At 37.8% G+C, this 71,643-nt stretch overlaps 6 protein-coding genes, 1 non-coding gene and 4 pseudogenes across 7 annotated transcripts; 6 read left to right on the top strand and 5 right to left on the bottom strand.

The window, feature by feature from the left end:
• Window positions 1-1,333: 1,333 nt before the first annotated feature.
• On the bottom strand, window positions 1,334-5,752 carry LOC143574718 (protein STRICTOSIDINE SYNTHASE-LIKE 4 pseudogene; annotated as a pseudogene).
• Window positions 5,753-23,984: 18,232 nt separating this feature from the next.
• LOC143574733 (uncharacterized) lies at window positions 23,985-25,092 on the top strand. The gene has a single exon (XM_077059278.1). It carries the CDS (start codon window positions 24,127-24,129, stop codon window positions 25,072-25,074), a length of 948 nt encoding a protein of 315 aa, XP_076915393.1. The 5' UTR covers window positions 23,985-24,126; the 3' UTR covers window positions 25,075-25,092.
• A 4,647-nt stretch (window positions 25,093-29,739) lies between these two features.
• On the top strand, window positions 29,740-30,603 carry LOC143574717 (uncharacterized; annotated as a pseudogene).
• A 771-nt stretch (window positions 30,604-31,374) lies between these two features.
• On the top strand, window positions 31,375-35,088 carry LOC143574732 (cation/H(+) antiporter 2-like). Its single transcript, XM_077059277.1, has 4 exons — window positions 31,375-31,530; window positions 31,694-32,692; window positions 33,765-34,687; window positions 34,755-35,088. Exons 1-4 carry the CDS (start codon window positions 31,375-31,377, stop codon window positions 35,008-35,010), a joined length of 2,334 nt encoding a protein of 777 aa, XP_076915392.1. The 3' UTR covers window positions 35,011-35,088.
• A 995-nt stretch (window positions 35,089-36,083) lies between these two features.
• Window positions 36,084-38,758, top strand: LOC143574731 (GDSL esterase/lipase At5g37690-like). The gene is made up of 5 exons (XM_077059276.1): window positions 36,084-36,272; window positions 36,654-36,802; window positions 36,902-37,123; window positions 37,198-37,438; window positions 38,535-38,758. Exons 1-5 carry the CDS (start codon window positions 36,140-36,142, stop codon window positions 38,756-38,758), a joined length of 969 nt encoding a protein of 322 aa, XP_076915391.1. The 5' UTR covers window positions 36,084-36,139.
• Window positions 38,759-38,883: 125 nt separating this feature from the next.
• On the bottom strand, window positions 38,884-39,731 carry LOC143574729 (UPF0548 protein At2g17695). The gene is made up of 4 exons (XM_077059275.1): window positions 39,673-39,731; window positions 39,421-39,597; window positions 39,162-39,348; window positions 38,884-39,063 (listed from the first exon to the last, which is right to left on the bottom strand). The coding sequence occupies exons 1-4, from the start codon at window positions 39,729-39,731 to the stop codon at window positions 38,884-38,886; spliced, it is 603 nt and encodes a 200-aa protein (XP_076915390.1).
• A 2,716-nt stretch (window positions 39,732-42,447) lies between these two features.
• LOC143574734 (U4 spliceosomal RNA) lies at window positions 42,448-42,600 on the top strand. Its single transcript, XR_013142648.1, has one exon. It is a non-coding gene; the product is annotated as a U4 spliceosomal RNA (small nuclear RNA).
• Window positions 42,601-50,088: 7,488 nt separating this feature from the next.
• LOC143574728 (thiol-disulfide oxidoreductase LTO1-like) lies at window positions 50,089-52,345 on the bottom strand. Its single transcript, XM_077059274.1, has 5 exons — window positions 52,067-52,345; window positions 51,288-51,400; window positions 51,052-51,199; window positions 50,311-50,448; window positions 50,089-50,217 (listed from the first exon to the last, which is right to left on the bottom strand). Exons 1-5 carry the CDS (start codon window positions 52,298-52,300, stop codon window positions 50,095-50,097), a joined length of 756 nt encoding a protein of 251 aa, XP_076915389.1. The 5' UTR covers window positions 52,301-52,345; the 3' UTR covers window positions 50,089-50,094.
• A 1,998-nt stretch (window positions 52,346-54,343) lies between these two features.
• Window positions 54,344-54,994, top strand: LOC143574716 (putative pentatricopeptide repeat-containing protein At3g11460, mitochondrial pseudogene; annotated as a pseudogene).
• Window positions 54,995-55,253: 259 nt separating this feature from the next.
• Window positions 55,254-59,365, bottom strand: LOC143574713 (phospholipase D delta-like). Its single transcript, XM_077059266.1, has 11 exons — window positions 59,248-59,365; window positions 58,372-59,171; window positions 58,218-58,297; window positions 57,919-58,150; window positions 57,529-57,837; window positions 57,381-57,449; window positions 57,013-57,157; window positions 56,712-56,860; window positions 56,458-56,610; window positions 55,612-55,812; window positions 55,254-55,540 (listed from the first exon to the last, which is right to left on the bottom strand). The coding sequence occupies exons 1-11, from the start codon at window positions 59,363-59,365 to the stop codon at window positions 55,415-55,417; spliced, it is 2,382 nt and encodes a 793-aa protein (XP_076915381.1). The 3' UTR covers window positions 55,254-55,414.
• A 2,057-nt stretch (window positions 59,366-61,422) lies between these two features.
• LOC143574714 (cold-responsive protein kinase 1-like) lies at window positions 61,423-69,784 on the bottom strand (annotated as a pseudogene).
• Window positions 69,785-71,643: the final 1,859 nt, after the last annotated feature.

Genomic DNA, 71,643 nt, shown 5'->3' with positions numbered 1-71,643 from the left:
AAATGCAAAAAATGCAACAACAAATGCAAGAAATGCAGCAGCAACAAGCAGCCCAGCAGCAACAAGTGTCACCATTCTCAAACTGAGCATTACTGGAAATAATGCAACAACAAAACCAACAACATCAGTTTCTAATTGAAGAGGTAGGTCCCAGCAGAGCCTAGTTGGACCCGCAAGACTCACCTTGAAGAGGGACGTCTGCGCAGAAACCAACTGGATCCGCAGGACCAACCATGCTCAGAGACGTGACGTCCTTACGCGCAGTACGCAAGCTGGTCCCGCAGGAAATGCCTCCCGATGGTGAAGGACTCCGCCTGTCCCCGCAGCCTCGGATACAAGCCATCAGGGAAGGCCACCCGCGCAGCAGGGCTACACGCACAAGGCACTTAGCTCTCAATCACTCAGTGTCACCTGAAGGAATGGGCGAAGCCGGGAACAATCCCGCACAAGGGCGGGAGGGGGAATACTCCCGCCCAAATAAGCCAGTCCGTACGATACAGGAAGATCTTCTGTACTGTACCTGACGAGGTATGGGAAAAAGATCTGACTAAAGATACGACAGCTTATTGACAACAGTATGGCGAGCAGCATGCTCCTGCACTGTATGTCACTATTAGCCGCTGCCTACTCACCAACTACTGCCATACCACGTGCGTAGCCGTCAGTTGGTGGAACAGGAATAGTATACAGCAGGCCTGATCGCTGTCAGCCGCTACCTACCCACCAACTACCAGCAAGGCACGTGCGTAGGCTACTGTTGGTGGAACAGGAACACTGTTGCAGCCGGCCATACCTCTTTGGAAACCTACCTTCGGCTATAAATACCACAAATGGTATGACCATCTCATCTTATCATATCTTACTACATTATCATCATATTATACCTGATATCTGCTCTAGCAATCTCTTAATATACTTTTATATTTAAAGAGCAATCTAGTCTGATTCTCACGCCGGAGGGTGGTCACAAGGAGGAACCCCCCCTTCTCAGTGACGAGCTCACGGTGTTTGTTTTGCAGGTTATCAGAAGAACCATCTTCCAAGGGTCTAACCCCTCGTGGGAAACATCTCTCCAACCCCCAGGTTACCAGTAATCTGTCCGGGGTCCGGTTAGTGTTTCTTCACTAATGCAACAAATGACCCAGCAATTCCAACAGGAAATAAATGCACTGAGAAGAAAATTGCCTCAACTTGAAGAAGATGATAACTAGGAACCGAATGCTTTGCCTTTATTTAGAAGTTTGAATATCTTGTGTTTTGAACTTTAACTATCTTGTATTTTCGTTGAATATTATGTGTCGTTTTAATTTTTTTTATATTGTTTGAATTCAGGTTAAAAATGCAAATTATATATATATATAATTATAAATAGCCAACTGACCGTGGGAATAGCAATCCAATAGTGGCCCTCACCATCGTAACGAATATTATCGGGCATGCCAGGCAATCCATCAATAAATACATCTATGGAACCGGCTTTTTCCCCTTGTATGTAGTACCTCTTGCATCTCAACCTACAATTTCAATGACCAAATTAAACATCAAATCCTAAATCCCACGAGACATAATAATAATAATAATAATAATAATAATAATAATAATAATAATAATAATCCTCGAAAGGATTTGATACGTAAAATTTTTTTGGTCATATTCAAATAGAATAATATATATACAAATATATATATATACAAATATATATATAAGAAAAGAAAGTAATAATAATAAATAAAATAAAACAAGACGAGACTTGCGATACTTGTCTTCTCGACGGTAGATTTGAGGTATAAAGGTTATGGTGAGGGTGGTGCCATGATTTCTCAACTGAAAGTAATAATAATAATAATAATAATAATAATAATAATAATAATAATAATAAGAAGAAGAAGAAGAAATGAGTAAAGAAAAAAATAGACGGGTATTGTCAGAATGAGTTATTTTTCAAGTAATGCATGTTAAAACGGATCGGTCCCATCAACATTTTGTGTCAACCTTTCAAAAATAGTACATTATCAAAATACATAATATCTGAGTTGTTTAAACAAACCAATTTATAATATATATTGAAAACATTTAAAAGACACCTTAAGCGATTTTCAGCTCATTTGATGTTCTTTCTTTGTTAGAGATCTTTTAAAATTTGACCATTTAAAATAAAATCTAACCAAAACCCGCAATCATGTAACACCATATGTAGTGGGCGTTAGCCTAATGCGATGCCACCAAATCAAGCGCTGCATACCATTACAAAGAGGAGAATGTGTGTGTGGTAGGCGGGGTTGGGGTTGAGCGCTACTTCAACGGTAGGCGTTAGAAGGGGAGAAGATGCTAATGGGTGGAAGCTATAACTTTTCTCAACCAATCATACCCCCTATTCATATACATATATTTTAATAAAAAATAGATCAAATAACTTGATTAAACTGTTACACACATTTGGTTGTTTACTTGGTGAATGCTCATTCGTCTACGTGACGGTGTTTTTTGTTATTAAAGCTCCTCTACAACACATGGTCCATTGGATTGAAATTACCACATCTGAAATAAGTTAGTAAACTTATATCACAGTTTCACAGAAGATAACAAAGTCTTGATTTGGGGACATTTCAACACCATTAGCATAGTAAAGATCTCGAGCAATAAGTTTGGTCTCCTTCGTTGAGGGATCATAACTCATGAATCTACCATAAGGACGACCTTCTAATATGTCTAATATGAAATTGTGCAAGTCATATTTCCAAGAGGCGTCCGTGAAGTACAATACACCGCTTTTTGCAACTGCTACACCGTCTGTTGTTCTAAATTTTACGCCTTCTGCCTCATCTGTCAATACTTCAATCTCAACCTCTTTGGTTATTTTAAGAATTCCCTATGAACAAAAAAAATCAACAGGAATAAAAGTTACATAATATATGATACAAAGGGCTTGTAAGAAATCAAGGACCAAGTATGTATACAACAAATAATTAATATCTTATAATCAATTATTTCGAAATAAAGAAATATCCTCCATTTTTATATGTTGAAATTGAGGCTTTTTATTCAGATAAATCATATCTTGCTATTTTTCCGATGCTTTTTTTTGTGCTCCTTAATGACTAAAAAGTTGGATTTCTTATAATGATAACTAGCCAATTTATGTCTTTTTTTTTTGCCATCCTTTTTTCACAAGGTCCTTTAGAAAATTCCCTCAATTATTCTATCATTTACTACTCATAGACAGCTACATTTTTCATATATCTTAGCTAAGAAGAGCGCCCATGTTGTGGCAATTCCATCCCGAAAGTAATGGGTTTCTCCTATAGCACGTTCTTGTACATAGCTTAAGGCTCCCGGTTAGGTAGCAGGAGCAACTTTTAATTTATTATGAGCCCAAATTAACAATGAATTCAATAAGTTCTTGCCAATAACAACGTCCACTAAATTAAAAAATTAAACTAAAAGCCCATACAAAATAAGTACCTAGGAAAAAAACATATGCGAATTTAAAAAAAACTATTCAGTTAATTCGTATAGATATATTTTCATTATTCGCTTGGATTAATAGCATCTCATGTGCTTTCATTAATGTAATTTATTTCGCTTTGATCGTCTTTTTCAATTTATGCGTTTACTTTTAATAAAATAGTAGGAAAATATCAAGCATAAACTTTATAAGTTGTTAAAGTAATTATTAAGTTAAATAGATCAATTTTCGTTATATAGCACCTATTTAACACCCGATCAATCCTGTTAATAAAAAAAGTACATAACATGATTATTTTAATTTATTTTTTTAAATATTTGAAATCAGTATGCTAGGCTATATCATTTCTTCTTATTGGTAGATAAAGCTTAAAATTATATTATAGACATAAGATATAAAGTAGTTATACAGAGATGTATTCATTTTTGATACTTGTGTTAAATGCATCATCTCTAACCTGTTTAACACGATAAAACGTTGTACTTATGTTTTTATATTGCAATAGATAAATTAAACCAAGAAACATGTTAAATTAGTTAAAAGTTGTATGAAGTACCTTCTTCAACCCAAACAGTTTTATTTTTAATGTAGTATGAGTTATTTTGACTTGTAAGCAAGTCGCTTTGTCCCTTTTTCGACTAGTCCTTTTCTTTGATTTATATTTTATTTTATAGCATATTTTTAATATGTTATAGATTAAATGTTAAATTTAAAACATGTCTTAAATTTGGTTATATCATAAAATATAATTTCATTTTACTTGTATACTGCTCATTACTATCATAGTACAACAATTTATTTTTGTTATCAATTCAAAGCCGACTTTATTTAAAGGTATTGATATTTCAGTACGTGTTTAATGAATCATGAATGTTGTCAAGGATAATATTCTTGCACATTTTTCTTAACAATATTCGTGTACATTTTTTTTAACGGTAAATTTTACTCATATTATACTTTACATCAATGAGTTTATTTTTTTTTTTTTTGCCCATGTTTGAATTTGGAACATCCCTTCTATAAAGCTTCATGGACATTTAACATCCTAATTTTTGACATTTTCTACAATCTGTGCTTAACCACGGCTTAATAATTAAACCAACATGCATTCAATACAGTAGGGGTGCAAATTTTTACACCACATGCATTAAAACATATACTTAATATGAAATTCACGGTTTAGGACTTTAGTATAAAAGGGGTTGGGTCAGTTTCGGGTTAAGACAGCCAAACACGTTTAGCTAAATGAATCGTGTTTATGTCAAGCTAATGGGTTCACAGGCCTATTTGTTTTTTTGTTTTATTTTTAAAATGTGTTTTATGCTATAAAGTAAGTTGGTTATACATGTTTGCATTTTTCTTTTGCTGTAAAGTTGAAATTTTAAAGCATTAATATGTGAAATAATAAGGACCTACCACCCTGTAAACATGACCCATGTATGTAGCACATAAAAATCGATTAATTTACTTAACTTCTCTCATGTGTTTGTCCCTACACAAACTTTCAATAACAACGTGCAGGTTTATTTTCCATTGACAACAATAAATATGGACAGAATTAGTTATATACTATGTTATTAAATAAATATATGTCTGGTTTATTGTAAAATGCTTAATTAACCATGAAAATAAATCTAGAATTTTATGTATAAACTCATTCTTCATATTTATTAATTACAAGTAATTGAAATTATATCATAAACAAAAATCAAATATATTTTATTATCAAATGGTTTGATGTACTAGCTAGGCCGGTTATTTCTAAAATATAAATAAAAGGTGTGGAATGGATACGTGACAATTAAAACAAAAAAGATATGTTAATCAATCTCTTTTGACCATCTATATTATATTAAATTAAAGGAAATTAAAAAAATAACAGTGTATATGCTGCCGACTAACCTTGTAAGCATCCGCGACGTAAAGCTCGCCGGAGTAACCAAGAGCGAGGCCAAGAGGGCGACCACCAGTGTTAACCCAGTCCTACACCACCAAGCCGTTGACTCGTTTAATCCACCCATCAAGACAGCTGGTGTAAATAACGCCTGACTTGTGGTCATGCACGATGTCTTCGGGCCCCAACAACTGACCGTCTCCGATGTTTTCAGAACCATGGAGCAGACGTGGGTTGGTACGAGGTAGTACAAACATGGGTTTCTTGGTTAACTCATCGAAGTGGACAACAAGTAGAGATAGAGATAGAACGACGGAGGAGAGGAGTAGACCCCAACGCCTGGTGGTCGTTTGGTTAATTACCATTGGTGCTGCTGACTTATGGGAGGCCATAATATAGAGATAAGTCTCAAGCTGTGTAATACTAATAGAAATAGTAGGTGTGGTATGGTGTCATTTACCTCTTGTCTTGTCTTGTCTTGTGTACAAGAGACCTAGCTAGCTACATTTATTTATTTGAGTAACGTAAGAGATCAAGAGTTTATTCACTATTTTAACTTTAATTTTATCTCTAGTAAACTACCGTAGCTAATAAACTATACCGTAGCTAATAAACTAATAACTAGTATTTTACTCAGCTCGTTGCGCCGGGCATGTTGGTAAAACTTGGGTGTTGGTAAAACCCAAGCATTGGGGTCTCTGCTTTGAGACGGTAAGTCGACACAAATTCGATTAGTTTTGGTTATCTGCGTTATGGCATTATAACTAAAACGAAAACAATTTAAAAACTAAGGTGGACCAATGGGGTGTCGTCGGTCACTAAAGCTCGGGCTTTGGTAAAAACCCGAGTGTTGTCGATCTCGGGCGATGAGTGTACACAAATTCGGTCGCTCTCAGTCATGTTCGTTACGATACTGGAACTAAAAAAACAAAAATAAAATTGGTATCCTGTCAATTTTCGTTACTGTGCCGATGCTAAAACAAAATGCGGTGATTGCACGCAAACTCGGTCGGTTTTACTTAACGACACAACTATCCGGTCCACGTTAAAGTTAATGTTGAAAGACAAACCATTCTATCATATACAAAAACATAAATAACACAATTAAAAAAATAAAAGAATGGCTTGTTACAACTAGGATTCAAACTTGGGTTGTAAACTAACACAAGGAGTTTCACTTACCAACACGACCACCCAACCAACACTAACACATGTGCTATTTTTCAAAACCATTAATACATATACAAAAAGAAAACAAAAAAAACTACTTTTATGACACCAAAGTTCTCATTTATACTAATTAGATAATATGCTCGCCAACATTAAATATATGAGAAAAAAAGTTTTGAAGATATATATATTATGTGGGTTTTCTTTTTCATCCAAATTATCTATAGAGAAGTAAAGTAGAAGATTGGTGTCGCAAGGCCCTGATTGGGCCAAGTGGCACCACCTTAACGATCCAAACTTTTTTTTTTATTTTTTTTTGTTTTATAGGTTAAATGTTATTTCTTTTTGTTTTTTTCTAGATTCGTAACGAACGTTTTGTTTTTTGTATTACCGAATTTGTGTCGAATCACCGTCACAACGTCTGGGACTGACAATACTCGGGTTTTACCGACTCACCTTTTTGTTTAGACTCGTAGCAAACGTTTTATTTTTTGTATTACTGAATTTGTGTTGACTCACCACCATAACGCCCAAGACTGATGATAACCGTCGTTTGAGTCATGCAAAAACCTAATTAACCTAAGCAGCTAGGGTAAGTCAGGTATCGTATCCACCAGGAGTATGTGGTTAGTGTGAAGTGAAATCAATTTCTAAACTTATGAAGTAATTCAATTAAAGTGCTGATCATACTAGCAATTGGTTTATATGTTGTAACAAGCAAGCAAGTAATCACGTGTTCAATCAATTAACAAAGACAAATCACACCCGGGAATCCAAGTAATTAACCTAACAACAAACTCATGCAATTTAACAGATTAACAATCACTGATTAACACCGATTGACTAACTAGAAAAACCTTAGGCATCAACGCTTACTAACACACGGCACTGGTTATCAAACAGTCCCTGCCAGTGTGACTCAACTAAGGGAAAGCGTATGCTTCATCACATTCAACTAGTCAAAACAATCCTATAAGCAATTATCATAGCAACTGGCACAATAATCGTTCTGATAGAAATAAACCTAAACCGACTGAGTGCACAATAATACTAGACATCAATACTCATAGATTAATCAAAGATCATTACAATCAATTCATTCTAAATACATGAGAAAAACTGAAAGATACAATACTCTACATCCCGGGTATGACTCGAAGAAACTAGTCGCGCATCGGCATCTCTCGGGCCTCGGTTATGATCTGGTAGGCCATGTAGGACACTTAGAGATGATTGGGGATGATCGGGACTTGTTCTTCTGCTCTGGAAATCGCCTGGAAGGTGAATAATGGCGTCTACGGTCGTCGAAACGAATATAACATGCAAACCCTAACTTTCCCGTCTGTGCGGACCATCGCGCTACGCGATGGACCAAAAGTCAAAGCATCATTAAATCAAGAGCATCGCGTAGCGCGATGCCCTGCCTCCCACACCGATCGCGCTACGCGATGGGTCACTTCAGTCAGCAAGTCCACATGAGTGCCTCGGTAAGCGTGCTGGACATCCCGGGTCTTCATTCCATGCTCGTACAGGTCCAAATTAAGCGCGTTAAGTACCTGTGACCTGAAACACAATAAACATGTATGAAGTACCATAGTTCCTAAACTAAACGAGTAAAACGGGTAAGTTAACACACATAAATATGTACAAATAAACCGAACATCACATCCCCACACTTATCTTTTGCTCGCCCTCAAGCAAAACTCTAAAGTAAATATTAACCGCCATCATAGGTCAACCAATTATCACCATTAATAATGTCATTCCCAGTTTCCCAGACTAACACTTTCTGGATTGACAACCCACAAATAAAGTTAATGCTACCATAAAACTATTGAATCGCCCAGACAAGTGTACGTTGTTTCCGGTTAAAGCATACATGTTCACACCCCTCACACTAGAGGTGGACAACAAAACCGGTTCCTGGAACCGGTAGAGGTGGAACCGAACCGGAACCGAACCGGTTCCTACCCGTTTTTCGTAGGAACCGGTTCGGTTCCGTTTCAACCCGACGATCCGGGACCGGTTTGACATTTTTGGAGGTGGACCGGGTAGGAACCGGAACCGAACCGGAACCGGTTCTGGAACCGGTTCTACCGGAACCGGTTCGGAACCGGTTCTAGCCGTTGGAGTAGTTCTAGCCGTTGGGAAACGGTTTTATGGCCGTTTTTTGACTGTTGGGGTCAAAAATGGCCGTTTTTTGGCTCCCCAAACACCCCACTACTAGTATAAATAGGTATTTGGTGTAATGGGTTCATCACAACACTCAAAACGCAAACCCGAACGCAAAAAAATACAAAAAAACGCTATTACAACGTTCTGAGTTCTCTAATCTCTTGTTTTCTCTTCTTCTATATTCATATTTGTTGTTATGGCTGCCTCACAATCATCGGTTGGTCAAGGTTCCACCGCCGGACCAAGTTTCGTTCGTATTGTACCTCATAATCGTAATCAAGAGATTTGGTGCAATTGGGATTTGGTTGAATTGAGTGACCATTCATTGAAGGCTCGGTGCAAGTTTTGTGGGATTTATTTAAACCCACTTTCGAATTCAAATTTGAAGAAACACATCGAAAGACCGTATTGCAGGGCGTTGAAACAGAACGTCGAGTCGCAACAAACGCAAATGGATAGTGAAGGCGGAATATTTACATACCAAATTGATCGAGTTCAAGATCGTATGGCGAAGTTTGTGATTCAAGAAGCTTTGCCGTTTAGCCACTTCGACAACCCTCGCTTAACCGCCATGATTCGAGATACGCTTCAACCACAATACACTCACGTAAGTCGTCATACTCTTAAACGTTATTGTTTAAAATTGTGGAAGAAGGCCAAAGAGGTACTAATTGCATATTTTGAAAATATAAATACGGGAATAAACTTAACTAGTGATGTTTGGTCGGCTCCACATGGTCTACCCGAATCTTATCTTTGTGTCATCGCTCATTGGGTAGACCCGTCATCGTGGGAAATGATGAAACGCACCATTGCTTTCGAACTCTTTGAGTATCCACATACGGGAGATAATTTGTTTGAAATTTTAGATTATGTTATAAAAACTTATAAACTAGAAAATAAAATATTTTCAATTGCATTTGATAACGCGTCGAATAATACATCGGCGGTTGATAAATTAAAATTAAAATATACGCCGATTTGCAATGGTGTATTTTTTCACTCAAGGTGTGTTGCACATATCATTAATTTAATCGTGCAAGACGGACTTGCTTCGGATGAGGTTACATCGGTTATAAACGATTTTAGAGTAATGCTACATGAAGTTTTTAAGAAAAGTAAAAAAAGACAAATGGATTATAGAAAATTTTGTAAAGATACGGTAAGAAAAGCTTTGGGAGCTAATTGGGATGTACCTCATCGATGGAATTCCACTTGCATAATGTTTCAAAGTGCTTTGAAACAAAGAGAAACTTTACAAATGTTTCATTCTAGTCTTGCCGAGAATGATTTGGCAATCCCCTTTTCAAATGAGAAATGGGAAATTATCAATGACTTATCGACTTTTCTCGAAGTTTTTAAAACATCAACTACGAAACTATCGGGAACGTATTATCCGACAAGTCCCTTGGTTCTTTCGGAGTTATTTTTAATCGTTAACAATCTTAAAGAATTTGAAAATAAAAGTCCAATGTTTTCAAACATCATATTACCAATGAAGTTTAAATTAAAAAAATACTTTCTTGAATTGCCACCGATTTTTACTTGCGCCGCCGCTTTAAACCCAATGTTAAATGTTACGGGGGTTGAATGTGTGATAGACGAAATTTTTTCAGCCTTAGATATGCATGAAGTTGACCCAAACTTTTCAACAGAGGCACAAAGTGATTTTAACTTGAATTTTAAATTTATGTATGACTTTTATATAAATAAATATGGGTCAAACATACACATGCCTACGCCGGGGGGGTCTTCATCAAGTTCAAGTGCTACTAGAGTACGAGACCCCATGATTAGCCTTATGAACACCGTTCGCAACGTAACGGCTAAAAAACAAAGGGGTAACACCCCTTCAAGCGAACTAGGAAGGTATAGTGCATATGATTTCTCTACCGGTTTATCCGAAGAGGAATATGGCACTTTTGATGTTTTGGCTTGGTGGAAGGTAAAGGAAACCGAGTTTCTGATTCTTGCCACCATGGCCCGTGATTTACTAACCGCCCAAGCTTCTACGGTAGCTTCGGAATCTGCTTTTTCTCTTAGTGGCAGGGTAATATCGGTGAGAAGAACAAGACTGAATTCGGAGTCGGTGGAGATGTGCATTTGCTTGAAGGATCACTTGGACTCAATCGATCGTGTTCAACACGTAACCACTCTGGAAGACGAAACACCACTTGATGTTCGAGTGCACGACGAACAAGAAGGCGTTTCTACAAGTAATTCTGATGAATAAGTCGCCACTCAATAATTACGACGAACAAGAAGGCTTTTCTAGAAATAATATCACAACTTTATATTTATAAGTTTAATGTTTTGTTAGTTTGTTTTTGAATATTTTAAAACATGTAACCTTTTTTTTTGAACTTCTTAAAGTAAATAAAATGAATTTTATGTTAATTGTTTTTTTTTATTTAACATGTTATACAAATACGAATCGTATAACACCGCTCTTGATTATAATTCAGCATTTGACTTGCGTAAGCCAAAAGACTATAATACATAGCAAACTCAACAAATGTAACACGATACAGATTTAAGTTCACCATTACACGATACACGATACAGACTAATCAATTCAAACACGCTGACACTCATAGCATTAAGTTCAATATGTTGTTTACCATTGCTCTGTGGGTGAACAACAAAAGTAGCATGAGCCTCTTCAGAAATCAGAAGAACACAAATCATCACCTACACAAGCAGCGGAAACGAAAAACGAAAAAAAAAATAATATTTTACACTGTAACCGGTTGGAACCGGTTACAGTGTAAGAACCGGTTTAGGAACCGGTCAGAACCGGTTCCACCGGTTCCGGGTCCGAGGGTTGGGGAACAGGTTCGGTTCCCTAACCGGTTCGACCATGGAACCGGTTTAAACAGTGATGTTGACTAATGGAACCGGTTCTGAACCGGTTCCGGTTCCTTTGACCAACCCGATTTGATCACCTATACCTCACACTATCAACACTCCTCTCGGTTTAATATCTGGACTGACAAAAGATGTGCCAGTATATGTCTCTGCCCTTAATATACCTAATATGAGTTACAACTTAATATGCTTGCAGGTCAGTCTTATCTCCACCCATTAACCACCGGTTGCATAAAGACTCAGACTAGGGTTTTGCTGAGGCTTAGGTTTGGGTGCGGATTAGACTTATTTAGTGACTCAGATGGATGAAACCCAGTTAAACAAACCAATATACAGACTCACGAATACAAACGAACTAATTACATAATCAACTGCTATTTACAACTGAAATACTAACTGAAACTTATTTTTGTCTTTTTCCTGATTTTTCAAATTTTTTTTTTTTTTTTGCATCAATACTAACTGACATGACTGATAATTACAACTCAGAACTTAACAATTTTACAACTCGTCTGACAAAGTACAACTCGATATATATACAACTCGATAACGAACTGGATTTCATCACACGGGTAAAAATAACATAAAGGCCAAGGCTGAAATGGTGTGTAATGTTCAGTTTAACAAACGAAAAGGAATAAGGTCCAAACGAGCTCCTAGGGGAGAATGTCGGGTAAGGAATTTATTTAGTGAGGAAAATATGTACGGAATGGGTTTTCTAAAGTCCTAATCTCCATACAGGTGGTGGTATAAAGATCTCGAAAAGAATGTGACAAGCAAGTTCTAATTCTGTAAAACATACTGGTTTCCCTCAATAAATGACAAGACATGTTTTATAACTATTATATAATATGTGTATTAAGTATAGGGGCTAATCTCACAATATGTCTGGAAATATGGGCTGCCGATATGAAACATGTATACCCGTCCCCTTGACTCATTATCCCGGCCTAAGCGATTCCATTTTCAAACTTCTCATTTTTAAAAACATTTGTCGGGAAAACTATCGAGAAGCTGAAAAACCAACCATGACCAAAACCCTCTAACTTGGCATTAATAGCAATAAGTGACAGTTAATAACTTAAGTTTCTGAATACTGTTCGAGATACTATCGGGCTAAAAATTTTCAATTGTCCCCCATCCCCATACTTGAGGTTGACATTGTCCTCAATGTTAAAATAATCATAAAACAATTAATAATCATTTGGGGGAAGGGGTTGAACTGACAGTTGTACTACTTAAAAACCTAGGGAATAAATGTGATGAACTACAGCAAATATACAATTACAATTCTAAAAACTAAAATAAAAATAACAAAATAGTTTATGAAACCGAAATCACTTGATAATAAAGACAATGCAATGCGAAACTCGGCCCACAACTCTCAACACACTCGTGACACATGTCTCCATCACTAACCAATTCTATTTAAATATATGAGGGAAAAAGTTTTGAAGATATATAAATTATGTAGGTTTTCTTTTTCATCCAAATTATCTATAGAGAAGTAAAGTAGAAGGTTGGTGTCGCAAGGTCCTGATTGGGCCAAGTGGCACCACCTTAACGATCCAAACTTTTTATTTTATTTTTTTTTGTTTTATAGGTTAAATGTTATTTCTTTTTGTTTTTTTTTTCTAGATTCGTAACGAGTGTTTTGTTTTTTGTATTACCGAATTTGTGTCGTATCACCGTCACAGCGTCTGGGACTGACAATACTCGGGTTTTACCGACTCACCTTTTTGTCTAGACTCGTAGCAAACGTTTTATTTTTTGTATTACTGAATTTGTGTTGACTCACCACCATAACGCCCAAGACTGATGATAACCGTCGTTTGAGTCATGCAAAAACCTAATTAACCTAAGCAGCTAGGGTAAGTCAGGTATCGTATCCACCAGGAGTATGTGGTTAGTGTGAAGTGAAATCAATTTCTAAACTTATGAAGTAATTCAATTAAAGTGCTGATCACACTAGCAATTGGTTTATATGTTGTAACAAGCAAGCAAGTAATCACGTGTTCAATCAATTAACAAAGACAAATCACACCCGGGAATCCAAGTAATTAACCTAACAACAAACTCATGCAATTTAACAGATTAACAATCACTGATTAACACCGATTGACTAACTAGACAAACCTTAGGCATCAACGCTTACTAACACACGGCACTGGTTATCAAACAGTCCCTGCCAGTGTGACTCAACTAAGGGAAAGCGTATGCTTCATCACATTCAACTAGTCAAAACAATCCTATAAGCAATTATCATAGCAACTGGCACAATAATCGCTCTGATAGAAATAAACCTAAACCGACTGAGTGCACAATAATACTAGACATCAATACTCATAGATTAATCAAAGATCATTACAATCAATTCATTCTAAATACATGAGAAAAACTGAAATATACAATACTCTACATCCCGGGTATGACTCGAAGAAACTAGCCGCGCATCGGCATCTCTCGGGCCACGGTTATGATCTGGTAGGCCATGTAGGACACTTAGAGATGATTGGGGATGATCGGGACTTGTTCTTCTGCTCTGGAAATCGCCTGGAAGGTGAATAATGGCGTCTACGGTCGTCGAAACGAATATAACATGCAAACCCTAACTTTCCCGTCTGTGCGGACCATCGCGCTACGCGATGGACCAAAAGTCAAAGCATCATTAAATCAAGAGCATCGCGTAGCGCGATGCCCTGCCTCCCACACCGATCGCGCTACGCGATGGGTCACTTCAGTCAGCAAGTCCACATGAGTGCCTCGGTAAGCGTGCTGGACATCCCGGGTCTTCATTCCATGCTCGTACAGGTCCAAATTAAGCGCGTTAAGTACCTGTGACCTGAAACACAATAAACATGTATGAAGTACCATAGTTCCTAAACTAAACGAGTAAAACGGGTAAGTTAACACACATAAATATGTACAAATAAACCGAACATCACATCCCCACACTTATCTTTTGCTTGCCCTCAAGCAAAACTCTAAAGTAAATATTAACCGCCATCATTGGTCAACCAATTATCACCATTAATAAGGTCATACCCAGTTTCCCAGACTGACACTTTCTGGATTGACAACCCACAAATAAAGTTAATGCTACCATAAAACTATTGAATCGCCCAGACAAGTGTACGTTGTTTCCGGTTAAAGCATACATGTTCACACCCCTCACACTATCAACACTCCTCTCGGTTTAATATCTGGACTGACAAAAGATGTGCCAGTATATGTCTCTGCCCTTAATATACCTAATATGAGTTACAACTTAATATGCTTGCAGGTCAGTCTTATCTCCACCCATTAACCACCGGTTGCATAAAGACTCAGACTAGGGTTTTGCTGAGGCTTAGGTTTGGGTGAGGATTAGGCTTATTTAGTGACTCAGATGGATGAAACCCAGTTAAACAAACCAATATACAGACTCACGAATACAAACGAACTAATTACATAATCAACTGCTATTTACAACTGAAATACTAACTGAAACTTATTTTTGTCTTTTTCCTGATTTTTCAAATTTTTTTTTTTTTGCATCAATACTAACTGACATGACTGATAATTACAACTCAGAACTTAACAATTTTACAACTCGTCTGACTAAGTACAACTCGATATATATACAACTCGATAACGAACTGGATTTCATCACACGGGTAAAAATAACATAAAGGCCAAGGCTGAAATGGTGTGTAATGTTCAGTTTAACAAACGAAAAGGAATAAGGTCCAAACGGGCTCCTAGGGGAGAATGTCGGGTAAGGAATTTATTTAGTGAGGAAAATATGTACGGAATGGGTTTTCTAAAGTCCTAATCTCCATACAGGTGGTGGTATAAAGATCTCGAAAAGAATGTGACAAGCAAGTTCTAATTCTGTAAAACATACTGGTTTCCCTCAATAAATGACAAGACATGTTTTATAACTATTATATAATATGTGTATTAAGTATAGGGGCTAATCTCACAATATGTCTGGAAATATGGGCTGCCGATATGAAACATGTATACCCGTCCCCTTGACTCATTATCCCGGCCTAAGCGATTCCATTTTCAAACTTCTCATTTTTAAAAACATTTGTCGGGAAAACTATCGAGAAGCTGAAAAACCAACCATGACCAAAACCCTCTAACTTGGCATTAATAGCAATAAGTGACAGTTAATAACTTAAGTTTCTGAATACTGTTCGAGATACTATCGGGCTAAAAATTTTCAATTGTCCCCCATCCCCATACTTGAGGTTGACATTGTCCTCAATGTTAAAATAATCATAAAACAATTAATAATCATTTGGGGGAAGGGGTTGAACTGACAGTTGTACTACTTAAAAACCTAGGGAATAAATGTGATGAACTACAGCAAATATACAATTACAATTCTAAAAACTAAAATAAAAATAACAAAATAGTTTATGAAACCGAAATCACTTGATAATAAAGACAATGCAATGCGAAACTCGGCCCACAACTCTCAACACACTCGTGACACATGTCTCCATCACTAACCAATTCTATTTAACCAAATCTGCACAACTCTCGAGACATGTATAAGCAACCACTCACAAGTATAAGACTTAGGTCTTACGAGAGTTAAAATTATTATTATATTATAAAATCATTACTGAGCCAAGTTAGTCACTTTCATAAAAAATTTTGTTAATTATTTAAAAATAATAAAAGACCTAACTCACTTTCGTAGGAATCACGATTGCATTTAGCGTATGCAACAAGCCCTTTAAACCCCCCGGTAGCCCGGGTGGACGAGTGAGGTCTCGTGAGGGTTTATAGTGAACACACCCACAAAGTTCCAAAGCAACACAGACAAACATACAAAGATATACAAATATACAAATCACATACAGCAGACAAACATCACAAGATATATACAAATGTTACCCAACCGGTTACCCGTACATGTTTCCCAAATATAATTTAATAAAATATACAGACCATATAGATGGAAACAAAAAACATGGAAAACAAACAAAAACGGCAACTGGCGTCTGCTGCCAACTAATCTCCTCCCGCGGGGTTAGGCTGATCAGCTGCCTGACCCGACTTCGACACCTCCGCCTGATCTCCAGCCTGCTGATGTGTCTGTAAAGATGCTGGGATCGGTACCTACAGATGAGTGAATAGTATGCGGAAATACTCGTCCTGGCGGGCCATGTGGGCCCGCATCTCCATCTGCTGCTGATGTATACTCTCTAGTGTGACTGGCGGCTGTGGTGGCTGGCGTAGAGGGTGCTTCTGCTAAGGTCTCATGATATGGGGGACATGGATGGGCTGTCGGTGAGTCGGAATACCCATCTGAATCACGACAGCCGCGTCTGTCCCCGGAGGTGGTGGTGCATGAGGACCTTGTCGGACCGGTACGAGCGTAGGTGGATCATGAAGCTCACACGCCCGGAGGGCGTCCTCCAAATCATATGGGGCCGTAGCAGGCCCTCGGGTAAAATAATCAATCGAATAACGGTCAAATACCCCGAGGCGCTCTGCTAGGCGAGTAATATATGGCCCCATAGCCAGCTGGGCTGACCGGCCCTACCAACTACGGCTCCGGGAGAACGACGCGAGAAGCAGCGTTGCTATATTGGCCTCCCGGCCCGTGATCATCAATAGCAGTGCAAAAAGATCAATGTTGCTGCACTTATCGTGGCCCGAATGACGACCCACGATAGAGCAAGCAACTATGCAGTGAAGGTAACGGTGGACGGGGTCCCGAATGGATGACTCGACCACGGTGCTCGAGTGGGCCCCGTCCGTTATCGTGGCCCAAAACTGGCCCAACTGGGCCTCGGTCAGTCAAAACACCGGTCAGTCTGCAACCGAAGAGTATAACCCCGGACGCTCATAAGAAACGCCAGGGTCAGCACCTCCTCTACGGTGTAGTAGCCAATGGCGAGGGCAAACTGAGGAACCGACATCTCAAATGTCTGCCATCCCAAGGCAAATGATACCGCATGTGACTCGGAGAAATCGGCGGGTACGTGTCTTAAAGTAGAAAAGAACTCACGTGTGAGCTCGACGTACTGTGCTGAGTCACAAGTGAGGACCTGGACCCACCGATCACTCAACATGGCCCGGACGGCCTCCTCACGGCCCACTGCAGCGAGCAGGGGCCAGTCGATCGTCCGGTGTCGGAAGAGCTGCATCGCCGCGAAGCGACAATACGCGGTCTGCTCCTCCGACAACGGAGCGAATCGCAGAATGATGTGAGGGAAAAGGCGGCCGTCCCCCACGATCGCCTCCTGATCCGTATCAGGAGTGATCGGGATCTCGTCCCCATCGTACCTGATGACCCGTGGTGGGCGCACCACGGGCTGCGGGGGCTCTGGTGTACCTCTCGGCCTGGCTACGGGACCACGTCGTCTCGCGCCTGCTGATCTCTAGCGCTTGCGCCCGGCGGTGCCTGAAGAGGGTCCTAGAACATCTGACATACTGCATGACAGAGATAAAAATCAATATAAGATACGAAAAACGAAAAAAAATCGGGGTGCCCTATATACAGATAAGCTAAACCAGGCGTCTCCGCCCGAATGGAGATTGAGTACAGGCGGATAACCTAAAGACGATTAACACTCAAAAATCCCGAAACACGCAACACACGACTCGACTCGAACAAAACTGACTCAAATGACATGAAAACAGACACACTGACTAATGTCTCAAAAAACGTGCAACACGACAAACATAATCGGGATTCACAGAATTGGTTGAATCGGGTCTCGAGATCCATTTATGGTATTATAATATTATATTAATAATAAAATATATGTAAATTATTACAATATTAAGTTTAATGATATTATTATTAGTAATAAAATTTTATAAAATTATTAATATTATTATAGTAAATTAACATATTATTAGTAGTATTAATTAAATTTTATTAATTAAAAGTTTTATAATTGGTTATTAGAAAAATTATTATATTAAAAATTTTTATACTTATTAAAATTTTAGTATTATTATTATTAATTAAAACAAAGTATGTGATATTATATATATTAAAATATTAGATTTGAGTTTTTATAGTCTTTATATTAAAGTAATATTATAATATTAATGTATATTAAAATAATATTAAAATTTTTAAATTTTTATTATTCTTTATTTATTTTACTTTTATTATTATTATTATTATCAATTTTTGAATTAAGGAATTCGACTCGGTACCCGAACATTTAAACATAACCCGAGCCAAACTCCAATCCCGCCAACACTCAAAATTACCAAAAACTCGGCAACACAAATCCAAAAACATCACAACCAATTTCTCGAGCAAAACCCCTTAACAAATCAAACTCAACCATACTCGCTAACAATTTAAACATAAATACGGTTCAAGAGAACCACAAATTATCAATAAACCACACTCGACGGAAATAACTAACACATTGCTAACGATTTAATCAAATACACAAGTTGAGTACACGATAGCCAAAGTAACAAACCGACACAACTAGAATTCCGACAACACAAAATAATAACAAAGTAATTAGCAAACCTCGATGTCGGAAAACAGTGAGATGAATGTCGGACGATAGACGGTGACGGAGATGTTAAGTGGTAGCAGTGATGGACGGTGAGAGTGGTGGTGGTGGCGCACAGTGGCGGTAGGTGATTGGTGGTGATGATGAATGGTGGTAGTGGAAGCTATTATGGTGATTGTGGTGGTGGTTGTCCGGAGAAAGAGACGAGGAGAGAGAGAGAGAGAGAGGAGGTGGCGATGAAGCGGTGATGGTGGTATGGTGGCCGGCGGTGGTTGGAGTGAGAGAGAGGGAAGGCGGAGGAAGTGAAGGGACGGTGGTGGAGGTGGTTTATATATATATAAATACATTATATTATTATTATTTTCGGATTATCCATGGCCCATCGCGTAGCGCGATGAGTCATGGTGATAAGGATCACCCTACGCGACCCAAAATAATCAAATTAGGGTTTAGGGTCCATCGCGTAGCGCGATGGTCTCTAATCTGGCGTCATCGCGCTACGCGATGACGTCAGATGTCTAGGATGCCAAGGTAACCATCGCGTAGTGCGATGGTTAACCTTCAAGGGCCATCGCGCTACGCGATGGTCCCCTGGGAACAGAAAGTTTTATCAAATTTTGCGTCTGGCATTTTACGACCCAGTCACTTTTCGACATCCCGATATCACCCTGAACACGCTTCCGAAGTCGAAATTTGCAATACTTACCTGGAAAGCCATGAAATTAACCAATTACTTACCGAACCTCCAAGACGCACACTGCATCAAAAGCCTCCCCACACTTGAGATATGCTGCACAGAACTCGAGACCAAAGTCTAATAACGACACAACGAAAAGAAAATAAAATGGAACACACTTACAAACCCCGGGTTGCCTCCCGGTCAGCGCGGAATTGTGTATCTACAGCTCAACAATGCCTCGAATGCCTCAAGTATTTTCATAAGCCGATGAGGTCACCATGGAACTCATCAATTCCTTTTCTCTCCTTCCCATCCTTGCTGTCGGTTTCTCACCATCTTTCATCTTAATGACTCTCTCATTCCATCCTTTTCTCTTCATGCTACTTTTCAGCTCGTTCTTGTCAGTTACAAAACATCCCTCTCTTGTATGATTTGTGCATGATGGTACACACTTGTCAACAAGAGGGTTAGTAACATTTTCAAACAATAATAACCGCTTAACACGGTTCCCGCACTTAATGCCCAAAAATCCCTCAGCACAATCAATTACCGCATGTGCTGTTGCAAGGAATGGCCTACCTAGTATGACTTCAGATTGTTTAATATTACCCTTAGCATAATCAAGTACAAGGAAGTCAACTGGGTAACTAAATTCATCCACTTGAACCATTACATTAGTGACCATGCCCCGGGCTTGTGTATGAGTTTGATTCGCCAACACCACGGTGGTGTTTACACTTTCTAACGTGCCAAACTCATACTGATCATATAAACTGCCGGGCATGACACTAACACAAGTTCCAAGATCTAGAAGTGCCCGATCAGTTTTAAAATCACCAATTTGAATTGATAAAAATGGCACTCCCGGGTCCTGGAGTTTACTTGAAGTGGTATTATCCTCCACCTCCTCATCTCCCGTATTAGTCAATTTGACATTTAAACATTTTTCACAAGTGCAGTTTTCACAAAAAATTAATTCATCTGTTTTTAATTTCACTTCATTTTGGAAAACCATTTCATTTTGACCAACACCTTCATTCTCATTACTAACATCATTCACCACTGCTTCAACAAACTGCGGTGGCGACTTAACTTCAACACAAGTAATTTCAAAATGAGGTAAAAGACTTACCGCGTTGATGTGCACATTATTTCCTTTCTTAGAGCTTGAGCTAGCATGTTGCGGGTTTACTGTGGTATCTCTTGGTAGTTGACCCGCGTTCTTCTGAAATCTTGCCACGTCTGCTGCGAGCTGACCAATCTGTTTTGACATCGCTTCTGCTGACTTGTCTCTCAACTCGAACTGTCTCTGCGTTTCCTTCTGATTATCAGTCACGAGCTTCAACAACGCATCGAGTTTTGAATGAATTGACTCATCTGAATTTCCTGAACTACCGTTCTGTTGGTCCTGATTCTGATTACCCGACCAACTGTTACCCCGGTAACCATCTCTGTTATACCCCCGACTGTTGTACTGACTGTTCGAACCACCCTGACGGTAGCTGTTCTGTTGTCGGTTATGACCGGACCCCTGAAAGTTCGGGTTCGACTGATTCGACGTGTTCCCGTATTTGAAATTCGGGTGATTCCTTAGGCCCGAGTGATAAGTATTCGAATTAAACTCTTGGCCCTTGGACTCCCCGTACGCGTAACTGACTTCCTCCTCATCGGTATACTCGTCATCATCAACCCCGGGGCAATCTTCAACCTTATGCCCCAACTCGCCACAATCTGAACAAACCGGGAATTTAACCCCGACTTTACCAACCTCTTTCTTCTTCTCTTTCCGATAACTCGCGAGTTCGCGTTCCAATTCTGCAATTCTGACTGACTCGCTCGAAGCTGATTTAACTGTTCGGGTAACCCTGACTTTTCGTCTTCGTTCAGCTGCTGCTTCTGACTTGGAATCCTCACACATAAACTCAAGGAAATCCCAATCTTCCTCTTCTGTTTGGTTCAACAACATCCCATTACATGACGATTTCAAATACTTTCAGTCCTCGTAAGTCAACCCGTCAACGAAACATTTCACTAACTCCCACAACTCAATCTGGTGGTGCGGGCATTTCCTGATCATCTCCTTATGACGAACAAATGCCTCATGAAATAACTCACCCGGTGACTGTGCAAAATGTCGAATCTCCATCCGGGCTCCGTTATTCTTCGACTGCGAATAATACTTGTTAAGGAAAACCTGCTGCATCTCGGCCCAACTCTCAATACTGTGCATCGGTAGCGAGTTGAACCAGTGTTTTGCTTTGTCTTTTAATGAAAACTGGAACAACCGCAACCGAACCTCATCCTGATCATAAGTACCATCACCAATAGACCCGCAAATAGCTGAAAAATCTGACAAGTGTGAATACGGGTCTTCTGATCCCAGTCCGTGAAAATGGGGAACTATGTTAATGTAGGACGGACGGGATTTAAATGTCGGTTGTCCCTGAACACGCACCTGTGGGATAATCGGTGATGCACCATCTGAAATAGCCGGTCTGAATCGACTGTTAACACCTTGAACCGGAGGCCTGTAATTCCTTTGTCTAGCCCTCGGTTCCTCAAAACCTCCCCGATTAACCTGAATCGGCTGTCTTTGTTCCTCCCGATACCTGCCTATACCACCTCGATCAAGATTTATGTTCCTCCACCTGTTACCTCTCACCCTAACCGGTTCATCAACCTCTTCAACACGCAAACCCGCATTTTCATTTCTCGGGCCAAATTCCTCCTCATCTCCCTCTTCTTCATCTTCAGTGTGAATACTAACATGGTCAAACTCTTGAATAATCGGCTGTTGGTGACGAGGGGTATTGTTCGGGGCTGATGGCCCGGGTCTGTCATGGTCTTGGTTTCTGGAGTGTCGGGCTGAATTTTGGGGTTGTTGATTGGTGTGTATTGGTGGTGGTAGGTCATTATTTGGTGGGTTTGGTTCGGGTTGGAAAACATTAATTTCGGGTGGTGGGTCTTGGTTTTGATTTTGGTTTTGGTTCTGACCTTCCATATCTGGCTGTCTGACCTGAGCTCAGTTCTGCCGAGCTAACCGTTCGATTTCTTGCTCGTAAATCAGCGGAGAATTTCTTCCTTAATAGCGGGTGCGCATAAACCTGTTACCTGCACAAATAACACACCCCGAGTAAAATGGAAAAATAAAACTAACGTAAAATTAAAAACAAAAACTAAATTAAACTAAGAAATCAATTAACACAAAACACTAAGCGCACTAACTCTCCGGCAACGGCGCCATTTTGATGACCGTCGTTTGAGTCATGCAAAAACCTAATTAACCTAAGCAGCTAGGGTAAGTCAGGTATCGTATCCACCAGGAGTATGTGGTCAGTGTGAAGTGAAATCAATTTCTAAACTTATGAAGTAATTCAATTAAAGTGCTGATCACACTAGCAATTGGTTTATATGTTGTAACAAGCAAGCAAGTAATCACGTGTTCAATCAATTAACAAAGACAAATCACACCCGGGAATCCAGGTAATTAACCTAACAGCAAACTCATGCAACTTAACAAATTAACAATCACTGATTAACACCGATTGACTAACTAGACAAACCTTAGGCATCAACGCTTACTAACACACGACACTGGTTATCAAACAGTCCCTGTCAGTGTGACTCAACTAAGGGAAAGCGTATGCTTCATCACATTCAACTAGTCAAAACAATCCTATAAGCAATTATCATAGCAACTGGCACAATAATCGTTCTGATAGAAATAAACCTAAACCGACTGAGTGCACAATAATACTAGACATCAATACTCATAGATTAGAAGATGTGTCGTTTGAAAAAAATGTGTAATGTTATAGAAAAAATAAGTGTTCTTTTATAAGAAAAGTTTGAAATATGAAGGGTGACATTGCCATTCATGAATCTCATAATAGCATGGGTTTCGTGGATACACCCATGGACATCGGGTGCAACCTTGTATTTCTATTCCGTGTTGTATTTTAAGTTTGTTGTTATTGGGTGGTTCTTGTAAAGCAAAACCCCCAAATCATATCGACTGAAAATGGGAAAGCGACGACCCCCATCATCAGTTCGATCTGTCTTACAATCGGAATCCCATGCCCGGAAACCACCACCACCGCCAATTACCTTCCCTTCCTCCGACCTATCCGCCGCCAAAACCCTATTCGCCTCTTTAACCACCAAACACCACTTCAACTTCAGCACCCGCTTCTGCAACTCCGTCCTCAACTCCTTCGCCTCTGTCTCTTCAAGCCTTCAAGACTCGATCAGTTTCCTCAACCACGTCACCAAAACCCACCCTTCTTTCACCCCTGACCGATCATCCTACCACATACTCTTATCCCACTCCTGCACTAAACCCACTTCGGATCTTTCCAACATTACCCAAACCCTATCCTTAATGGAGTCTAAAGGCTTCCAACCCGATAGCGTCACCACCGACATTGCCATTCGGACTCTCTGCTCCACCGGCCACCAAGATCACGCCGTTCATCTCATCAAGAACCTCTCGCAGGTCCACTTCACCAAACCCGATACCTATACTTTTAATTTCTTGGTTAAAACACTGCTAAAGACTCGAACTTTAACCGGTGCTAGCACGTTTATTAGTGAAATGAAAAACGGGTTTGGTGTGAAGCCTGATTTGGTGACTTATACTATATTGATTGATAATGTTTGTAATGGCAAGAATCTACGTGAGGCGATGCGCCTGCTGGATGTGTTGAAAGAAGAAGGGTTTAAACCTGATTGCTATCTTTATAATACCATTATGAAAGGTTATTGTATGCTGAGTTATGGGGGTGAGGTCTTAAAGGTTTACAAGACAATGATTGAGGAAGAAATCAAACCGGATTTGGTTACTTACAACACTTTGATTTACGGGCTGTCCAAGTCGGGTAAGGCTAAAGAAGCTATGAAGTTTCTTAAGGAGATGGCGAAAACGGGCCATTTTCCCGATGTGGTCACTTACACTTCGTTGATGAACGGGTTGTGTAGAGACGGAAATGCCCTTGGGGCGTTGGAGTTATTAGGGGAAATGGAGAATAAAGGGTGTAACCCGAACGAGTGCACGTATAACACTTTGCTTCACGGGCTGTGTAAGGCGAGACAGTTGGATAAAGCGGTCGAGTTTTATGGTGTGATGAAGGAAGACAATATGAAACTTGAGTCGGGGGCGTATGGGACGTTAGTGAGGGCGCTTTGTAGGAATGGGAAAGTTGCAGAGGCGTATGAGGTGTTTGATTATGCTGTGGAGAGTAAAAGTTTGACAGATGTTGCTGCTTATACGACGTTAGAGAGTACACTTAAGTGGTTGAAGAAAGCTAAAGAGCAAGGTCTTGCTGTTTGATATTTAGGTCAGTGTCTCTCTCTAGCTAATCAAGATTATTTTTGTTGCTTTTTATGTTATTTTTGATCTGTTACTTATAATTACTTAATTTATATAAAAAGAAAGCAATTTTGGTCATCTATAACTTCTATTTGGATTGTTGTTTACTTTGTTACATTGTAAAGTTGCTTAACTGATTCTGGTCAAATAGTAATAGTCACGGACGTGTATTAAACTGTGTGACTTCAAACGGTTCAGCCGTTCAAATTGCAAGGGAGGTAGATTGAATACTTCGATGCGGGTTAGGTTGTGCTGACCCAGACACTTTTGTGCATTTTTATTTAAAATAAGTTATAAATATTAATGCAGTTAAATATGATCATTGATCACTAAAACTACGATATATCCATAATAATATGAAGTTGTTTAGAATACCCTTTGACCGCTTACAAATTGTTCAAAATTTGACCTTTTTTTCCGTGACTGTTTTTAGCTTTATCTGCTCTTTAATTTGTTAATAATGCTAAAGTTTTGTTACCGTTATTTGTAGTTTATTGCATTCATGTTGGTGCCTTTCGTTTTGTGCTACACTGTATGCTATGTGTTGGGAGCAGCCTTTCTATGTTCGGGGACAGAGGAAAAGTTCGCTTCAATTCTACACTTGGCTTTAACTTATAGTACAAATGGGATTTTGCTGGGTACATTTGCTTGTTTAGTTACTACTTTTACTTGCAGAGTTTGAGATGAAACCCAACTCAAATCGACCCAGTGATTTATTTGATATTTTTTCATTATAAGAAGACGATGAAGAACACAACTACATAAGACACGGAAATTTAATAAAGAAAATTAAGCGTAACACAAATTACACAAGCACAATAAAACACATCTAACCGATGACTTTTTACCCACAACCGCCTTTTAATATCTTTATTACTGATACATGAACACTTTGTTCTTTGTGGTGAGCCAAAATCCATCCTTAGAATTGTTACTCGCCACTATAACTATGAAAACAAAGACCATTGAAGCAAGCATGAGGATAAGACCTCTTCTGGATGGCGGACCCTGAACAATAATACCTTCTTCTTCTCCTCCTCCTCCTCCTCCTCTTCCACCGAACCGGAAACCGAACTTTCGTTTAAAGACTTTGTTGTTGACTTTTTGTATGTAAAACTTTGGTATTATTATTTATAAATTATTTTACAAGTTCTATGATGTTTGGACATGTGGTAACCATTCTTGGCCTTATTCCAAGATAAAAACCGAACCAAACCGAACTAAACCAAGTTTACTCGCTTAAGACACACAAGTGTGTTTTTAACCATTAAAGCTTATATATTTCTTTAAAAATACTTTATAAACTGATTTTAATTATTTTCACAAAGTACTCGGAATGTTGAATCCAACTTGATCTTATAACAAAGTTTGGACCGATTAAACCGAACACTCGCTTAACGGACGTTGTTAGTTCTAAAACAATAGAACTACATACTTGGTTAAGTCTCTTTAAGATTTATTGAGTTATCTCGTACATTTATTATTTTGGGAAAGTTGACTTTGGGTTTGGTCAAGTCACCAAGACTCGAACCGACCACCCGAACACTCGTTAAAACCCGTTTTAGTATCTATATTATAAAGGGACTTACTTTCTTACATTTTTACCCACCTTATTACTTAACATAGGTTGAGTAAAATTAAGGGCTAGATACTTTAACCCGGTTTCGAGCAAACTTACATTTTTAAAGGACTATTATTATAATTTCTTAAATATTTACATTTTAAACCTTAAACTTTAAATGTTTACATTTCTTATCATTTATTTTTGTTTAAAGACTTCCAAGACAACTTTTCTAATACAAGACTTCTTCTACTTTAGGCTTCGTTCGTTAAACTCATCGTTCCGGTTAATCTCCAAATCATCAAATCTTTCAAGTTTATTACTTGAATGTGAGTACTTTCATCCCCTGTTTTCACTCTTTTATATTTTGGGGGTGACATTGCAAACTTATTCAAATCCAAATGATTTATACTTGAGTCTTAAACCACAAATTTTATTGTATATTTTACTTAAATAAATGCTCGATTTTGTGATTATATGCTTATATGCTTGAGTGCTAATGTGTTTACCGCTTTTGGATGGTTGATTCATAAATCCGAGTATATCTGGCATCCCCTTATAGAAAGGTGTCGTTAATGTATTCTTATTAACGATTTCATACAAAATCCGAGTATATTTGGCATCCCCTTATAGAAAGGTGTCGTTAATGTATTCTTATTAACGATTTCATTTATCTAAATTATTGCTATTATTTATTGTTTTGTATACAAGTTGTGGAGTTTCATATTATATATCTATTGTTCAAAAACTATGAAATTGCTCACCAACCTTTGTGTTGACAAAATCTATTTATGCAATGTTACAGGTTTGACTTTAGGTTAACTCGAGGACTTGAAGAAAAAACGTTATCGAGGCTATTAGGATATTAGCAAAACGAACATTATATTATTTACTATGATTTGAATTCGGTTATTGTATAAACAAGTTATGTGACTCTTTGTTTTTTTTTGAATTTAAATGAGTTGATTAAATATTGTCACTTAATAGTGTCGTGTGCGATGAACAATCGGTTGCGCCCCGACGTTTCCGTCATGGTCAGGGTGTGACAGATTGGTATCAAAGCCCATCGACTATAAGATAGGTGGTTAGACGTAACGACCTAGTATAGTTTAGGCTTTAGGGTCCTTATACGTGATGCTTATACGTGTTTACCCTACTTGATTGTTTATTGCACTTATTTATTTATAAACTTGATTAAAATTCATTTTTAAATCATAAATGTACACATACACACACTTTCATAGTATTCTAAGGTATCCTTACCTTAAAACGCAAAACATTAGTTTTTTTTTTATTATGTTTTATGGATCACAAGCTTAACTTGGATTCCGTTGTTTAAAATCTCCTTAAAGATCGGCTCTATAATATTCGTTGCGATGACCGTAGGGACTGAACACTTGGAAACGGCCTTTTGACAAAAAGATTCCAAGAATCGAAGGTGATATACTTACCTGGGAAGGTCGAGTTTAAGTGTTCTTTTCTAGGCCAAACGACTTACGTTATATGAGACGACAACTTTAAGTAGTCGAATGCAAGCGTTCCGGTTGCCTCCATATTTTGGTGTTGAAAACATGAAAGCCACGGTGATACGTGGACTAGTGTTTTTGACATCTCGTTGTATCTCCGTTTTATTATATGTTATTATCGCAATTTGAGTCAACGACATAAAAGACGCGGTGATACGTGCATATGTTCGACTCCATATATATATTACATTTATATACAAATTTTATTGTCGGGATATCAAATCATGGTGGTTCATGTACGACTTCTCTGACTATATATAAATTTCTTTACTTCAAAACCTCCCAATTTTTAAACTCCAAAACTTTGAAACATATACTTATACACATTTTATCATTTGGTTTATGTACAAACTTAAAAAAATAAATAAATAAATAAATAAATAAATTTCTTACTAACATCTCATCCTCACTAACTCTAGGAATTCACAATCAAAAATCGAAATTTTATTTTATCTTTATACACCCTCATATTTATTTCCAATTACTTCAAACTCATTCTATTTTCTTTAGAAATTTTTGTTTTAGAATGCCTCCACTACGACGTCAACCACGCAAGAACTCCAACCGGCATATGGCATCTTTCGTCGTCAAGCAAATGGCCGCTGTGATTCCCGAACTACTAGCCCAACTTCAAGCTACCCAACCTCCTCCCGTTGCACCTTCCGTTGTTGTACCCGTTGAACCCAAACCCGCCTTCCACCATGAGCAAATCTCAGGTCGCCAGACTCACTCGGTCACTCTTCTTCACCTCCTTCAACACCTCCAAATGGTACGTCTTTCTTTCTTTCTTTTTCAGCCCTAATTGATGTTACTTCAATTCAATAACAACGGTACATTACAGCAAGACGGCGGATAAAGCTTCTGAGGAACAAGAGACAGGTGGTTGTCAGGCAGATGAGGCGTGACATTGCAATGCTCCTTCAATCTGGTCAAGATGCCACTGCCAGAATTAGGGTTTTCTTTCTTACTTCTTGATGCTTGGCTTTCAACAGATTTGATTCCTCTCATACTTACAGGACATCAAATTTTTCATTCTTCTAACTTAACTTTACTTTTATGATTATGATTGTCTTGACCTCAACTACTTAAACCATTTAATTCAAATTACCATGATTGAATTTCCCATCATATTGACTTATACTTTGTGAATTAGGTCTTTCTTTTGCACATAAGCTAAAATCTAATATGTCACTTTTATGTTAAGGTTGAGAGAACAAAACATTCTGGCTGCAAACGACTTCATCGAGCTCTTCTGTGAACTTATTGTGCAACGACTAACCATTATTGCAAAACAGAGGTATATATTATGAATATTAAGCTTCGCTTGTATACAAAATGAATAAACCACTCAGTGTTATTTGTTTCAACAGGGCGTGTCCAGCAGATCTAAAAGAAGGGATATCAAGTTTAATATTTGCAGCTCCAAGATGTTCTGAAATTCCAGAATTAGCTGCACTTAGAGATATTTTTGAGAAGAAATATGGTCAAGATTTTGTTGGGGCAGCTACTGATCTAAGGCCTGATTGTGGTGTCAATCGAATGGTGAGTAGGTTGCTTTGATAATAATTGAATTATGCCTCTTTTGTTGGTTGATTTATTGATGGTTTTGTAATGTGTTTACAGCTTTTGTAATGTGTTGGTTGCTTTGATAATAATTGATAAACTCTCTGTTAGAACCCCTGCTGGTGAATTGAAATTGAAAGTCTTGAAAGAAATAGCTAAAGAATACCAGATTGATTGGGACACGACAGACTCTGAAACAGAACTTCTCAAACCTTTGTGAGTGCTTCAACCATGCCTATCGATAAGCCAAACCAACCATCAAATGGGTACTCAGAAACCGTTCAAAAAAACATGATGCATTTTGACAACACAAAATCAGCTGCTGAAGCTGCTGCTGAGTCAGCTAAACTGGCAATTGCTGCTGCAGAAGCTGCTGCATACTTAGCAAGCAAAGAGTCAAGCCAGTCAACTGGTTCTATAAATGCCAACAATCTTGACTCGTTTTCTAACAGCTCACCTGTTCAGTTCAACAAAACATCAAGGCCGAATTCTGAGAGGTCCTATGTTTCATCCGGTCAAAGGAGACACAGTTACAATGCATCTGGTGTGAAATTTGATGATTCAGATTCTGATGAACAAGTTGAAATAGATTATAATAAGATGTCTAGAAGACACACCTACAATGCACCTGTAGTTTCATCTGTTAAGTTTGATGAGTCAGAGTCTGACTGTGATGAAGAAATTGAGACGGACCATGCCCCTGATGGGAATCGTGGTCCACCGAACCGTTCTGCACCTACTTCAGGTGATGTGAAACCTGGTCAGCGGGTTCATCCTAAACTGCCAGATTATGATACACTTGCTGCTCATTTTGAAGCTCTCAAGCATCACAAATCCTAGGCCAAAAGGGTGGAACTTATTTTGGTTGCTTCTTTTGAGTTTGATAATCCGTTTATTCGTAATAGGTCAATAGCCGGTATATGTTTGTTACATATTTGTATAAAAAGATTTGTTATATTTCAAATTCTTATTATTTCGCTGCTATGTTTATGTCACTTGCATTTTTTTTATTTTATAGTAGCCATTTTAAGTTTTTAAGCCTATGAGTATGTTGAAAGAAATCACATGGCATACACTACGCATCACCTGTTTATGCCCCATTAGACGCTCTTAAATGCATTTCTACGCTATCACACCTTTCAGTTTAGAAGACCATTATTGTTTCATAGTAATGGAAAACTTTATATTGAAATTGAAATAGTTAAGTTTTCATTTTATATACCCTTGTACGTCCTTGCTAAGGTATTAGTAATAAATAGGTCACTGAAAAATATATATGATGGTTCTCCTTGCTAAGGCCGGATCACAAAATCATCTGGCTCAATAGACTGGTGTGTGGGAGAAGTACAACTTGTTGGTTTTAGTTAAAGTTTTAAGAGACGATGGTCAAATAGATTTTAGCACACAAAGAAATAATTATATTTTCGGCAAAACCATTAATATTTTTGTGTGTAAATAAAAAAAAAAAAAATAGATAAGAGACCATTAACGAAAAAAAGGGGAAATTTGTAGGATGTTGGTTCTCCTTGCATGCAATTCCAACTCCAAACAAAATCCCCTTTCTCCTCCTCCAACCCCATTTCTCGTCGTCATTAATTGCAGAAGAGAAGAATGGATGACACGGCGGAGTTATCATGCCCTGACAACGACATGATGAACCCGGCATTGACCATGACGACGCAGGTCTCCGCCATTCTGGTTCTGTCCCATGTTTTCCAGATTTTCCTCAAGCCCTTGGGCCAACCTGCGCCCCTCGCTCAGATGCTCGTAAGTATGTCTCATATCTTCTCTTCTATCTAATACGCTACATTACATTTAATTGCATGTCTTTCATATTTTATGTTATGTTCTATTACATTAACAATTGCTTAAGTATCCTCGTCGTAGCATATATAACCATTGCATTCTCATTTCTTTCACCACACCACAGGCAGGATTTGTGCTAGGCCCGTCAGGTTTATCAAGATCACCATCCATACACGTCTTCTTCTTCCAAAACTTTGCAGTCGACTTCTACGAAAGCATGGCATTATACTGCAGAATAAGCATCATGTTCCTCATAGGCCTTGAAATGGACATCCCTTACTTAATGCGAAACCTACGCCCCGCAAGCATCATCGCATGCGCCGGTTGTTTAATGTGCACAATCTTCGCTTCCACCATTTCCTTCTTTGTATACGAAGAGACCGGGTCCCGTGGGTCCAGGTTCACCTTAGCACTAGTCATCACAGTAATCTTAGCCAACACAGCGTCTCCCATTGTGTTTCGGTTAGCTACTGATTTGAAATTTGCAACTTCTGATATTGGAAGATTGGCTATATCTTCCTCGTTAATTGGGGATATGTACGCGGTTTTTATTTTGGTTATCATATCGGGTGAGAAAAATAAACGAACGTTTAGCGGGTGGGCGCTTATGGCATTCTTTTCACTTCTACTTTTAGTTGGGATTATTATTTTCACCTCATATTTAGTTAACTGGCTTAACCATAGAAACCGAAACAAAAAGAATCTTCAGGCGGTTGAAGTGATGTTATTGTGTTCGGTTATTCTTGTTGCTGCAATGACTTTGGAAACTATGGGGTTTAGCAGTATTATAGCTTGTTTCTTAATGGGGTCTATGTTCCCACGAGGTGGGAAATCGGCTCGGACATTATTAGCGATTTTGACATATACGGTCCATAATTTTATTTTCCCGATTTATTTTGGGTACACGGGGTTTAAAGCGGATACGAGTTATTTGAATGAGTTGAAAAGGATTGGGATAGTTTTGATGGTGATTGTATTGAGTATTGGTGGGAAGATATTTGGGACAGTTGCTGCTTGTTATTATTTGAAGACACCTTTAAATGAAGGTGTTCTTCTTGCTTTTTTGATGAATATGAAGGGACATGTTGATATTTTGACTTTGACCACAGCTATGCAGAATAAGGTATTATGTGTTTTCTTGTCTTGTTTCAAGGGTTGACTGGTTTCTTCTCTTTATGGTTTTCTTTTCTTTTTTGCATTCTTAGCTTAGCGTGACACTAATTTAGAGGTTGACATGACATGAAAAATTTAGGTTTTGGGTTCGTGTATCTAACACGTTTAAAACACGGGTCGTTGGCATGCTTTACATGTTGAATTAAACAGGTTGGCCCGCAAAGCTGTCTAGTTAAAAATGTCAACATGCCAACCTGTTTATGACCCTTTTTTTACAACCCAACAAGCCCATTAACATGTTTACAATTTTTATTATCCGACTAACTAGTTTGACATGTTTAGATAAATGGGTTAAAGGGGTCGTGTACAAGTCAACTCCTTTTTAATTAAATGGGTTGACATGTTTAACCTGTTTAGTTTAATAGTTCTACCTGCTAACGTGTTTAGTTAAACATACCTACTAACCCGTTTATGACCCATTTAACCCACATTTTACAACCCACAAACCTGATTAACACGTTTAGAACTTGATTATAACCCGCCAACCCTTTTGACACGCTTAGATAAATGAGTTAAACTGGTCGTGTTCGGGTTACATGACTTTTAAGTGTGTGCAGATTAGGCTTGATGCTTTTGACATGAAAAAATCAGGTTTTGGGTTAGCATATCTAACCTGTTTAAAAAACAGGCTGTGCTTGGGTCAAATTGTTTAATTAAATGGGATGTGTTTGGGTTAACATGATTAGTTAAACAAGTCAACCCGCCAACTTGTTTAGTTAAACATGTCACTTCACTAACCCGTTTATTAACCTAGTTTTTTACTACCCAATTAGCACGTTTACAACTTGATCATTACCTGCCAACCCCTTTGACACATTTAGATAAAGGGGACAAACAGAACGTGTTCAGATTACATGATTTTAAGGGCGGGTAACAGTTGATGTTTTTGGCACAGATAAATATATGACCCATTTAGTTAAAATGTCAGCCACTAACCCATTTAACCCATAATTATGCAACCCAAAAACTTGATCATTATCCGCCAACCCGTTTGACATGTTTTGATGTTTGTGTTAATGCAGGTGATTAACAGTTCAGTATTCTACAACTTAATGGTTTCAGCTGTAGTACTAAGCTCCCTAATCTCAGCTGCACTAATCGGTTTCTTGGTAAGAAGAGAAAAAGACACAATCGGAATCAAACACATACCAATGGAATATCACAGTCCCGATAAAGAACTCAAACTAGTCGCGTGTGTGCACAGCAGCCATCCCGTCAACTCAATGGTACGCCTCATCGTATCACTTCGCGGGTCCGACAACGTCCCAATCTCCCCATATTTAGTGCACTTAGTCGAGCTTCCAGAACAAACCAAAAAGAGCAACTCATCTATTTATGAACAAGAAGAAGGTGACACTAGCGACGATGATAACGACGTTAGCAACGACGCGGTGCAAATAAACGAAACCGTCGATATGTTCATTGAAGAAACAAAGATGATGATTCAACAAGGTAAAATAGTATCACCATTTTCAACAATGGATCAAGATGTCTGTGACTTTGCTGGTGATAAACGAACTTCGTTTATCGTTCTTCCGTTTCATAAACATCAAAGAATTGATGGCAAGTTTGAGACCGGTAAAGAAAGTATTAGAACAACGAATCAAAAAGTGTTGAGAAACTCTCAGTGTTCGGTGGCGATTCTAGTTGACCGTGGTCATACAACCACGGGGACGCAAGCTGCAGGGTCAGAATCTTTGCAGCAGATTGCTACATTGTTTTTTGGTGGGCCGGATGACCGGGAGGCGTTGGGGTTTAGCAAACGGCTTAGTACGCATCATCATTCGAGTGTTACGGTGTTTAGGTTTTTACCGACGTCTGCGAAGGGCCCTAATGGTGGGGTTGATGTTGCGCAGAAGGAGGAGGATGTTTTAGTGACAATACAAGATCAGGAAACCGAAGTTGAAGAGGCTGATAGGTCTGCATTGGCTAATTTTTATCACAGGTACTACTGTGATATAAATTAAATTTGGTCTTGATGGCTTAAAACTACTGACTAGTTGTATTTGCAGGTATGTGACATCAGGGAAGGTGAGGTTTGTTGAAAAATATGTGGACGATGGGGTCCAAACAGGATCGATATTGAGAGACATGGCGGAAACATACTCGATGTTTGTAGTCGGGAAAGGTGGCAGGAGCGACTCGCTTTTAACAACTGGAATTAGTGACTGGGAAGAGTGCCCGGAGCTTGGTGTAGTGGGTGATTTTTTGGCTTCTAGTGAATTTGATGATAGTGGTTCGGTTTTAGTTGTTCAACAACATAGATGAATTTAATCAGTACAAATAGCTGACACTACATACAGTTTTTATTAAGACAGACAGTTTTAATGATAGCATTGTATCCAGCACAAGGCCCTTTGAAAGATTGTACAGTTTAGGAAGGAGAATGTTTTCAGGCAGAATGTGACAGTTTATATGTATAGGTTTTGTGTTATATAAACTTGTATATATGTATGTGATGTATAGATGCAGGCCTTTAAAATTGAATGTTTCAAATAGAGAAATGACAGAGCAGTCCTGTATTGCTTGCTGTTAAACATTTGTTGTAGACATGACATGACTCTTTTTTCTTGAAATGAAAATATGGTGTATGCGTCAAAGTGATTAAAATCAGTTTGTTACATGCCTTACCATGAGCAAATGGTACCGGATACCAGTACCAAGTTTTTGGTAAAATCGGGATTTGGATTTTCAGGGTTGGTATAGTAATGGTACCGGCATTTACCAAATTTTTGCCTAGAGTACCGGTACCAAACCGAGCATTTTCATTGCCGGTACTGGTACTAGTCGGTACCAAGTTGATCCCTACCATAGAATTAATGAAACTTTCAACAAAGTAATGTTTTAATTACTTAATTATAAAAACTGTTTACCCATAGGCCTTCAGTCCTACCCACAAACACAGAGAAAAAGGAAATGATAACAGGATGAAAAATTTTGTTTGCTTTTATTTAACTGTTTATTATTATTGATATCAAAAATATTATGACAACAAAATACTCAATTTTGGTGTTTCTGTGAGGATATGCGTTTGAATCACTTGCATAAAATAATAGGTATCACAAAAATTAAGGGAAAAACAAAAAAAAGAAACTAAAAACTCTAATAATGTAAAAACAAGTTTTGACAGACATGTTGGTCATAAACTAGGATGATCATTGTAAACTAGGCAAACACTCTCAGACTTTTCTTCTTGTATTATCTTGATTCCAACAGGCTCCAGCTTTCTATATGTAACTGCTCTCTTCAAACTTACCACACCACACACATGACAATGGAATTCAGACCTCCAAAACCCATGCTCCTCCTAATCATCTATGCAGCCATTTTCAGTGTGTTTGCAGCATCCGCAAAGGGTCGAACCAACTACCCGATATTCATATTTGGTGACTCAACAATGGATGTCGGCACAAACAACCTCGTCGATAACTGCAGCGCAAGGGCCGATCACCCATACTACGGGATAGATTATCCCGGGCACCAAGCAACCGGGAGGTTTAGCAACGGGCTCAATACTGCTGACACTATCGGTGGGTTGAGGATGCAATTTCAACTCTGGAGCGAGTTGTTTCATAATAATTTTTCTCCAACGGGTCAACCTAGTACAACTAAATAACAAACAAACAAGCGTATACAATAAAATCTCACTCGATCATAGCATAGCAATTTGTAGGGTATTTACAGGCAAACTTAACCTTTCCTAGGCTGCTCTCAGTGAGATTTGGACAATATAAAATAATCTAAATAATATAAAAATGTGACTAATTAAGATAATGAAAAGAAAAACATCCTAAAGGTACTAGTAATGATGGTAGTAAACTATCAATTAAAAGGTTTGGGATATCTTTTATAGAAAACACTATATTGTTAACTCCTGTAATCATGTTGAAAAGAGTTACGTGCATGTGCAGTTCAACTTTTGGGTGGCTATCGTCGCAGCCCGCTACCATATCTTGCACTTGTTCAGGGTGGTTCCAACTTCACGAGAGGGATACTTAAGGGAGCTAACTTTGCTTCGGGAGGTGCTGGTCTTGTGAAAGGAGTCGGGCTAGGTTTGTATGTAAGTCTCTTTTCTAGAAGAAAAATGTATGACACACAACTAAGTTTTTACTGTTTCAAACGCATAACAAATGTATGACATCAAACAAATTACATATAGGGGCAAGTTGTGTCAACGGAAGAACAAGTCCAACAATTTGCTACGGTTCGGGGAAACATATCAGCATTACTCGGAGGGTCAAAAGGTGATCGTCTCCTTCGAAATTCTATGTACATCTTAAGCATTGGCAGCAACGACATCATGGAATACATTTTCACTAAACCTGTGACTCCCGAGCAGTTCGTGATCAACCTTACTGACACCTATGCCATCCACCTAAAGGTTCCATTTACTGCTAAATTGATTTATTTGCAAAAAGAGGATTGTTATTAATTTTGTATGTTTTGAATTGGCAGAACTTATATAGTATGGGGGCAAGAAAGTTCGGGATAATAAGTATTCCGCCACTCGGGTGTTGTCCAATTGCACGTGGATTCGCAGGTGGTAATTGTGTCAATGATACAAACACTTTGGTTAGAGCATGTCACGCCTCGTTTGAAGTCCTGTTGGAAAACATGAGCTCTACACTCAAAGGATTCAAGTACTCACTTGCAAACGCATACAATATGACTATGAGTATCATTACCTCAAAAATTGGTAACCATAAGTTTTCATTTTACCTTACATATTCAACTTCCATGATCAGCCCTTTTACTTTTGTATGAAAACAAGTCAATTCAGGTTGAATTTGTTAGATAAAGGATTCAAACCTGTAAAATATATAGGAAAAACAAGATCATAATGAACCATGTCGAAAGTACTCCCAAAATCTAAAAAAAAATTATCAACTTATTTATTAAGTTAGCAATAGGGATTTTTAGCATACTTAATGCATTTGTTATTTAGAAAGAATAACAAAAGAAAAAAAAAGTTGCGTGTCTGGGTAACTAGTAGCAGCAGTGTAAACAAACTAAGTCACTCATGATCGGCTTGCTAAAAGCTCGAATCGAGCTTAGCTTAAATGAGTCCGATACCAAGCAAGATCCCGAGCTTCACTTATCGAACTTGAATACGCTCACGAGCCTAAAGGTCTCGTTATTTATATATATTATAATAAAATGTTTAAAATATATTTACAACATTATTATTATTATTATTATTATTATTATTATATAATTACAATAAAAGTAACTAAATAGTAAATATTAAGTCATTTAGAAAATTATAAATATAAGTACATATAAAAAACTTTGATATATACACACACACATAGAGGTGTACAAAACCGGTTTTTTTCCAACCCAAACCGGTTTGGTCAAACCATGGTCCAAACCAGTTTGACTCAAAACCGATTTAGGAGCAAGAAAGATCGAGCCGGTCCAACTCTATTCGGTTCCTTTAAACCGGGTTTTCCTCAAACCGGTCTGGTTTTAAAACCGGTATGGTAGTTCACCAGGGGGACCGGTCCCAAAACTGGCGGTCTGGGTCGATTTTGGACCTGGTTTGGATGAAACCAGTTTTCTTGCCAAACCGGTTCGGGTCGGTTTGCAGTGACCCGGTCCCAAACCGGTTTTTTGTACATCTCTACACACACTAAACGAAATGGGCCCGGGCTGAACTCAAGCTTGAAAAATTACTCGTGGGCTTCTCATGTCATTTACACCGCTAGTAACCAGGCCAGTTTTGACCGGCTATCCCACCCACCCTCTAGTCTCCCAAAACACATGTTTACATTACATTGGCACATTTTCAGGGTTCCAAGATGTGGTATCAGCATGTTGTGCCGAGAAGACTCCACAAGGACAAGGTGAATGCAAGGAAGGAGTGCCCCTTTGCGAGAACCGGGACGATTATTTATTCTGGGACGTGTTTCACCCGTCTCAAAAAGCCTCCCAATTGGCAGCTTCCACAATGGTTTCTAGTCAAGATCCAAATTTTATCTCCCCAATAAATTTTGGCAGTTTGAGAAATGCTTGAAAAGATAATAAAATGCATCATTATGTTGTGTACTAAATGTATTGTTCCAAAATAAACCACACCAAATCCTGGCTGTCACCACTTTCAAATCATTTATCAATAAAATGTAACAATAATAATACAAATTAAGGGGACACAAACTTTTTAACTGCCTCACTAGATTGATGAGCAAAGTACTTTTGTTTAACGAATACATATGGATATCCTATAACCGATAAAACATGTGCTGGTTTGGAGAAGGAAAGTATTTCATACCAAACTTGTTTGTCTTGGTCCATCTCAACCGAAAACCGCTCCTCTCCAGCCTGTGTGCAAATAAAACATCGAATCAGAAACTACAACAACAAATTATTATTATTATTATTATTAAGTTTGTAAAGGAGGCAAAAGACGAAGCAGGAACCAGTAAGTGTCCTTTAAGAGTGCCTCCACCAAAAGCAAAAGCTTTGCGGTTTTTGGTTTCGTCAACATAAACAACTTGCAAAGGCATCCTGAGCCATGGAAGAAACTCTTTGACACAAACACAGAACTTGACTCCATTTTGGATCGGTGTGGTTGGATCAACAAATGCCCAATCCAATCCAAAATGCCTGTAAATTTTATTTTAGAATAGATAGAAGATGTTTAATAATAAATTTGAAATTGAATATTAACAAAGCAACCTCCATGTTTTGAGAGCAGTTTTGGCCTTTTCATAGGCATCAGAGCCGGAGCCCACGATGACCTTTGAATGATTGATTAAAAAGCCATCCAGCAGCTGTTGATCTTGATCTTGATCTTGTTTAAGAATGGATAGTGTCGCTCCTCTGTACTTGACATCATAGTTAAAGGTACCCGACCTGATTGATTCATAGCATACCGTGAAATTAATTAACTAGGGTTTTTGAATAGGAAATAAGTAATTACTTACTTACCTGTTAATGCAATCCTTCTGGTCTTTGGGGGAAGGGCGAGCCCAAGATAGGAACACCATCGTATCGATCCAATCCAATCCAACACTTTCGATGATATTGTAAATTGAAGAATTCAAGACGGATGGATAGATATCAACAACAAATAAATTCTACACACGTTAACTGCCTGTTATCCATTAACTGACATATCAGTTATGGTTATGGGTGTGGCCCAAAACCGACTCATGCACACCCTTAGGTAGCGGTATTGGTATCGAATATATGTAGTTTGCAGATACTGGTTGGTAACAACGGTACCGTTGCGATACTGGTTCCGTACCGATATCATTTGCTTACCCCTAACTGTAGTTTGTAGATATCGAATGATGTTGGTGTGGTCTAGATCATGCCCACGTCAAGGATGTCTATGAAACAGATATATTCGGGTTTTAAAGTTCTTATTGTCCAATTCAAAATTCCACTCCATTGATTTGATCTATTTTATGCCCAATCCAAAATTTCATTGATTATATTTTTAATCTGAAATAGTGTATTTAGACTAGATATCTTTCTTATATGTGGATCAACCATCATTACTTTATTACCAATCTTCCAATAGTAACTTAGTTATTATTGTCAACCAGTTGTCACAGATAGCCTACCAATCAATAACAACTTATTATCGGCGTTCATTTGACCCTGATCACTACTAACTTATTATCGATGGTTACCATTGATAGTGTACGACTAATGATTACTTTCACTGCTATTTCCATCAATAAGGTAAATCCAAACAATTGGAGTTGTGTGTCTAGACCTCACATGGGGAGTTGCTCCCTATCGGCTCCAAGGAGGAAATGACCCCTTCAACCCTTGGGTTCGTTGATTGGTTGGTATCAAACAAGAATAGTCATAAAGGAATGTGTATGCATACCTCCCAACTTTTATCAATATTAATTCTTATTTGGTGTTAGACTTCTTTTTTTTTTCTTTTTTTTTTTGCAAAGGAGTAATTTAATAGATTGGAAATTGATGGAGAAACATGTGTAACAATTCTATCCCTGGTCAAAGAAATCGAAGCCACTTCAAATCCTTCAACTGCCAAGGGTTCGTGGTAGGTGTAAAATTATAGCCATATACACCTGGTGTTTGGATCAAATACAAATGACTCTTAACGTGAGAAGCAGGTTCCCTATTTGTGATAAAAGAGACGGCTATCTGACAGCCTTGTAAAGTTGTAATATTATATATGCATACTTTAATTAACACACACACTATATTTACAAATCCTTTTTATCATTTCTTATAATACAAACCACCGATACAAACAAGTTGAAAAAATCAGTTAAACCTAAAACCTTAATACAATTTTTTCATTTTCGAAAACAAAGAAAAGAAAACGCATTGTATGTATTTGCACTATGAGATACACCTCATGGAATACGTGGCCACATAGGAATAAACTCTAGCGTGGTCACTCTCTAAACCATAGTCCATCATCGGACGGTACTCGAGATCCTCATCATGATCGTACACGAATTCCGGGATCTCAATCTCGTTCCTTTTCACATGCTCCCACAAACACGCCAATCTGCGCACGTATTTCACCTTTGGTAATAATGTAACAAATTTATGGGTGTTCATTATTCCGTAAATTATGAGACCGTTCATCAATTTGGTTTCACGATTGAAACTGAAGCTGATCGTACATATTGAAATGTTAATTATTTACATATTTAGTATTAGATATGTTTTATAATATATATTAGATATAGTTAAAATATAGTTAAACAAAGTTTTATTTGATATGAGTAAACTCGTCTATTACGACTTTAATTTAACCCAATTTTCAGTATGATTTTTTTGTAATATTTGTTTTTGTTATGAATTCGCCTTCTATTTGTTGCAATAAGATTTATCATTTATATGACCAAAGTTATCTTTGTTCATATTATGATTCTCTTAATAACATATTAGTTGGTGCTTAGTTTGAAGTGAAGGTATAGGCAGATTAATAATTCTTATTTTAAATTCAATTTATTATCGAAGTACAAACTCTATCGGAACCTAGTCGTTGGTAATGGTTCGGCTTAGTTGGGTTATAATTTTAAAAAGTTCAGTTTTGGTTTTCGACGACCAAAAAAAACGTGTAAAGTTGGCTCATGGTTTAATATAAAACCATCAAAACCGAACAACAGCACATCTGCATAAAATGTTTTTTTTACTTCGAAAACAATAGCAATATCATACTCAAATGTTCATTGAAAAGTAAACTTTGTAAGTTCACTACAAGCAATAACAATCTGTAAGTTCACAGCACGCAATCATTATGTTTTATGTGTTTATGTACATGTCGAGTTGGAACATCGTCTCATATGTTATCGTTTTTACCTGCCACGTACTAGGTTGAACATGATTTGACCACCTAAAATTCAAGTGCCCTTGTGAACTCAATTCGACCAACTTTTTTACTTTTCATATAATTATTGTGTTGAATATTGCATAATTATCATCTGTATCCTTAACTTAATGCACCATGTGTTTATGTCTATATGAAACCCTCACACAATATAATCATGGTTATAATTGCAAAAACACATGACGATGATGTAAAAGTAACTAGTAATTAGATGGTAGTTGAAAATTGAAATAAAATAAAGAGTTATGAAAAGCAGGTTGAATATTATTGGGAAATTTTGGGAAGTGGAATTTGTGGATGATCCCACATCGGGGGTGGATATAAAACGAAGTGGGTACTGGGGTGTATAAAAGGAAGGGTTGTATGAGTATTATGATATCTTTGCGCTTGGGGCAATGACGCAGCTAATGAGGTAATAACCGAGGCGCGTCAATTGCTGGTTGAAAACTATTTCCAAACCCCCTCCTTGGCTTTGGGTCCCCCTTGACAATTGAGAATTTCTGAAAGGACTTCCTTTTGAGGGTAAAGTCCTACACTTTGAAGTAGAGGTGCACAAATCGGTTTTTTTGAAAAAACCGGTTCGGTTATTAACCGGACCGGTTTTTTTTATCCAGAAAAAAACCGGTTCGGTTAATAACCGGACCGGTTATTAACCGGTTTTTGTCAATGAAAACTCAAACCGGCCAAACCGGTTTGGACCGGTTTAGAAACCGGTTAGAACCGGTTATTAAACCGGTTTTTTTACAACCGGTTTTTAATAACCGGTCTAACCGGTTTTTTTTTTTTTTTTTTTTTTTTTTTTTTTTTTTTTTTTGCTTTAGGGTTTAGGGTTTCGTTGTTAGCATTCTTTGCTTGGAAGATTAAAAACACATAACTTTCATTTATAGCTTTTACATTAAAAATACAAACATTAAATCGTTATCGCATATTCGTAACTCAAAAATACAAACATTAAAGAATGCTTAGACACGATTACATTAACAAGTTGATGTTTGTTACTCATTTTCTTCGCTACCCGATCCCGAGCTATTCCTTAGGTAATCGTCGTACGCGGCTTCTTCATCGGTCATTGGTTGAGTGTGTCCTTGATTGACCTCGTCTTCATACAAGGCCGCCTCATACTCCATTTCCCCCTCGAGTGAGCGTTGATGTTGTGCCCTATCTAAAGAGTCCAAGTAATCCTTGTAGCAAATCGACATCTCTACAGCTGGTGGAGTGAGTCGAGTCCTCCTAATCGATATAACCCTGTCAGAAACAGAAAAAGCAGACTCCGAAGCTACCGTGGAAGCTTGGACCGTTAGTAAATCTTTGGCCATGGCGGCGAGGATCGGAAACTCATCCTCCTTACCTCTCCACCAAGCCAGCATATCAAGACTTCTAAATTCATCCGGAGTCATGTGTTTCACAAAGTTGGTACCACCATACCTTCCAAGTTCACTGCTTGGGGTGTTTACCCTTTGACGTTTACCGGCGTCTTCCCAAATCATGTAGTACATCCCCATTTCAAGGTCGGTTTGGGATTGGGATTGGGCAACAGCTCTAAACGAGTCATGAATTTGGGAAGACGACCCGTGTTTTGTAAGGTAAACATCATACATGTTTGCCAAGGTGGTGTTGAAAGCATTCTTTAAAGTTTGGTTATAATGGGGGTTTTGATCGTCGTTTAACTCTAGCTCATCACAAATTTTTTCTATTAAAGCTTCAACACCACCAACATTGATGCAAGGGTTTAACGCAGCCGCACAGGTCAAAACAGCGGGTAGTTGTTGAAAATATTTTCTAAATTTTTCTTTCATTTTTGCACCCATATCAAAATAAGGTGCACCCCTACAATGAATTTCAGTCAACTTTGTGCACATGACAGCAATTTTTGGTAAAGCAATGGGGCTTGTTGGATAGTAAACCCCGGATAAACTAGTTGTGCAAGATTTAAAAATTTGAAGAACCTCCGTAACGATCTCAATCAATAACCAGTTTCTAGGATCGTACGGTGCACATTTACCCCTATTTGACAAAATTTGATGAAACGCAATTAACGAATGTTTTTGTTGGATGGCTTTCTCAAACATTTCACAAGTCGAGTTCCATCTTGTTGGACAATCCCAATTAGGCCCCAACCATTGACAGTTAGCTTCTTCACAAAATTTTTTGTATCTTGAAAATGTTGAATTGTTGCTAAAAACATCTCGTAACATTCTTTTAAAATTGTTTCTTTGCGTTTCGATCACGTTTAACCCATCTTGCACGGCCAAGTTGATAATATGTGCAATGCATCGGCTATGAAAAAACGCTCCATCACAGATAGGTTTATACTTTAATTTTAAATGGCCAACCGCGGCCGTATTGTTGGACGCGTTATCAAACGATATTGAAAAGATTTTATCTTCAATCTTGTATTGTCGAATGACTTTATCCAAGAGTTTAAAAATATTTCTACCCGTGTGCGGGTAATCAAACAATTGAAACGCAACGGTTCGTTTCATCATTTGCCACGACCGGGGGTCAACCCAATGAGCCGTCACACAAATGTATGAGTCGGGCGAACCATTAGGTACCGACCACACATCCGTTGTTAAGTTCACACCAGTTTGTAAGTTTGAAAAGTATGAAATTAGTTCGGATTTAGCGTTTTTCCATGCTTTAAGACAATCTCTTCTAAGGGTCGAACGACTTACGTGTTGGTAGCGTGGTTGAACATACTTTTGCATCATCTCCGTGAATTGAGGGTTGTCGAAGTGGTTGAAAGGAAGTGATTGTTGAATCACAAAGTTGCCAAACTGTTGACGTACCGCTTCAAGGTCGTACGTAAACACCGTTCCTTGATTCGTCATCTCCGGCTGCGAACTACTTCCGGATTCGTCCTTCAAGACCTTGCAAGAGGGCTTTTCTACATGAGCTCTTAAACTGGAGTTTGCTTCTTTGTTATAAAACTTCAAACAATGTTTGCATCTAGCTTTTTGGGTTCCGTTAGACATTTCGCATAGGTCGAAATGTTGCCAAATATCTTGGTTTCGTTTCGTGGGGATGACCCGAACGACGGTTTCTCCCGTGTTCGAGGCACCCATGTTGACCGATGAAGCAGCACTTTGGGAGGCCATGATAATCGACTACGAATTAAGAGTGGTATACTCGAGTATGAAATAAACGACTACGAAAGAAGAGCGTTTGGAGTTGTATAATCGCGTATGAAATAAACGTTTAGAGCGTTTGGAGTTGTATAATCAAGTGTGATCTAACCAATACCCAACCTAAACTATATATAGATGTTTGTGGGGGTAAAATGGTAAAAAAACAAAAAAAAAACGGCTAAAAAACGGTCAAAAAAAAAAAAAAAACGGCTATAAAGCCGTTTGGTAACGTTCGAAAACCGGTTTAACCGGTTAACCGGTTATTAAAAAACCGGTTAACCGGTTTTTTTTTATAACGGTAATAAACCGGTTATTTTAAAAACCGGTTAACCGGTTTTTTAATAACCGGTTATTAAAAAAAACCGGTTATAAAAAAAACCGGTTATAAAACCGGTTTTGGCTCCAAAACGTATAACCGATACGTAAACCGGTTACGTAAACCGGTCAAACCGGTTTTTAAAAAAACCGGTTTTTAAAAAACCGGTTTCCGGTTGAACCGGCCAAACCGGTTCCGTAACCGGTTTTTTTGAACACCTCTACTTTGAAGTGTAAGGCTAAGGGTAGTGGGGTGTAAATGGGGGTGCGACCACCTGGCTCGCGAACACCGCTACCACCTTGGCGTGGATGGGGGGGGGGGCGTGGGGCAGTCCGTGTGGGGTGACTGTTGGGTATTAAAATAAAAAAAAAATTTCAAACTTATTATAAATATCACAATTCATTTTTTTTTAAAATCACCTATCTCATTCTCTTTTTTTTAAAATCACCTGTCTCATTCTCTTTCTCTCAATATTTCTACTAATACCTCTCATTTGAATTTCCAAAGTTTGTTAAAAAATCATGTCGGGTTCGGGAAATTTCAACAACGCTCAATTTCAGATGCAGGGGTTGGACTACATGTCTGACGATGCCTTTCAAGATCTAATAGCATCTCAAAACGCGACTTTTTTCAACTCGGATACACAACCCGAGTTTTCAGTTCCGGAGACACAACCGTGACCGGATAAACCCACAAAACGCTCTCACAAAGGTAAGAAAACAAATAAAACCGGAGAAGCGGGCGGTTCATCGACACCGACTGTGACGAAGCGAAAGGCTACTCCTTAGAAAAAGGATGAAAAATTAGCGTTGGCTAGAGCTTGGATTGAGATATCTCAAGATCGAAACGAGAGTAATTATTTTTTGGTGCATTTTTTTTAATTTAAACTTTTAGTTTTTGTTTGCAATTTACTAAAGTTTTGTTATTTTTTTTATAGCCGACTTTCATAAACGTCGAGTATTTTGGAGCAAAGTTCGGGAATTGTTTTATGAGCAAGTGTGAGTAGGGACCGAACCGATAATATGATATCAGGTCAGTGGTTCGATATTCGTAAGTTTGTAGGATTATTTACCAACCTACATAACCGAAATGCAAACCGAATGCGACAGAGTGGGTCCGATGATCTTCAAGTTTTTCAATTCACTTGCGACGAGTGGAAAGCGGAGGTGTTAAGGAAGTACGGGATGGTGAAGACGTTTGACGAGCGCTACTTGTGGGACGTGCTCAAAAAGTGCTCGAAATGGATTATGTTAGTTACTCTGGATGCGGATGTCGGAAAAGAATCGGCTAAACGTACGAAAACTAGCGAGTCCGGCTCCTGCGTCTCTTCTAGCGGCTTGGAGACTCAAATTAACTTCGACCTAAACTTGTCCGAGTGCGATTTGAAAGAGCAAGGCTCTAGCCGCCCCCGGATAGGGAACGTGGGAAAAGAACTGTAGGTCCCCCCGGGGGCGTCGCCGATCGATACGAGATCCGCACGAGGTCTAGGAGTGCGGAATCCTCCTAGACTCGTTTATTGGTGTAAAGATGAAGAACACAAACACGTACACGAACAAATACACGAACAAATACAAGAACGGGATAAACAAATCTGCAGATTCTTTATAATAATAATTAAAACACGTTACATACCGTAACATAAACAGAAACACGTCCGACCCGAGGTGAGCTCTACCTCGGGTCGTCTCTCACGACACTTCCTCTCTTTTACTCTCTAGACAAATGAACTATAACACAATACTCTTATTTTCTGGATCCAAAACCTAAACAAGACACACATATATATAGACAAAACATCTTCTCGGGCTTGGGCTTGGGCCAGTAGGCGAAGTTGTTCATAACTTCGCCTATGGCGAAGTTGTGATAACTTCGCCTAAGGCGAAGTTGTGCTAACTTCGCCTGTGGCGTTCCGCTAGTCTGAATTGCATAGCGACGGTCACAAAATGCACCAACAGTCTCCCCTTTGACCGTTACTCTCAATTCTAACAAACACAAAAGATCATCTGTTACAAAACATGCACCAACAGACTCCCTCTTAACTGATGATCTTCTGTTTGCTCATCAACCAGTCGTGTCTGAAACTGTCCTGTAGTTTCACAAATCTACCAATCACCCAGCGTCTTCCATATCAGATCTCCCCTTCAGTGTAAGCTTCTCCGACTATAATAATTGAGGTCTTTGAAATGCATGCAACCTCGTGCCAATAGATCATCTCAACCAATCACGTGAGTCCATCTGACTTCACCAACACGTGAAGTTGGGCTTCCTCCACAACTTCACCAACTCGTCGGCATACGATAAGGTTTAATCTTCAACTACTCAACATCAAGTGATCAATTTCATCACAAAACCACCTTGACAGAATCTAACACATGACCATTAATTAATCCGAAGCATCTTCAATCACCAGGGATAACGATCAAGAACATAAACACTTTAGTTCCCTCCAACTTGTTCCAGAATTTTCACTCTAATAAATAAGCATCACGTTTCAGGATCCAATTCTCAAACACCTTGAAAATAACATAAATAATATGCTCTGACCGCAATCCAGTAATGACGAAAACCTTCAGTTCAATTTGACTTTCTTTAGTTGGTCAACCTCAAACAACAACAATTTCATTGCCCACAAACACCCAAATATGTGTCAATATTCAGTTTCAATCAATATCCCATTCACAAACTCAACTCCATATCCAGAGTTGACACGTATTTGTTCACACGTGAGACCCAGAGATAACAAGTTTCACTCGTTGACGGAACAACATCTCCGGTCTCACAATAATCGTGTACACCTGGCCATACAGACGAAAACACCAAAATACTTTTTTTTTTTTTTTAAACTCGTTAACTTCGCCTAAAGTTAACATCGCTCCTCCATAACTTCGCCTGGCTGATAAGCGAACTTGTGAGGTAGGCGAAGTTGTGGATAACTTCGCTTAACCTTATATCTTCGCCTAAACCCTACGAACAGTGACGGCAACTTCGCCTGATGAACAATAACTTCGCCTGCGGCGCTGTTCGGCCAGAAACGCACAGAGACGTGCCAGAAACACCAAAACGCAGATCTCGAACCATAGCATAAGAGCCTAAGGCTCTGATACCACATGTAGGTCCCCCCGGGGGCGTCGCCGATCGATACGAGATCCGCACGAGGTCTAGGAGTGCGGAATCCTCCTAGACTCGTTTATTGGTGTAAAGATGAAGAACACAAACACGTACACGAACAAATACACGAACAAATACAAGAACGGGATAAACAAATCTGCAGATTCTTTATAATAATAATTAAAACACGTTACATACCGTAACATAAACAGAAACACGTCCGACCCGAGGTGAGCTCTACCTCGGGTCGTCTCTCACGACACTTCCTCTCTTTTACTCTCTAGACAAATGAACTATAACACAATACTCTTATTTTCTGGATCCAAAACCTAAACAAGACACACATATATATAGACAAAACATCTTCTCGGGCTTGGGCTTGGGCCAGTAGGCGAAGTTGTTCATAACTTCGCCTATGGCGAAGTTGTGATAACTTCGCCTAAGGCAGAAGTTGTTACAACTTCGCCGTTGGCGAAGTTGTTCTAACTTCGCCTAAGGCGAAGTTGTGCTAACTTCGCCTAAGGCGTTCCGCTGGTCTGAATTGCATAGCGACGGTCACAAAATGCACCAACAGTCTCCCCTTTGACCGTTACTCTCAATTCTAACAAACACAAAAGATCATCTGTTACAAAACATGCACCAACAAGAACCGCCGATCACAACTTCGGAAAAGAGATTGCTAGAATGTCAATTGGTCTCAAGTCGATTGGTCAAGTTAAACATAATAGAAACCGGATGAAGAGTTTGGAATTTCTAGCCAAGGACTTTAGCCACCTACCGCCATCCGACCAAGCGATAATGGAGGAAGAAAAAGATCGTATTCGGAAGAAATTGACGAAAAAAAATTAAAAATGCTATTTTTATGTATTTTTTTAGAGGTTGTTGCATTTTAAATTTATGTTTTTATTTTCCTTTTTATTTATGTTTTAATGAAATGTTTTAATTTAGTATTATTAATATTTATTTAGGATATAGTATTAAAAAAAAAAAACTCAACCAAGCCCCGGCTCACCTGGACCATTACACCCTTTGAGGCTTGGTCTGGGGGTTTGGTTGGCATGCCTAGTCAGCGTCACGTGTCATGAAGATGTTGGTTCACTTGGGGCTCAACCAAGCCCCATTACCCTTAGCCTAAGTATAAATATTTAGTTTTAGATTCTTTTGTCAAAAGAAAGGTACATTGTCTTATAATCATAATCGTATACATAATTAGTCCTATGTTCTTGTAAACAAAAACATTAAAAGAAAATTAGTTCTATGATTAGAAGGAAATTAGGTACAAAACTTAAAGAAAAAAAGGTAAAATGAAACCGATTTATTATGAATACACATAATCTTTATTCTTCTAATGAAGTCCTGTAAATTAATAACTAAAATGTCTACAACACAACCAGGACCTGTTGAACATTACAACAAACAAAGCCCCATGATAATATCATGTATGCATGCATGCACAAAACGACATGCATATATCATGGTTGCATGTCTGCTTCAGCAGACTGTTTAGCAATCTCTGCTAGCTCTCTACTGAACTTACCATCTTCAAATCCAGAAGCTTTTGCAAGTTCTGAGAAATCTTGAATTCCTTTATATGTCTTAACTCCAAAAACAAGAAATGCCCAAAATTATTAACATTTTTAATCCATAATTATATCCTTCACCGATGCTATTTAAGTTAACATTCTCACCTGACCATTGATAATCCACATTGGAAAACCTTCAATTTTGACTTTCTTACACTCTTGACTTAAATCAGTTCCAGTTTTAAATCCATCTGGGAAGCATTCCACATAGTCCACTAGCTTTGCTGCTTCATGACCGAACATCTACCCGAGTACCATAAATCACGTTTAATGTTCCAACAAGAATAATAAAACCAGCACATGACCATATGTAAAAAAGATCCTAATTCTCATAAAATAAGCTAAATTATATATCTATATTAATAATGGTGTGCGTGAATTTGTGCATGAATAGTAAAGTTTTCCCCTTTTTTTAAATTGACCACAAAAGTTTTATGTTTTATAGTTTGGCCCCAATTCCCACAAAGGGTTTTGTTTTGTTTTTTTTATAAATTTAAATTAGCATAGTTTTTAATTTTTTAATAATTTTACCACAAAATTTATGTACTTTAAAGTTTAGCCGCAAAGTTTTTATTATTAAACTTAGATAATTGAAAAAATAAATACGCAGGTGTGTTAGGTGGTTTTTCTCTAGACGTTCTGGCATAAATTTTATGACGAACCGAACCGATACTGACATCGACTCAGGTATTTGTTTTAATGGTTTTCGATCGATGTAAAACACGTGTCGGTATCTTTTGGGCATGGTTTTCGATCGATGTAAACATGTCGATATCTATGTTGTACATATCACAACTATATACAGATTTAACTGCAGTTAAATAGAATCAGATGTATGTTGTGTACCTCTTTCTGCTCTAAACAATGTGAACACCAAAAGGCTCCATACATTTTAGCTCCAAATGAACGCAGGTGTTTTGCAAGTTTAATAGCTAAAGGACTCGATGGAGCCTTGATTTCAGTTGGAAAGTATGGCAGAAATTTCTCTCCAAATCTGCGGATAGAAAAGATAAATAAAAGAATTACATAAATTCTTCAGAAGTGACGCACAGAATATGGTTATCAATCAGCAATGAAGTTACCGTGCAGGAGGAGATATAGTTGCACTATATGAGTTGCTTAAAGCAGCAAAAACTAGACCCGCTATGCATAACTGTAAACCGACTTCGTCTTGGATCTTTTGCCACCCTAAAGTCTGCAGAAATAATCAAATAAACATACCTAAATAAACAAACTGACAAAAACAATGATTCTATGTTATTTCTCTAGACCTGCATGAGAACTGAACGTTCGATGAACAGTTTGTGAACCGTCGGCAGCAAGTTCGTTTATTTAGTTAAACAAACATGAACAAAACTTTCCGTTCATTTAGTTAAGCAAACGAACATGAACACATGTCTTGTTCATGAACGTTTGCTAGTTTATGTTTGTCTAAGTTTGTTCGTTTACGTATTCATCTAGATTGTTAGGCCCATTATAAGTTAGTCTAGTTTTATTAAATTAGAATATCACCTATTACAATTTAGTCTAGTTTTGTTAAATTTTAGACCCAACAGACTGATATTCACTTTTAGTTTTAATTGGTTTTTGCTCAGTTGTGTTAGCTTATATTCATTCATCTATGTTCAGTTAAACTCGTTCATGTTCGTTAACCCTTCATGTATACTATTAACGAACGAACACGAACATGCCCCGTTCTTGTTCGTTCCATTTGTTTGCAAGCCTACATGTTACCTTTTTTTTCGATCAACAATTTTAACAAATACAATGAAGCATAATAACTAAACAAAAAGAATCGTCCCGTTTACGTGAAGACATGGATAATTTGCCTTGTAAAACTGGAATTTGAGTGAGCATGTACCTTTGCAGTAGTGAGGAACAATGAGAATGACAACAAAACAGATACTAAACAAAAAGAACATGAAGCTCCTGGAAATTGTGTGTTTAAAATGTATAAAAAGTATGCACTTGCAGTTGCCATTGCGGTCGTTGTTCCAAGTAATATTAATCCACCATTACTTTGATCAATCCCAAAAGGGAAGTCCTTTGAAGCCAACTTTAATGCAAGAAATGTTGTGGCCCCATATGCAACCATTCCAACTAAGGGAAGAGGAATACCTGCCAAACCAGAAGAATAAAAGATTGACGAGTTTTTACACCATAAATTATGCCAATCAAAGATTTACGTGTTTTAAGCTAAAAAGAAACGTATTAAAGATTGACGAAAATGGGGAAAAAACTTGATTTGCGAAATTGAAGCTTTAAATCAAGAAACTTGTTGTACTCTCATAGCATTTAGATAGATATGTGACTTTAGATAGATATCTTATTATTTACTTTCCAATAATAACAAAGTCAGTAGATAGATAGAGCAAGAAAGTACCATAAAGAAGCGCATAATGACTATTAAGGATATCCCCGGCAAGGGGGCAAAAGGCATCTGAACCGGAGAGGTTGGAATAAGTCAAGTGTATGAGGACTCAGATTCTCTACTAGGCTCGTTCAAACATTTCACTCCCCTGTAACTCTTCAATAGTCAAACCAAATTAGGAACTTAATTAGTATTGTATTAAAAAAATTAATGTATAGTTTTTCAAAACCTTCTGTAGAGACTGTATTTTTATGTTTCCTACCTTTCCCGTCCATATTTTCAAATTCTTGGGAATTTTCCCCTTTAAAATGGCGTATATTTGAGCTAGAAAGAAACTCACGTTGGCCTGTTATAGTCTTTTGTATTGAATGAAAATTGTTCAAAATGAGTATTTATGGTGACATGACAGAAACTCATAATCTTTATACTTATTCGCGTCCCTTTTCACGGTTCTGTAACTTTAAGATTGTTTTTGTTGCTTATCTTATTTCACTCCTTCGTGTTCTTTTTCTTAATTTTTAAAAAGTTATCTAAACTCAAGCAATGTAAAATAGTTGATCATATCTTATCTCAAAATATCATTTCTAAATCTTCATAACTAACTATTTAAATTTCATTATATAAACTTGTATACGTGTATATGAGAAACTTGAAGCTACCATGCACAAATAGAGATGTATACAATGTATTTTCTATTTGCTTTTAACTTGAACTTTAAGAGGCAGATTTACAATAAAGTTGGTAAACTATAGTTGCAAGTGTGAGAAGCTGCTGAAGCTAGGCAACTCGCTAACTAGATGCTCAAAAAAATTGGAAAATATAATAAGAAATTAAGTTAACAAAATAAAGTTGAGTTTACAAATTATAATAGCACAAATTGCGAAACAATACAAAAAAAAAAAATCAGAACTACATTTTATTTTTTGTGTTTAATCGGCATCATTGATGTTATTATTTGAACTACAACGGGAAATTCAACACCGACCGAAAACTATACACTTTCATAAGCACAAGTTGTTTGAAGAAAAGTCAACACCAATGGAAATTATGCATTTTTGGAAGCCATTCCAAAGCCTTTTAGACCATTTTTAAAATTTAAAGAATGGAGAGTGACTAAGTTTTGTGATTAAACCAAAATGTCCGATCGATACCTATTTATGCAAACACACATTAGCAAATGAAGGTTAAAAAGCTCCTCAAAATGACCATATAGCAGATGTTAACCAAAGATTAGATCTCAAAAGTTGGATTTTAAATACTGGTTTCGGTTATCTCGATTAGATGCTTAAAAAACTAGAAAATAAAACACAAATTGGCATTGGTTTCGGTTAGCCGAGCATACATAAGCGTAGATGGCTCACTTGTTCATCTAGTGAAAATGGTTATTAGAAAGTGAGTGAAATGTTTTTGGGTAGAAATTGCAAGGGTTTGGTTCCCTGTTCAAAAGTCTGGTTGGGTTTTGATCTTTCGTGAAATCATATCATGGGAAGCATATTCCTATTCTCCAAACTACTCGACTCATGTTACTCCACAAGAAACCTGCGTTTGCTCAAACACCTGCACGCTCGAATTATAATCACCGGAGCCTCCTGCCACGATTTCATCCGTGCCAAGCTAGTCTCATCCTATTCTGTTTGCGCCAAACTGCACCAAGCATCCATCATCTTCAATCTCACCAATCGCCAATCCACATTCCTCTACAACTCCTTCATCCGATCTTATTCTTCCCTCAATCAGTTCCACCATTCTCTCACCATCTTCCGTCAAATGATCCGTGCCGGTAAACCCTTAGACCACCATACCCTACCACCAGTTCTTAAATCTTGTGCTTGTGTTCCGGCCCTTAGATTTGGCCGAAACGTACATGTGCTTGTGTTCTCAAATGGGCTTGATTCAGATGTGGCTAATTTGAACTCTTTGGTCACCATGTACGGTAAATGTGGCGATCTGGGGAGTGCACGCCAGGTGTTCGATGAAATGTCTCAGAGAAAGCTAACCAATGTGGTTACATGGACTGCTATGATGAGTGGGTATGGGATGTATGGGAGATGTGAGGAGGTGTTTCGGTTGTTCGAGAGGATGCTGGGGGGTGGGGTGGAGCCGGATGGGATGATGTTTACGGCCATTCTGACCGCGTGTAGTCATAATGGGTTGGTTGATAAAGGGAAGGAGTATTTTCTGATGATGAAAGATCGGTTTAAGTTGACACCGAGTTTGGAACATTGTACTTGTATGGTTGATATGTTGGGGAGATCGGGGCGGGTTGAAGAAGCGGAGGCAATGGTGGAGATGATGGATGCCGTTCCGGATGATGCGTTATGGGGCGCATTATTGGCTGCGTGTAAGACTCACGGGAAGGTGGAAGTAGCCGAGAGATTAGCCGAAAAGATATATGCACGAAGGTTAATTTCTACATAATAGATACATTTTGTTTTGGTGAGTATATGCTATTAGATTATTAGTATCAGGGTTTAATTATGTTTAGCCCACAAGTCCAAGTTAGGTTTGTTTCTGGTTTGTTCTATATATTGAGGGTTCCTTAATAAACATATAATTCATTTAAAACGTACTTTCATAAATTTACAACACGCATTGTTTCATGATAATGGCACTCGCACGCTCGCACACATATATTCATGTATCATGAATAGGTTGGAAATCAATCACTCAGGTGGTTAGAATATCAGGTAGGGTGGGCGAATGAGCTCCCATAACTTTACCTCCAACATCTGGGAAATTCTCATATCCGGGCAAGGAATTCACATTCCCGTCACTATCTACTTGTAACGGATACCTTAAAAGATGGCCTTCTAATGTCATGTGTTTATCAGCTGTGTATCATATCCAATTATCTTCAGCTAATTTATTAACTTTATTCACACATTCAATAGTTTCGGGTTCCTTGTAGCATTTCTCTAGCACCCCGAGATGCTCGGCCCACAATGACATTCTGTAACCGTAGACCTGAAATTATGCGCGGAGGTTGTTTGTTAGTATGTGCTATGTGAGATTATTGGTGGTCAAAGGGGTCAAACCTGTCCATGTGGGTGTTGCTTCTTTGCAGCCCAAGTGTGATGTGGTTGATATGAACCCATGGCTATTTCGGTGTCCTTTGACCCAGCCATAGATCTTTGATTAATGTTTGCAGATCCCACAATTACATATTCATCATCAACAATCATTCCTTTAGCATGCACATATATCATGAACCTTTTGAACTTTTGAGAATCTGAAATCTATAGACACAAATTCAATATTAATATCTATGAACTTGTAAACAACTCCAATTAGACTTGTAAGTGAATGAACGTTCATTAAACCGTTTGGCTGGAAGTTCGTTAATGTTCAAGCACGGACAACATATTTATGTTCATTTAGTTAAAACAATGAACATATGTACTTATTGTTTGTTCTTTTAAGTTATTAAACTTTTCTTTACATCCATTCATTTGTGTTTGTTTATGTTTGTTCATTTATGTTAGTTACTTTACTATTGTAGAAATCCGTTTGTTTGAACAATCATTTAAATCCTTTAGGTCCATTACAATTTGGTCTAATTTTCATTAAGTTTTTAGGCATGATAGATTAATGTTCGCTTTTACTCGAAAAACTGGTGTTTGCTCAAATTTGCTTGTCCTTCTCTGTTCAGTATGCTTGTTCATTTATGTTCATTAATTGGTCATTATATTGTTAATGAAAGAACATAAACGAACTCGAACAAGTTCATTTTCTTAACGATGAACACGAACTAGAAAACTCTGTTCGTTTAATTCTTCGTGTCCGGTCGTTTGTTCGGTTAAATTTAAATGAACGAGCACGCAAATGCCTCACTTAGTTAGTTTACATGCCTAACTGCAATATGACTGTAACCGTCTAAATACCTTCTCATCTGCAAACAATTGATTACTTTTGAATGGTACGTCTTCACGTTTTCCGAGGCAGTAGAAATTCAGATAGTCTTGAGGGTGAGCATCTAGTTGCATGGACTGGATTGCTTGTGCAACAACATTGTACATCATTTGCATTGTCTGACTGTAGGTTAGAATATAATATTATGTGTGATCCGGTTCACTTTGATGATCTAAATTTTTTGAAAATGATTGTGCAGGTTATAAAATAATAAGTTATAAGATACCTGCCAATAGAGAATCTCTTGCACGGTGGCAGAAGTTGGGACCCCCTCGGGCCACATTGGTATGACAACATAAACTGCGAATCGCTCATTGTTTCTTATCTTGCTTGCTATCTTTTGAGCCAACTCCATTGGTATTAGGTTATCAGCTCCTAAAATTTGGCAAGATAGCACACACTAGCCTCAAAATAATGTCATTGATTTCACATAAGAATAATTTGATTTTAACTTGAAAGGCGTACGTTCTAGTTGAAGTAGTAGGGAAATATATAGCATATTGTGAAGGTAGGATGCAACTTGTTACCTGCATTTTTATATGACCATGCATATGATGAGCCGATAAAATACTGATTTTCTATATAAATGAAATGCTGAGCTGATCGGATCGCTTGGATGTACGCAGTCTGAATGCTTTTTTCTATAACCATATTTTTTGCAGTGACAAGATTCTGCAAGAACCATAATGTCAACAAAACATATGCTGTAATCAAGATAGAGTATCATTAAATGGGTCAATTTTTGTTAGGATGTATCTCTAACCGGTCAAATTGGTTAAAACAAAATGATTCAACTAAAAGGGTACATGTAAAATGAGTCGGATGAACGGGTCAGACGGGCCAAAAAATCATCTTAAAATATTTCCAGATGTATAAAGGAAATTCAGTTATTAACCTGTTTCTCAGCAACATCCACAGTTTTGGGGAATCCTTTTAAAGATCCAGAATCAATAGACCGGAATATCTGCACAACAAGAAAAGGCCATAAAATTCTTTAATCCATGTATTTAAAGGGACCCGCTGGATTGGGGGGGATATTTAACCTGCACATGCCAGTTATCAGGATCATCTTCACCGGAAACATGCAATAACAGATCATCTGCAGGAACCTCTGTGTGATTTCCACTTGCTGGAACAGGACAGGTAGGACTAAGAATCCATGAGATTCGGTCAATTTTCAACAACGAGTCGTCTTGCCAGTGGGCTATCCTTTTTGCAACTAATGCAAATTCTCTAAATCTGGTAGCTTTTCGCCATCTTTGCTCAAAGTTTAGCAGGACATCATAAGCGGCATGACCATCAATCTTGCAATGTAAGTCATGCCATGGCTGCCTTGGGCCCTTTGTTCCTGCCTAATTTGGTGGAAACTAAAAATTATGAATTTGAGTGATATAAATTGTAATAGAAGATGTGATGATATAGATCATGCTCACAGGGATTGTTGGTTGGTGATAATCGTCTTTAAATATAGTGTTGAGATCGTGAAATAACCTATGTTCGGGTGTGTCGTATCGACCGTCACAGAGATCAAGGCCGCCGATGAAAGCTGTTATCTTTCTGTTATTATCATGTGCCTGTGTGTCCACTAGTACACATTTCTGATGGTGTGTAAAAGCACCTCCAACAACCTGAAACATAAAATAAGAACATTTAATAGATAAATATGTCCAACCCTTGACAAACCACAATTGAAATGATTAAGCACATCTTATGTTATTTAGCACTTCCGTATCGAGGTGAAAGCACGCATTTCACAGATGAATGTTTGAAAAACTTTCTGGTTTCTTCATCATGAGTTTGCATCACTCCAGTCTACATGCACAAATTCACCATTAATTGAAATTGCATGGCATTAGATGTGTGTGTATAGACAATCAATCACTCACCGTGTTCATGAAGAGCGTGCTATGAGAAGTCTTATCATCCCAAACCAACAACAAAACCCTAACCCCTTCCTCCGACTTATACTTAAGCAATTCACCGAGCGTCAAGTCCCCGCCCCTCGGCAAAGGCCTCGTTGGCTCTCTGATCAGCTTCACCTTGTCAAACACGGACCAACCGACAATGTATATCATATGGTGAGCCTCTGATACTGCATGGCATATATCCTCCCAACACAAATTATGCTCGTAAACCCGACCTCCATCCAAATGAATGTTATCCGGAATCTTAGACTCCGGCCGAATATGAGCATCCTGATACAACGTCACATTTGAGCCTTTCCTAACCGGAAAGTAGGTATCCCGTACACCTCTTTGTCCTGGAATTCCATTCCGGTAGATCGGATTTTGCTCGCACGGTGTGAACTTCATTTCGAGCTTTAACGCGGAGTCCTTTTTCGAGTTTTTCAAATCGAACCAGTCGGAGATGATGTTTCCGGTGGCGATAGCCTGGGCGGGAATATTAAGGGTCCCGAGCAAGTCAGCGCTAAAGATGTCGTCGTCTTTGACTTCGAACTGCAAAAATTGAACCGAATGAGCTAAGGGAATATGGAAGCGTTCGTCCCATCTAGGGTTTTTGGAGTTCTTGAGCACACGCGTACGCGCCACCGCGGCTTGAGGCACGGAGACTTTGACGTAAGGATCGCTCGCAATGATCTTCCTGCCGCTGGAACGGAGCTTCCGGTCGCCCGAGCCTATAACGTACGTAAATACAAGGAAACATATATGGTAACAGTATATATATATATATATAATAATCAAACTAGCTCTAATATTATATATATTATACCAGCTGCTTCAGTGTCCTCTGGGCAGGAATCGAACGAAGGATGTGGCCGGCGATTATATCCATATTCGGTAAGTTTCGAGCTTCAATTATATGGAGATACAGATCTCCATGTAAGAACACCAACTTATCTGAGGAAGAATTATCCGCCATTTTTGAAAAATTCAGATCTTAACTGGTTAATTTGTAGAACGTACATGGCGCCAAAATCAGTTTGTATTTATAAGAAGGTATTTTAGCTTATTTACTAAAACACCCTTAGCTTTTGTTTTGTGCTTGCTTCCGCCGGTATTTACTAAACTAATAATAAATTAATATACTTTTATTAAGAGGGTTCTTTGCTTCATTCATATCCGAATAAGTCTCTGTCCCATTCAGCAATAACATAAGTCTGACTTATTCAAATGTTTCCATTTGAATAGTTTCATTCAGATATAAACATCTAATTGATTCACATATCATGAAATAAATTTTTTATTGGACTCTAGAAAGCATTAATTGAAATTATTAGTAACAAGACTTATGCATCTTTTTTATTAGGAACTAATGCTGTAAATTATTACACACAGTAGTTAAGTACAAATGTCGTAGTTTAGAATATTCTTTATTATTAGTATGAATATGAATAAATAAAAGAAATAAATAATTATGTTGGTATAGCAAATGTGTGTGCTTTGTCCAAAGATTCCTTTATTGGGCATATATCCTACATTTACAACATGTAAAGCTGGAATATTCCAATAGTTTCCTTCTTCTTTGTGATTATATATTCTTCCTTCCATGATATTGATGCTAGTTACATATTAAAAGCTTTGAATATGTAAACCTAAAAGTTATAACTACGTACTAGCATTCAGTAGGCGTGTTATGAAAGAAACCCTATATAGAATAAATGTAAACGTGAAGACTGAAGAGCAGAATTAGAAAAAATAAAATACTTTGTAGTTATTAAATAAAGTAACATACTTTTGATTATACGTAACCAAAAAAGCGATGACGGAGTTAGGCATTTTAAGTAACCAAAGTGATGGCGGACTTAGGCATTCGCAACACGGGTCAACCACACCACATTAACTATATATATACACTATATTTAATCTCGATGTTTTTTATTATGAAATTGGACACCGCTCTTGAGAAGCTTTAACATAGATTAACCCTATAAAAATTTTGACACCAACCCCAAATAAAAATAATTTATAATTTTGCGATATAAACCTATTATAAACTAACTAACAAATACAAAGTAATTAATCCGAATAATTTAGGTCTACAATAAACAATTAATTTGGATAATTCATTAAACTCATCTTAAACAATTTATATAGATATTTTAGGGCCATTTGAGAAAAAAGGGGGGGGGGGGGGGGGGGGCTCAACTACGTACTAGCATTCAATAGGCGTGCTATGAAAGAAACCCTAGAATAAATGTAAACGTGAAGACTGAAAAGCATAATTAGAAAAAATAAAATACTATTCATCAAAATGGACACCTATTAATGTTACACCTCATTGTATGAGTTATTCACTTTTTATTAAAGTAAATGATAAATTGTTTTGGTGCGTTCATGCTCTAACCAGCTCATCACCAGTCTCGGCATTAAGAAAATTTAGAATGTTAACACAAAATTTGGTATTAAATACAGTTAATCATCATTTTAGAGTCTAGCTCGGGTAATTGGAAAAATATGACTAAATCACATGTTACTATGCCAATTGCACAAAATACTTAACATGGTGTCATTTTTTAAAGTTTGTTATTCAACGTTTTTAAGTTTATTTTTTTATCAGTTTAACTGTCTTGCCGCAACGCACGGGTCAAATAGTTCACCCGAACCAACTTCTTAATTGAATTTGAGAAATTGACTGCCGTTAGAAGTACTAGTTTAAATAAACAATTAAAACAAATAACTATGAAGCCCCGTTTTAAAAATTACACTTAAGCCCATTTAGCAATTCAAACCCATGCATCTTAACCAATTAATTATTCAACTTAACCTCGTGACAGTTTGGATAGTTGTATTTCTAGTACAATTTCTTTTGCTTCTCTCTAATCTGGAGCTAGGTGAGTTTACAGGTATTCAATAACATTATATATATCTATTAAACAAAATCAACTACTTTTATCTCCAACCAAACTAAAAGGACTGATTTAACAAGCTATTAAGAAAGTAAAGCTATAGTATATATGCAGTATGGTGACATCTTGGCTAAATCGCATGACTTATACGAACCCTCCTATCTTCATTCCTTAGAAAAGTAGGCCTCTTCAGCTGTATTTTCCCCGATAACTTGCCCTCTTGAAGCATGGAAACCACTTCAGACATGGCCGGTCTATCTGAAGCAGGTGACATGGTGCACAACAAGGCAACCTCAATGATCTTCATCACATCTTGTTCGTTTCCATTCAAGTTCATTGTTTCATCAATAACATTTATATATTTCGTATTCTCGTACATCTCCCATGCCTGCAGTTCACCAAGTTACTTGATCAGAGCGTGCGACCTTCATGTCTAATGTAGTTAAAATATTTTATCTTAATTAAAAGTAGTCATAAGTCATGAATGTCATATGTATATGAGTATATCCTATGTTCTTCAATATCTATTGTATCTTTGTTTTGTTTGTCTTTTAAAGTATATCTACATCCTATTTTTTTTACCCTTAATAATATAATGTTGCATATGCAATAGGATATACTCATTAAAAGTACTCATAAGTCATGCATGTAATGTTTCTAAAAAAACACAACAGAATTGTGAGAGTGTGAACGTTAGATCTCACATCTTCCAGGAGGACATCATTTCTGTACTCTTTCTGCCACTAATAATTTCAAGAACCACAATCCCAAAGCTGTAAGTATCAACTTTATCCGACAGAATACCTTGAATTGCATATTCTGGTGCTGTGTATCCCCTGCCATAGTGTTGTAAAACAAAAGGAATTTCAGTGGCACACAATTGTAAGGTTACTTAATAAAACAAACTTACAATGTCCCAGCAAACCCGGTGCTAACATGAGATTGGCCCTCCGGTTGGAACCTTGCCAACCCAAAATCCGCTATTTTTGGTCTAAAATCATCACCAAGGAGAATATTGCTTGATTTGATATCTCTGTGAATGATTTTGAAATGGAACTCATCATGAAGATGAGCAAGACCCCTGGCTATTCCTAATATTATTTCGTATCGTTGGCTCCAGTTCAGAGCCCCCCTTTGAGCGCCTCCATTAATTATATATCAACATATAAATATTTATCAGCATATATCAACATGATTATTTATAGTGGTGTGCATGAAACTAAAAGAAGATCCTAACTGAATAAACCGAATCCAAATAAAAACTGATGGTTTGCTTTTATGTTTTCGTAAAACCAAATTTTCTGTTCGTTTCGGTTTTGTGCGATGTAATTAAAAGAATAAATAAAACAGAACAGATTTCAGGTTCGATTCCAAAACCGACCCATGCGCACCCTTAAACTATTTCATATAAAAGTGGTTTGGAAACTCTAACTTACCCCATAAGAATCGGTCAAGGCTTCCATTCGGCATGTATTCTAGGACCAGAAATAGGTGAGATCCTTCACTAGACCATCCAAGGAGACGCAATAGATTTCGATGATGAATGTTACTTACAAGTTTCACTTCATTCTCAAATTCTTGTTGTGCTTCAGCATGCAATACTTGGAGTTTTTTAACGGCCACCGTGATATTGTCATCAAGGATAGCCTATGAAGCATTAATTCAGAAACTTAGTCAAATAATTGACCAAGATAATATTCTAATTAAGTGGTTGCTTGAATTACTAAATAATAATAATCACCTTGTACACTTCACCAAACCCTCCTTTCCCTAAAACATTTTCTTGGCTAAAATTATATGTTGCCGATCTCAAATCTTGATAATTGTAGTAAATAGCCCCATTCAAATCCCGGGAGCCTAATGCAAAACATGGATGTTATTAGTATATACAAGATCTCACATGACAAGCTGGATCGTCCCTAGTGTTGGTACACTTATCTATCTGAAGATTCTACGGATATATAATTAATCACCTTGTTCAATTTTCTTCAGCTTCTTCCTTCGGTACAATAACCAGAAAACAAGGATAAGGAAGAAAAGAACACCACCACCAATGGTTGCAACAATTACGGCTACCGGCTTACTTGAATGTCCTATCATATAATCATATGAAAGTTATCGAATTCTATGGGTTAACATTCAATTCCTGGAAGATCATCAAAATGACGGTCTTGACATATTAGATTAACGAAACAAACTTTTTTTTACAAAAATAACATTCGTCTTTTCTACGATAGTTAATGTTGGAGGTAACTCAAAGTAGTTGGGCCTACAAATATGGATGCATGTGCTTCACGTGCATGGAGCAATTTATATTTGAAGAATAAAGTTGAAGTTTTCTAGCTAAAATAAAGGAGTTGTTTGAGTCTTTATTTTGTCCTGGTTTTATGGTTTATTTGTTAGGGTTTATCTTTATTTAAGTTGAGTCTGTTTTCATTATTATTTACGTTTTCTATTCAGAAGCTTATCAATAAAATCTATGAACGAACTATTGATAGCCTATCTTGTTCACTATAATATTTGTGTGTTTGATCAATCTTTCCATCTGATAACCAACATAGTGGTATCAGAGCTTGGTGATTGTGAAGAAACTTGCCCAACTATTCTTCATCCATGGCAGACAAGGCGAAGATTCCATCAGCACAACAAGTGATTCCAGTGTTCAAGGGCGAAGGCTATGAACACTGGAGCATACGGATGAAGACGATTCTTAAGTCACAAGAATTGTGGGAACTAGTTGATGCTGGTATTACTTCCACCAGCACCGATCAGGCCAAAATTCGTGAAGCAAAGAAGAAGGATGCGAAGGCTATGGCACTGATCTAACAAGGGGTTCACGATCTCTTGTTCTCTCGAATTGCTGGAGCCAATACGGCTAAGGAAACCTGGGACACGCTTCGTCTTGAATCTCAAGGTGATTCCCAAGTCCAAAGTGTGAAGCTACAAGGCTTAAGGAGAGATTTTGAAAATCTTTTGATGAATGAGAATGAAAGTGTTGGTGACTATTTCTCTCGCGTTATGGGAATAGTCAGCCAACAAAGGGCATATGGTGAAGATGTTCCAGATCAAAAGGTGGTTGAAAAGATACTTCGTAGCCTGTCCTCCAAATACGATTTTGTTGTCCCATCCATTGAAGTTGCCTATGACTTGACCGAGCTTACTACGGTTAAGTTAATGGGCTCACTTCAGTCTCAAGAACAAAGATTGAATAGCAGGCTTGCTGGATTAAAGTCACCAGAAAATATAGAAAAGATGGATGAGCAGGCTCTCCATGCCTTTCAACAACAAAGATTTCCTACTGATAACTCTGGTGGAAGAGGGCGAGGCAGAGGTCTCTTTAGGGGACGAGGTAGGGGTCGTATGCCTGAACGAAACAAAGGAACCCAATGTTACAACTGTAACAGATTTGGGCATTTCAACGAGACTGCTGGTTTGTGATGGTGCTCAAGCTAATGTTGCTGCTGATCAAAATGAAGAAAATGCTAACAATGCTCCTAATGATGACCAACGTTTATTCTTTGCTTGTATTGATGCACCTAGTGATGATGAGTTATCTTATGCCTTAATGGCGCATTCATCTGATCAGGGTGCATCCAATGCATTATGGTTCCTTGACTTAGGTTGTTCCAATCACATGACTGGATCAAGGGAGAGCTTCACAAAGTTGGATGAAACATTTACTCTATCAGTAAAGTTGGGAGATAAGAAGGAACTTGCAGTTGTGGGTAAAGGAGAAGTCAGAATTATGCTTCTAATGGCCAACACAAACTCTTAGGTGATGTTTACTATGCTCCTCAATTAGAGTATAATTTTCTAAGTGTTGGTCAATTAATGAGGATGGGATATGGGTTATACTTTGAAGATGAAGCCTGCACTATTATTTACAAACCAACTGGTAAAGAATTAATGAAGATTCCTCTAGCTCAAAACAATATGTTCCTTCTAGATGCAACCAAGACTCAAACTGAAGTAAGGAGTGAAGATGGTCTGTCAAAGCTTTGGCATGCTAGGTATGGGCATTATCATTACAATGGGCTGCAACAACTACATGACAAGAATATAGTCTATGGGCTTCCAAAGGTTAACCTGGTGAATTCATGTGAAGGCTGTGTTCTGGGTAAACAAGTGAAGAAAACTTTTTACAAGAGCAGATGGAGGGCTACTCAGAAGTTGGAATTGATTCATTCAGATGTGTGTGGTCCAATGGAAGTCAATAGTATGGGAGGTAGTAGATTCTTTGTTCTATTTATTGATGATCTAACTCGTATATGTTGGATTTATTTCATTGAAAATAAATCAGAGGTCTTTGAAAAGTTTAAAATTTTCAAAGCTTTAGTAGAGAAACAAAGTGAGTTGTATGTAAAGGTACTTAGGTCTGACTGTGGGGGTGAGTATACATCTAAAGAGTTTAATAGTTTTTGTGAACAAAATGGAATTAAGAGGGAGTTAACACCTCCTTACACTCCTGAACAAAACGGAGTGACGGAAAGGAAGAATAGAACTGTTCTTGAGTTAACTAGAAGTATGTTGAAAGCTAAAAGATTGCCAAATTTCTTTTGGGCTGAAGCTGCTGCCACAGCGGTAAGTTTGCTAAACTTATGTCCAACTAAATGCCTTAATAATCAAACTCCTAGTGAAGGTTGGTCTGGGAGGAAGCCAGTTGTTCATCATCTCAAGGTCTTTGGTTGCATAGCATATGGCTTGATTCCCTCTCAACTAAGGAAGAAACTGGATGACAAGGGTGAGAAGTGTATCTTCATTGGTTACTCCAATCAGACCAAGGGGTATCGGTTATACAATCCTGTAACTAAAAAGATCTTGACAAGAAGAGATGTGGTGTTTGTTGATGATGCAAGCTGGAATTGGAGTGGGGAGTATATCAATACAAACTGTCAGTTGTTGGAAGATCCAGCTTATAAGTCTGCTACTGTGTACTCAGGTAATACTTCCAACAATGATCATACTCCTGTTACTAATTCATCTACTATGTCCATTCCTTTACAAGGAAGAAACAGTGCTAGTGGAAGTAATCAAAGCGGACTTGAACAATCAGCAACAAGTACAACTCAATCAAGTCAGACCTCAAGCTCTAATGTAACATCTACTCCCGTGAGGTACAAAACTCTTCAAGAAGTGTATACCAGCTGTCAGTTTGCTCTCACAGCAATTGATCCTATAACATATGATGAGGCTGCAACAATGGTTGAGTGACAGCAAGCTATGGTAGAAGAACTCAATGCAATTAAAAAGAACAATACCTGGAAGCTTATGAAGTTGCCTGCAAACAAGAATGTAGTTGGGCTCAAATGGATATACCAGACTAAAGTTGGTTCAGATGGAGAGGTTCTAAGGTATAAAGCACGTTTGGTGGCCAAAGGTTACTCTCAACAAAAGGGGCTAGATTATGAAGAAACGTTTGCCCCTGTGGCAAGGTTTGAAACTATTAGAGTTATACTTGCTGTGGCTGCTCACCTTGGCTGGTCTCTACATCAACTTGATGTGAAATCAGCTTTTCTTAATGGAGAGTTAGAAGAAGAAAGTTTTGTGTAACAACCAGAAGGTTTTGTGATACAGGGGAAGAAGATAAGGTGTAGAAACTCAACAAGGCCTTATATGGGCTTAAACAAGCCCCAAGGGCTTGGTACTCTAAGATAGATACTCACTTTGCTGCTCACAGGTATGAAAGAAGTCATAATGAACCTACTTTATATGTAAAGAAAACTAAAGAAGATCTGATGTATGTATGTCTGTACGTGGATGACATCATTTGCACAAGTTCAAGCACTAAACTTGTAAATGAGTTTAAGGCTGGGATGATGAAGCAGTTTGAGATGACAGATTTGGGGCTTCTTTCATTTTTCCTTGGGTTGGAAGTCTATCAAAGTGAAGAAGGTATTTTTGTTGGGCAAGAAAGGTATGCTCTAGCTCTACTTGATAAGTTTGGCATGACAGAATGTAATGTGGAAGACACACCTATGAATACTAATGAGAAGTTGCAATTAAATGATGGTGCTGGTTATGCTGAAGTGTCTATGTATCGAAGTCTCATTGGTGGGTTAATGTATTTAACTCACACTAGGCCTGACGTAGCATACTCAATTGGGCTAGTAGCAAGATACATGCAAACTCCATCCAAAATACACCTAGGAGCAGCTAAAAGAATACTCAGGTATGTTGCTAGAACTACTAAGTTTGGTTTGTTCTATCTAACGGCTGAAAAGGGAAAGAAAGTCAAGCTCGCTGGTCATACTGACTGTGACTGGGCAAGTAATATAGATGATAGAAAAAGTATTACTGCTCATGTTTTTAATTTGGAAGCGAAGCTGTCACATGGTGTTCGAAGAAGCAACACATAGTTGCTTTGTCAAGCATTGAGGCTGAGTATGTTGCAGCCACAAGTGCTGCATGCCAAGCAATCTGGATAAGGAGAATTTTGGAAGAATTGGGTCAACAGCAGGTGGAAGGAACTACAATTTATTGTGATAGCAAGTCAGCTATATGCCTATCAAAGAACCCTGTACTTCATAGTCGTTCAAAGCATATTGAGTTGAGATTTCATTTTATAAGAGAAGTGGTAAATGAAGAGCAAGTGAAGTTAGAATTCTGTAGCACTCATGAGCAAACTGCAGATGTTTTAACCAAGTCTTTGAGCAAGGAAAAGTTTGAGTACTTTCGTAGCAAGCTGGGAGTTCGGATGATTGAGTTAAGGGAGAGTGTTGGAGGTAACTCAAAGTAGTTGGGCCTACAAATATGGATGCATGTGCTTCACATGCATGGAGCAGTTTATTATTTGAATTTGAAGAATAAAGTTGAAGTTTTCTAGCTAAAATAAAGAAGTTGTTTGAGTCTTTATTTTGTCCTGGTTTTATGGTTTATTTGGTAGTGTTTATCTTTATTTAAGTTGAGTCTGTTTTCATTATTATGTACGTTTTCTATTCAGAAGCTTATCAATAAAATCTATGAACTAGCCTATCTTGTTCACTATAATATTTGTGTGTTTGATCAATCTTTCCATCTGATAACCAACAGTTAAGAAATTGTTTCACTCAATCTGAACTTGCACGTGGCCCATCAATGTTTTGCATTAGATTCTCTTAAAGACCGATATCATAAAGGTGGTGTGAATCCGACGCAAAAAAATGGATTGCAACAGATGCAATTAGTTGTGGCAGGATCTATCATGCCAAAGGACACTTGTCAAGCACCGTTTTATTGAAAATTTAAAAAGCCAAAACTATTTGGCCAACCTCATTAGTGAGATGTCATTTTGGCGACCCTTTAAAATTGTATCTAATATTTGAAACAAGTGACTAGCCTCACCTTTTAAGACATTTGTGATATCTATTGTCTGGTTGTCATTGAAAAATGGAGTATCAGAGTACCTTGTGAAACAAGCCATGTCTGAATACCTTCCTTCAGTGTTCGGTAGGCAGTCGTTTAACTTGTCATACGCTGTATTCATGCAAGTTTGGCAAATGGCTTGATTTATATTTTTAATACATTGGGCAGTCACGTACACGGTCACATTTTCACTTATGATTTTTGTTGTGGATGCTACATAGAAATTAGAGGTTTTAGGAGTAGCGTCTCGAATATTTGATAAAGCTCCATCCACAACTTGATTAAAAGTTGTTTGCCAAAATGTTGATTGATTGCCACATGATAAATATTGAAGGCCGGTCCCGTCTGTCATGAAATAAGGATTGTTATAGAACTCATTGAAGTCTTCGAACCTAAGAACAAAGACCATAGAAGATTAAACCGGATATAAAGTGTAAATATTTTCTACATGTTATAAACTATTTGGCATGTAACATAATGTTTTCTATAAGGACTGTTTTCGCAGTTAATGAGTTACACATATTTTTCATAGCACGATGACGGAAAAATGTAACTTGCTTTACATTTTTTAATCAACAAATTAACTTTGAATCATATTGTAAGATCGCACAGAGTTTGGCCATGGAGATATAGGGGGGAAGGGACAAGGTGGGATTGTGAAAACACCATATATTCTCCCGGTTTCAATCGTGTTCATCTGGCCATACTCTAATTATCTAGTTAAAGGATTATATAATTTTCACTTATAATACTTACCATGAAAACAATAATTACCTGATAAAGCAGTTATCAAAACTAATATAACCATTTGCATTCGAGCAGTTGGCCAGACTAGAAACACCAGCATCAAAACAAGCCACACACCGATCCACTGAGAGGTAGTTTCGGCACTGAGCGACTGCAAACACCGAGACCCCGTCACTTAAATCCTGTGCCCTTACGTAAACCACCCTTTTGCTCAATAATTGCACCCTGAGATCATTAAGCGTGTTGTTGTGGTTCTTCATATAGTTTGGCAGATTTGTCATAGCGTTACGACCACAAAACATACCGAGGAGAACGTTGGTATCGTTATCATGGTCGTTTGTTTGTGAAAATACTGAGTTAGATTGTATTACAATTAACACAAGCAGCACAACCAGGTCAGTCATATTAATGATAATAGAGATCGAGAACATAGAAATATATTGTTGTGAAGGAAAACATGGGGGCTTGCCTAACTTATGGTTATGAAAAGAACATGTAAAGATTTGTGGTTTGTCCAATCATGTGAGCCGTGGAATTTTGGACTTGAAAGTAAAGGTCGTGACGTATAGTGTTATTTAAAAAATAAAATAATAAAATAAATAATCGGTGGGTAGAGGAATTCGACGGGTTACGAAAACAAATACAAATTGATTTCTTGAAATTGATAAATAAATGATATTGTAATTGTACGTTTCTTAATCGAAAGTGATTGTTTATTGCAAACAAATAAACCTGGTACTTGGTTATAAAACTTGGTTCTGCACTTCTGTTTGTTGATTTTATGTGATATTCCGCTTGAGAAACAACCGTTATTAATCTTTGTATCCGTTTTTTTATTTTTCAATAGCAGGCCTATTAATAATACACCGCTAGCTGTTATATTTATTACTTTCTCTATATAAATAAATAGAATTTTATGAGTTATTCTACTTACTGAAAATATTGTTTTAACAAAATATTTTGTTAAATATTGCATTTTAACACATTCTTACTTAGTCTTCTATCAAGACCATTAGAATAAAAAAAATAATACAAAAAAGATAAAAAGAAGAAGAAGAAGAAGAAGAAGAAAGGGAGAAATAATGGGCAAAGAGAGTGGTAGGGGTGAGCAGAAAACCGAATTAATCGAAAAAATCGTACCGAAAAAACCGAACCGAATCATTAAACAGCGGTTAATTTTTTGTTATTTTGAAAAACCGAAATTTCGGTATCAATTAGGTTATCCAATTTTAAAAAACCGAACCGAACCGATTGATGATGATAAAGATTATCAAGATGTGAGGAATCAACTAAACTTTTAGGTTAAATAAATAAGATGATGAATGAAGATCGGGATTAAATTTTTAAAGTTTCGTAATTTTTAAACTCTATTTAGCAACTCTGTATTCGTATATATAGTTTCACGTAACACGTGCATATTTTGTTTTTTGAATTCAATATATATGTGGACTGTGGTACTATAGCACGTTCTTATGCAAGCTTAAAATATGCATTTTCATTAAAAAAAAAATTTTTGCAGTGTCAACACATAATTGAAAAAAACCGAAAATAACCGAACCGAAACCGAAAAACGAACGGTCTGCATATTCAAATAACCGATTACTTCGGTTTCGATTTGGGTTTCGCCTAATAACCAAACCGAACCGAACCGTGCTCAGCCCTAGAGAGCGGCAAGAACGAAGGTGGCCGGGATGGTTTTGATCGATACCGCGGGTCACAGGGCAGTGTTCCCGAACCTCCTAAGCGGCATCAATTGCCTCCCTAACTCCACTTCATCCACCCGTGTGTCCAAATTGGTGGGTAGCCAAAAAAGGCTATATAAACAATGACCAGTTGGCCTACCTAGCTTCATATATAGTGCTAGGGTCGGCTTCAGTGGCGGATCCAGAAAATTTAGCTAGTGGGTGTCAAAAAAAAGTTCAACCTAGAACTTGTCAATTTGGGTCGGGTAAACTAAAATGGGTCGGGTAAAAATTTACATTAAAAAAAACTACATATAGATATGTAAACAATAAATTTCATTAAAGATAAACAAAATACATATTACAATTGTCCTCTACGTGATTTCCTATTTTGAAAACGGTCAATTACAGTTTCATTCGTAACACTTAAATGGTCAATTACGGCTACATTTGTAACATTTAAAGGTCCATTAAGCCAATACTTTCTCCGTATCCCGTATCACGTCTCTTTGGTTAGGGTGATAATCTAAAATTTTTTTCTATTGACAAGACCCCACAGAAGATTATCTAGATCAACTAAA

Source organism: Bidens hawaiensis, unplaced genomic scaffold (genome assembly GCF_021521415.1).
Source record: "Bidens hawaiensis isolate Kalapana, Puna unplaced genomic scaffold, B.hawaiensis_p1.1 tig00027091_1, whole genome shotgun sequence".
Lineage (NCBI taxonomy): Eukaryota > Viridiplantae > Streptophyta > Magnoliopsida > Asterales > Asteraceae > Bidens > Bidens hawaiensis.
The sequence above is the reverse complement of the archived record's forward strand: the minus strand, read 5'-3'. Positions and strand labels throughout refer to the sequence as shown.

Excerpts from the sequence above, each read along its gene's own strand:
- LOC143574733 (XM_077059278.1), top strand. The coding sequence starts at position 24,127 with ATGGAGTCTAAAGGCTTCCAACCCGATAGCGTCACCACCGACATTGCC.
- LOC143574713 (XM_077059266.1), bottom strand. The coding sequence starts at position 59,365 with ATGGCGGATAATTCTTCCTCAGATAAGTTGGTGTTCTTACATGGAGAT. Across the intron at positions 58,151-58,217 it reads AAATGCGTGCTTTCACCTCG|ATATTTATCTATTAAATGTT; the intron begins ATACGGAAGTGC and ends CAAGGGTTGGAC. Across the intron at positions 57,838-57,918 it reads ATCACCAACCAACAATCCCT|GCAGGAACAAAGGGCCCAAG; the intron begins GTGAGCATGATC and ends CCACCAAATTAG.
- LOC143574729 (XM_077059275.1), bottom strand. The coding sequence starts at position 39,731 with ATGGTGTTCCTATCTTGGGCTCGCCCTTCCCCCAAAGACCAGAAGGAT. Across the intron at positions 39,349-39,420 it reads ACTGCTCTCAAAACATGGAG|GCATTTTGGATTGGATTGGG; the intron begins GTTGCTTTGTTA and ends TAAAATTTACAG. Across the intron at positions 39,064-39,161 it reads CTCTTAAAGGACACTTACTG|GCTGGAGAGGAGCGGTTTTC; the intron begins GTTCCTGCTTCG and ends ATTTGCACACAG.
- LOC143574732 (XM_077059277.1), top strand. The coding sequence starts at position 31,375 with ATGGATGACACGGCGGAGTTATCATGCCCTGACAACGACATGATGAAC. Across the intron at positions 31,531-31,693 it reads CGCCCCTCGCTCAGATGCTC|GCAGGATTTGTGCTAGGCCC; the intron begins GTAAGTATGTCT and ends ACCACACCACAG. Across the intron at positions 34,688-34,754 it reads TTGGCTAATTTTTATCACAG|GTATGTGACATCAGGGAAGG; the intron begins GTACTACTGTGA and ends TTGTATTTGCAG.
- LOC143574728 (XM_077059274.1), bottom strand. The coding sequence starts at position 52,300 with ATGGTTGCATATGGGGCCACAACATTTCTTGCATTAAAGTTGGCTTCA. Across the intron at positions 51,401-52,066 it reads TGTTCCTCACTACTGCAAAG|ACTTTAGGGTGGCAAAAGAT; the intron begins GTACATGCTCAC and ends TTATTTCTGCAG. Across the intron at positions 50,218-50,310 it reads TGTGGATTATCAATGGTCAG|ACATATAAAGGAATTCAAGA; the intron begins GTGAGAATGTTA and ends TTTGGAGTTAAG.
- LOC143574731 (XM_077059276.1), top strand. The coding sequence starts at position 36,140 with ATGGATGTCGGCACAAACAACCTCGTCGATAACTGCAGCGCAAGGGCC. Across the intron at positions 36,803-36,901 it reads GAGTCGGGCTAGGTTTGTAT|GGGCAAGTTGTGTCAACGGA; the intron begins GTAAGTCTCTTT and ends AATTACATATAG. Across the intron at positions 37,124-37,197 it reads CCTATGCCATCCACCTAAAG|AACTTATATAGTATGGGGGC; the intron begins GTTCCATTTACT and ends TTGAATTGGCAG.